A 60,948-nucleotide genomic window follows, 5' to 3' on the forward strand; every position below is an offset into this window, starting at 1 on the left:
CACATTTGATGGTGATTTTATGCAGAAATGGTACAAATTCCAAAAGGTTCAGATACTTTTTCGTACTACTGTATGTTTTGAATGACTGAATATCAAACAATATAAAGTTTACCAAGGACACCGAAAGAGTAATACAGAAAACAAGAGGCAGAAATACAGTAAATGATTTTAAAACACAAAAACAAATTAATAATGTATAGAAGAGGGTGATGTCATTGTAATGTGATTAAGAGTTTAGTCACTTACAGTATATTCACATTCATCCCATGCTATGACGTAACCTACAAGTGTGCAGCGTCTTACTCACCTCTTTTACTTTTCTAGCATGTTTGCCTGCATGTCTATGACCTGTCTGGGCCTCCACTGCTTGTTTGAAGTAGCGCTCATTCAGCCCACACTGAACTATTTCCTTAGCACAGGCCATATCAATACTTCTTTTCTTTTTTCATGTTTACGAGAAAGAAGCTGCTGATAATTATCTTCATACTATCAGTGACGCAAGTCCACACTTAGGTTACAGTTGGTTGTGAACCATAAATCCTTTTTGACATTTGATGTTGCTATATTTTTTATTAGGAATTAGGGAATTTGAAGTTAAAATGAAAGTAATTTATGTGACATTTTTTGGGGAGCTGCTCCATGGAAGTACAGTGTAACACAAGTGAGTACACCCCTCTCATTTCTGCAGATATTTACTTATATCTTTTCATGGGACAACACTGACAAAATGACACTTTGACACAATAAAAAGTAGTCAGTGTTCATCTTATATAATAGAGTTCATTTATTTTCCCCTCAAAATAACTCAAAACACATCCATTAATATCCAAACCACTGGCAACAAAAGTGAGTACACCGCATGGGAACTACGTACATCCCTACATGTCCAAATTGAGTACTGCTTGTTATTTTCCCTCCAAAATGTCATGTGACTCAATACAGTAGTGCTGTCATTATTGCTCCAGAGATTGAAGAGGTGTGGTTGGGGTGTCATTCCCATTACCATGCTTGACTGTAGGCATGACACACTTATCTTTGTACTCCTCACCTGGTCGCTGCCACACATCCTTGAGACCATCGGAACCAAACAAATTCATCTTCGTCTCATCAGACCATAGGAAATGGTTCCAGTAATCCATGTGCTTTGTTGACATGTCTTCAGCAAACTGTTTGCGGGCTTTCTAGTGTACCGTCTTCAGAAGAGGCTTCCTCCTGGGGTGACAGCCATGCACACCAATTTGATGTAGAGTACGGCGTATGGTCTGAGCACTAACAGGCTGACCCCCTCATCTCTTCAATTTCTGCATCAATGCTGACAGCACTCCTGTAATGAGTCACATGACATTTTGGAGGGAAAATGACAAGCAGTACTCAATTTGGACATTTAGGGATGTACGTAGTTCCCATGCGGTGTACTCACTTTTGTTGCCAGGGGTTTGGATATTAATGGCTATATTTTGAGTTATTTTGAGGGGGAAATAAATTAACTCTATTATATAGGCTGCACACAGACTACTTTTCATTGTGTCAAAGTGTCATTTTGTCAGTGTTGTCCCATGAAAAGATATACTTAAATATCTGCAGAAATGCGAGGGGTGTACTCACTTTTGTGATACACTGTACTTCATTTTCTTACAAAGTGAATCTTTGGGCAATTCAAAAATGTCTATGGAAATGCCATTTTAAAGCTCTGTGCAATTTGATTCAAAGATTCAAAGTTTCTTTGTAAATTCTTCACATGTGATTGAATATTAAAGAATGGAAATAATGTTTCTTCGCTTCCCAGACAAATATAACGACGGGACTGAAATTAAAAACACCAACGTCCAGTCTAAGATAAATAAAGTCTGAAAAATTATGTGCTACACTTTTTTTTAAAAGCAGCCATGTGCATGGGTAGAGGTATTATTATTATGTATTATTAAAGGATAGAAGTATTGTGCCTTGGCACAGTGTGCAAGTTTCATAATAAGTGCAAAACTAAAGAAGTAGGTAGAGGTTTATCTTTACTTTTGATTAAAGATGAGTTCTAGTCACTTTTAATATTAGATTTTTTTTTTTTCTGAGCTGTTCTACTAAAAGCTGACACTTCAAAAATCAGAATATGAAGCCCTCTGAAGGCTCTATTCTTATGGATAACTCTAACCCCAGAAACGTTTACTCGAGGGTTTGCATCGAAATAATTGTGATTGCTTTTATAAGCAGACTAAATCATTCGCATTGAGAAATGCTCATGAGAACCATATTACAGTACACATGTGGTCATACGTTTTGAGACATTTCACCATTCAGCTGAATGAGAAAGGGTCTCAAAACTTTTGACCAAGGGTGTTCATACAACAGGGTGTGCTCCCAATTTCCCCCAAATTGCAAAATAAGGATGAAAGGTTTGTTTATTTAAATAAAGGATGGTTGTTAGGAGATTTGAAATGCCAATATGTCTCAAAATTTCATCTGAATTTCCTCATATTAAAAAAGGAACATTTAATTACTTTGTGCATTGTACTCATTTACCAAATTTCTTTGTAGTTGTTAAAAGCTTGTTAAGGACAGCGAAAATTCTCTTAAAAAAAAAATTTGACCGAAATGTTTGGTTTTATTGGAATGGCTCACACGTTTGCAAATTTCTGACAAGGTAAAGGCGATGTGTATGCATCTGAATTTCTCAACTTCAATGCGTCACAGACACGACTGTTGCCACATAATTCATCAGAACAGTCACGCTCCCCAACGACATTGACAAAATTAACATTTTCACTATTTCCTAATCTCATTCTAAAACAAACATCCCAACATAAAAATGCTCTCAGTGTCGTTTGTCTTCTTCACGGTTCGGCACAACGACAACGAGTTTAAACATCCGTGTGGATGGATTGAAAGTTGGAAGGACAGCTCCATATGCGATGTGTCAGCCCGAGGGAAGCGCTGGATCCGACTGCCTTTTCCCGCCACACTCATTTGGCCCCAGCAATCGGCCTGTCTTGTGCTAAAGGTCTCCCATGGCTACGAGGCTCCTTGGCACTATCTGCGAGCTACAGAACGCAAAGATGCTGATTAAACGGGCCTTCATTAAAGCGATTACATGCACAAGAAGGCTCATTTTCCCACAGGCAGCCAAATAACTACGATGGGGGAATGGAGGTTTTTTTGGAGAGGGGGAGGAGAGCACGTCGGGAGGAATGGAAGAGCGACAATGTCGTCTTGTTAACCTTAAATCAAAGAACTCGGGCCTACTTGAAGGAGTGACTAACAGTGTGACTTCATGCACTCACCGTGTGTTGGACTGACTTGTTCTCACCTCGCGGGGACAGCCAGCTTGTTGCCGTGATGATTGGCCGTACCTGACTCACCACACCTACAGGCCGCTTCCAGGTCACCAAGCTTCCAGCATGGAAGACCTTGCCCAAGACTCTAGAGAAACATTACTTCTGGTTCATTTCATGAAGTCGCTGCATAAGCAGTGGGGGTTGTTTATGGGAGGTAAAGTCAGCATAGCAGACCATTTTGTCCTTTCTTGACACAAACTTTTGTATTCTAAATCAAGAACAACAGCAGCCGATTGACGCCTGTTCACTAATAGGACTCCACTGGTAAAATTTCCACAAGATCTTAGCCTATGCTTGAAAATGCTTAAATATAACTTTTAACTGACTTACAATTTATATAACTGAGATAAATGGTAGTGGACTGTTTGGATATTGCTCGATAAGTTTCATTTCCAACATAGTATTAAACACTGATTTATAAGACCCTCCCGAGTTCTGTACTGTACTGTATATCAAGGGCTTTGGTTTATAGGGACAGTGGGGACACATCACTACTAACTTTTAACGATGTTCAAATTGTCCCCACCAACTTTTAAGCAACCTTATTTGCATTATATATAATGAGTGCAGTTATATACATAGGTTCGTACTTTAGATTGTCGTCCAATATGTTACATGTATAGATTTGACCCTACCGTTATTCCATTATTAAGTGAGTTATTATCATTATGTTCAGACTTACAATTTTCCCTTTTGACTTGCTGAATAAAGCAGTCCGTTTTTTTCTCTCAAATGACCGTTTGATTGGTTGATGACTTGACCCCCCCACACCCACACACACATGCACACCCACTCAGCCCCGACAGAATTACATGTCGACGACATGCCGCCTCCTTTGCCCCGTTCGAAGAGGAAGGATATTAGAAGGTTATTTTTTTTTCGATCAGCAGCAGCAGCCACTGTAAATAATGTAAAAAGAAATCTATGTTTTGGAGTTGGGGAATACATTCATTAGGGGCAGTTTACATGGCGACTCTGCGACACCAAGACACAATGACTGTGTTGCGGAATGGCCTTGCCTTCATATGGTGTCGGCGAAAACGGAAGGCGAAGACGCAAACCACTGAATCTAGGCTCCAAAGGGGAAGGATTCGATTGCTGGGGCTTGGGGGGGCTTGCTCCGCATCCATATGGAAAGCTCCCGCACCGATAACGTCAGCACTCGCACAGCGGTGCTACTAAACATTACAAATATAGCAAATATGGCAGAACGTCGGCTTTTATTTACTTTTTTATAATACTTTTAATTTAAATTTGTTGAATGTTTCCATTTTTTTTGCCTTTTGGAGCAAAAGAAAAATGCCATTGCTTCGAGTGGGCGGGTATGTTGTCTTCCAGGCTGAGGAGGTTGTTGGGGTCAGAGTGCATCAGAGTGCATCATTGGCTGAATACTACATCGTTTTCACACGGAATTGTGACATTTTTCGAATTGAGACGGAACCATATAAATGCAAATCACCATGTAAACAGCCCCTAATTTTGCTACTGAAAGTCCGGCCTGCATCAGAGTTAGTATAACATTAAACTGTGTGAACTTGTTAACCTGCAGATCTCGAGTAGGAAGCTGCTTAGAGAGAAGTGTCCACCTGTATGTGTTTTCTACTGTTAACATTAATTCAACTATGCATCTATTCATTAATTAAAAAATTCATTTATTTCTTTTCTACATCATCTATTTAAAAATATTTTTTTTTGCAGCCAATGCAGACATTTTTATCCCCCACCCCAATATGTGTCCTACTGTATGTGTTTTCGAATGTTAACGTTAATTAAACAGTGAGAAATGTACTGAACTCTGCTGGAAAATATAGAACCAGAAAAACGTGAGCAAGAAGCTGCTGAGAGAGTGTTTCACAGGAAAGTGTTGACAGAAAAAAAAAACAAACAAAAAAAAAAAAACATGCTGCTGCTTTTCTTCTTGTAAACAGCCTGGTTTAGAAGGAAATACGGCTAAAGCATGACTTTACACTTTAGAAACCAAATATGTACCTATTCGTGCATTTATCTATTAATTCAAATGTATTTTTATTTTCAACATTATTTATTTAAAAAATATTTTTATTTGCAGCCTATGCAGACATTTTTTCAGACAATCAGACATTAATCACAATCGAGGTAAAAAGTTGAATTAATGCGATTTAGATTTTTTTCCCATAATTGTTCAACCCATTGATGCACTTTAGAGATTAAAATAATGAGAGGAAGTTGAAAGAGACAACTATTTAAAGCATTGTATTACTCTTGTGGTGAAGGGCAATATAGGCTAACATGTAGTCCCATGTATGGGTTAACTAGTACACATGAAGCAAGGGGGAATTCCCCCATTTTGAAAAATGGCTTTCTCCCATGAAAATAACAATTCTAACTGAGTGATCTAAAGACAAATGTGCATTTTTTTTTTTTTTTTTGCATTCCTATATAGTTAAAGGATTATAAACAATGTTGTATTTATTGTGCATGTTAATATAATTTATGTTATGTTCTAATATTGCAATTTAAATTTGTTAACAAAATCCAGACATTTATTATGGAAGTTTCTTTAGTAGTTTTTTAAAGCAAAGGTTTGAATAGAATGGTGTACCATTTGAACCAATACATATGAAAGTTATTACACGTAAGTCAATACAGATTCATTTTGTATTGATCATTTAGCCTATCAATTAATTAGGTTAATATTCTGGAGAAATGTAGCCCTGACCCACGTTCAACCAATCTGTATGGGGTTATTAATGTCTCGTCCCCAGCAAAAACTTTACATACAGGTTATGCTGTTATATTGTCCGTACCAATCTTAAGACCAAACATTTGCCGTATGCAGGGCCGGCCCAGGCCATTTGGGGGCCCTAGGCAAAATAATGCAAAGGGGCCCATATTTTTGGCCCACCATTTCGTCACAGTGTACTGTGAAACCCATACATGCAATCCAACCCATACGTCTATATTTTGTATATTAATCGGATTTTGTTGCACTGCATACTTCAAACTTCTCACCCCAAATGATTGTCAGTACTTACAGTAGATAGCGCCAAATCTTTTTCTAAAAGAGGAAAGAAAGAAGTTAAGGAAGAACTTTTATTTTTTAAAAACTTGTAATCAAGTATCAAAACCCACAAAAGTCAAATAAAGAAAACTAATAAACAAAATAGAATATAAATTAAACAATTGCCAGATTGGGGGCCCTCTAAAGGTCAGGAGCCCTAAGCAGCTGCATAGTCTGCGTATAGGCTGTGCCGGCCCTGGCCGTATATACACATATTACTGCACCACTATGGCACTTGTTAATGTGCATATTTGATATTTTGTATTACGATATTTAACACTAAAAAAATTGTTTCAGGCAAAGAAAAATGAGTTATTTGTTAAACTTTTTTGTTTTCATGGAATATTACATTTTTATGCTAATTCTAATGCTTCCCAGTTTCAGAAGGAGCACAATGTCATTTCATAATGTGTAAATAAGGTTATGATTGTGTGAGTGACAATAAGAATGTGGTAAAAGGATTTTAAAATTATTTCATGCGTGTTATTTCATTGACAAAGCTCTATAATTGATACAAATATATTTTGGTGAAACGTGATCAAAAGCCTGTATAATCCAAACAAATCTTTGTTGATTCAAAGGCTCATTCCCAATAATTTGAGCATAAGATTTTTTTCACCTTAACCCTTCATAATGCTTTAGAAATGTTTGTATTGTAGTAATTATAATCATTGTGTAACCGCCTCACAGTGCGTTAACTGAAAAATGACAAAAGTTGCCCCGATAAAAAAGGCGGGCACATATCTCTACTGAAAATGACAGTCATTGAACAAGAGGAAATGCATCCATATGCTCCTTGGTCATATTTGTTTTTTCTTCATCTCATCTATTCAATGCCCTTGTAGGTGTCAACATGAATCACCACAGCACTCAACAGTAGCGACAAAATTGACTGTATGAGGTGTCCGAGTTATGCTCCAGCACATTTCGGCACACAAATAAGCCAATGTGTGAGGGCAAAGAATTGTTTCTGGGTCAATGGTCAATTTAAGAAAAAAAATCATTGTTATATCTTTTTTTAAATAATTCTTTCATATAATTTTAAATAAACTTATGAATTAATGGATTGTTAATAAAACCAAATAATTAAGTACAATGAATAAAAACAGAAACACACTCTTGTAATGGCCCCAATTAACACTTTAAAGTTCATAGTATTTAACTCAATACATGCCATTGACGGCAATAGATGTCTAATTCTTTGAAACTAGGAGGACTGGCTGTGAATGCTCATCTTCCACTGCCATTGACGGTGCTAGATGTCCAATCCATTTTGACTGTGAGGGGGCAAATGAACGACATCTAATGCCGTAAGTGGCAGTCAATGAGTTGAACGAATGCCCTGTAAGCATATAAAAAAAAGCACACACACACAATTCACGCATAAAAGGATTTTTTAAAATGTTGCCTTCATACCTACAGAAGTAGTTTAAAATGGTGTAGTTTGGTCGTATGTAGTACTGTAACAAAAAAACTTTCTTTCCTGACTGCACGTACGCTTACCTGCTGTGAAAAAAAATTATATGAGCAAATAAGGTTGTGTCATAGCCCCTCACATCACAGAAAATTGAGGCAAAATGCAGAAACATGCATGGGCACATCCATGGCTGCATGGATATGATTCAGAGACCATCATCAAGCAGGTGTTCATCTCAGGTGACGTGTCCACTGCCCTCTTTAGCATACCTTGGAGATTTGTTTACAGCAACATTAGTCCAATTATAACAGTCAGATTTACATGTACCTACATTCAGGGCTCAATTTTATATCCCCAGTCCAAGGTGCATATATTAATTTTTTTCCCAAACATTAAAACAGTTTTACATGATGAAATAAGGGAAAATAAAAAGAAACGACGGCAACACAGACACACGAAATACATGCACGTTATGTCCAGAAATTCCCCCACACACATATTGTGTTAAAAGCACATACGGTAACATACAGTCATAGCACTGAAAGGAAAGCAAGTAAAACCTTATCTTAGCTTTATCTTACAGTCAGCAGTTTGCAAGTTGCTTATTTTTGGCTCCTTCCACACCCTACACCAAAGTTTTGGTAGAACTTGTTTTGTAGTAACTGACAAAAAAAAGACCTACTGCCTTCATGCCTAAGTGCAATACAGTATATAATATTTAATAAAGTACTCCTACATTAAAAGCATAAAAAAGACAAAGATCCTTTTTAATAATATTTTGTTTTTGGTGGTTTGATAGAGTTGAATGGGTCAGATATGCTTAATTGTAACTTGCTGGCAACCAATGAATGATCATGTTTCAGTGTGTGATCGCTGCCGAACCCTCCCGGTCAAAATAAATTGGATGTAGGTTTGGTCTCAACACTGGTAGGGACAATATAACAGCATAACCTGCATGTATACTTTTTGCTGGGGACGGGATATTAATGTCCAAAAAGATTGGGTGAACTGGGGTCAGAACTACATTTCTCATGAATATGAACCAAATTAATTGATAGGCTAAATGATCAATGAAAAAATAAATCTGTATTGACCTATACTAACTTTCATATGTATTGGTTCAGGTGATGCACCGTTCGATTCAAACCTTTGTTTTCAAAAACTACTAAAGAAACATTTTGAAAATTTCCAGAATAAATGTCTGGATTTTATTGGCTAATTTAAATAGCAATATTTGACCATAACTTATATTATATTAACATACACAATAAATTCAAATTTGTTCATCACTAGCCAGGAATGTAAAACAAAATAACGTTTGTCTTAAGACCACACAAGATTGTCTGTCTAAGTAAAAAATTAAGTATAACTGAAAAACTTCTTAGTCAGGGAATAACAAAAATAAAAATGGAGCTTTGCTTCAGGTAAAACACGACTGCTTTTGTCCACATGCACAGCCAAACTCAACAAAAAAATGAAAGTTCTTTTGGGCTGCTTTAAGACCACATACTTTTAATAAAATAAAAATGAAAATTGGGGAGAAGGGGGTTAACCTCGGTTCGCCACATTTCTCACAGTTTGATTCATGTTCACAGTAGAAAACACATACAGGAGGACACTTCCCTCTAAGCAGCTTCCTAAGCGAGATTTGCAGGTTAGCAAATCCACACAGTAAAATGTTAAGCTAACTCTGATGCAGGTCAGACTTTCAGTAGCAATATTAGTGGTGTGTTCCTCACCTCCACAACATTGATGTCTTTTTATATTACTTACAGTGGCTGCTGCTGGCAAAAAAAAAAAATCTAATATGCCTCCTCTTCGAAGGGGGCGGAGGAGGCAGCATGTCGTTGACATGTATTTCTGTCTGGGCTGTGTGGGTGTGTGTGTGGGGGGGGGTCAAGTCATCATCTAATGAAACGTGCGTTTGAGGAACAAAAATGGACGGACACATTCAGCAAGTGAAAAGGGGAAAATGTAAGTCTGAACATAATGATAATAACTCACTTAATAATGGTAGGGTCAATTCGATACTTACAACATATGGGAAGACAGTCTTAATAACATGATAAGTCATTGTATAATGCAAATAAGGTTGCTTAAAAGTTGGTGGGGACACTTTGAGCATCCTGAAAAGTTGGTAGTGTTATGTCCCTACTGTTCCTATGCAAACCTACGCCCTTGGTTTTAAGCCTTTCATGCATGAATTATGATTTTTTTTTTTTTTTCAACCCTTACAGGGCACTTGTTGAACTCATTGGCTGCCATTGACAGTGCTAGGAACGAATGTTCATTCATACCCTCCCAATCAATGGCACTAAAATATGAGCATTAACATCAAGTTGTTTCAGTTTAAATTAATTTAATTGGGTGTCTATTGTTGTCAATGGCATGCTTTTTATCATTATTTATTTATTTTATAACCAAACATAGTCTCTTAAAACAACACTACGCAACTTTTCAGTTTTGGTCGATTTTAGTGACTCAGGTAGACAAAAGCGGTAATGTTTGAATTAAGGAAGACTGAGTTTCCCATTAAGGACCAGGGCACAGTGTCGTAAAATCCTGATCTACCGGTCATCTGCTGATGGATTAAATGACTTTTCAGTTTCCAGTGGCTGTATAAAGGATTAACACTAATGGGGTAATGAATCCAGCTGTGGCTAAACAATAGTATATGACGAAGCTGAAAATAGAAACGCTTGATTTTGTACGGTCCTCCGACACCCTCCGGGGGGAGGGGGGGTGCACACCAGCAGGTGAAAGCTGCACCAGTGTTTATTCTTGAATGTCCTTTTATCCTAGTAGCCTCCCCTTTTATTGTTTTTGTTTCCTCGGACAAAACTTTTTGTCTCTCTTGTTGCTCTGCCATCTTTGCAGAATTCGTGCGAAAGCGTTCGCATCGACTTCCGCCTTTATAACGAATGGGAGAAGGAGGAAGTGCTATATGCCATAAAGCAGTCAGTCTATTTGTAGTTTTTTTGTGTGGCAGGGTTCCTGCCACCCTCCACTAGTGCGGGTGAAAGCGATACAGACCCCCTCAAGATATAAAAGAGGTGTCATTCAATAGTTGTTAGTTGACATATCATCACAAATGTTATGAAAATGTTTTATAAAGGTTGAAAAGTTACCTATTGTTAAGTTTAAAGGTTGAATAGCTATCCTATCCACTGTAAGGACCACTGTCCCTTAAAAGGTTTGATCCTGACAGTTTTGCCACTTTAAAAAAAAAAAAAAAAAAAAAAAAGTGAAAAGATTGTGAAAAGACTGTGTAGTGTCACAAACATCCAGAATGCTTGATACATTTTTGAAGTAGGCACACCCTCCCTCACCTCATGCGTCTCCTGCCTGCGGGCTGAAGGGAGGACAGCCTCCCCTCACACGTCCCAGCTGGAATCCCGCCAGAAGGGGATCGGCTTCCCGCTTGTGTCAGGGAGGAACCGGCGCGCCAGGATACCCAAATATGGACTGAGCGATATTACTTTGGATTCGTGAGTCAGCAGCCTGTCGAACGTGCCTACAGATTAGACATTAGGCACATATGGCTGTGCTGAACTGGACCCGCGAGGCTCGTTGACAAGAAATTGTGATCGCAAAAATCCAATTTTTTGCGTGTCATATTTATATTTTCAATATTTCCTCCGGCAGAAAGGCTCTCGCCGTGTTTACAGTGGTGATTACCGGCAACGTGCGTCATTACGCACGACTGACATCCTGGGGGCGGGACCAGGAGGAAACGCGGCCAATCAGGGCCTCGGATCGAGCGTCGCTCCGGGATGTTGCGCGCTCACGTCCGGAACGCATAAATAGGGAGAAACTGGTCGGCAGTTTCTCATAAATAAGGAAACAAGCGAGACGATCAGACAGGTGTACAAATTTAAAGACTCACCAACACACGAGTGGAATGAAAACATCTGAATTAGTCACTGGACTGCGCTTTGATTCCAACTAAAGGTACAAATCGACGACTTGGTATAGTAGAGTTCAACTATTTTGGAAGTTTTGCTGTTTTTAAAAACACTAATACTACACCGGAACGTGCTGAAGATTGAGTTGGGACTCCTTCACGAACTCTTGTAGCCTATTTACCTGTCTGATTTAAAAGCGAAAATGTCGACAATAATGGAACAGCCTTTTTATGACGACTCGTTTCTCTCTGCTTATGGCCATCCAGGCGCAGCCCTGCCAGATTACAAGTTACTAAAGCAGAACATGAACTTGAATTTGCCCGATCCTTATCGGAGCTCCAACTTCAAGTCTCAGCACCTGCGCGCCGACTCCGAGTTGTATTCGGCGGTGACGGCGGATTCGGGCTCCCTCAAACTCGCCTCGCCGGATTTGGAGCGACTCATCATCCAGAACAGCAACGGGCTGATCACCACCACGCCGACACCGAGCCAGTACCTATACAACCGCGGGATCACTGAAGAGCAAGAGGGCTTCGCTGAAGGCTTCGTCAAGGCGCTGGACGACTTGCACAAGATGAACCAAATGGCGCCACCTAACGTGTCCATCGGAAGCGGGGTCGTAGCCTGCTCGGCGCCCGGTTCGGTCTTCGGCTCGCCCATGCAGGCGGAACCGCTCGAGTACACCAACCTGGGCAGTTGTCCCGCGAATACCAGCCTGTCGTCGGGCGTCACTTACCCGTCCGCCACGATCAGCTACCTGCCTCACCACCCTTACCACCCCCACCATCACCCACACCCACACGCGCACTCGCAGGGCACGGCGCACGTCTCCCATCCCTTCCAGCACTCGCTGGCCGGCGCCGGGCTGCACGCGCCGCGGTTCGGCGGCCTCAAAGAGGAACCTCAGACCGTCCCGGACATGCAGAGCAGCGACAACAGCTCGCCGCCCATGTCCCCCATCGACCTGGAGAACCAGGAGCGTATCAAGGCGGAGCGCAAGCGGCTCAGAAACCGGCTGGCGGCGTCCAAATGTCGGCGGCGCAAGCTGGAGCGCATCGCCCGTTTAGAGGACAGAGTCAAGGTGCTGAAAACGGATAACGCGGGGCTGTCCAACACCGCGTCACTCCTGCGGGAGCAGGTGGAGCAACTTAAACAGAAGGTCATGACGCACGTGAGAAGCGGCTGTCAACTTATGGTGTCCCCCAAAGTCAAATCCTACTGACTTGAGGACGCCACGCGGAGCGCTTTGAAAACACTGGACTATAACAGGAACTGCACTGACAGCACATGAAATTGGATTTTTGTGGCTCGAGTAGCTTGACAAAAGTCAGTGAAAATGAACAAACACCGTGGGCATTTTGCAAAACAAGATGTTCTGTTTACATTTGAATTTGTATATTATGATATGTAACTTATTTCCGTTGTCAGGCTGAGCCTGATCTTTTTTTCTTTTTGTAACTGTATACAGTATATTTAACCCTTAAGGGCATGTGACTATTTTTGGTAATTAAAAAAAACTTGACATATATTATCAGCAATTATTCTTTTACTTAAATATTCAGTGTTATAAACCCTTTATAGGGCATTTTACTAATTCAGTAATTAAAAACCCCATCAAGACCTTATGTCCACATTCATGGTGGCTCAAAATATTAAGCCAAAATTATTAATTTTATTAATATGTTGATAAAAATTTTGGTAATTAAAAAAATTGACATGTTCTCAATTATTCTTTTGTATAAATATATTATTTCAAGTGTTATAAACACTTGAAAGGAAATTTTACTATTTTTGGTCAATAAAAAATGATGAATACCAATTTAATCAAATTTAAAAAATTAATTAATTAAAAAAGGCTCCGCATAACACCCTAAAGTTAAAAAAAAAAAATCTTTTTACCATTTTTGGTCAATAAAAAAATGATAAATGCTAAAATGTTAACCCAAAATTGATCAAATTAAAATGGAAAAAAAAAAAAAAAAAACAGTAATGTATTTAACACATTGCTGGCCATTGGCAACAGTATACGTTCACTTCGTTTAAACTGGGAACTGGAATGCTCCTGCTTCCGTGCCACATAACGTCCAATCCATTTTGACTGGGATGGCTAATAGCGATCATTTACTGCCAGCCTCGTCCAGTAAAAATGGATTCGACGTCTAGCACTGTCAATGGCAGCGAATGAGCGCCCAATAAAGGGTTAACTATTATAAATACAAAGTGAATAACACCAAATTAAGATACAAGAAATGCATTCTGGTTATGCCCCCCAATAACATTCTAAAGTTCATTTTTTGGGCAGGGGGATTCACAGTAATTCAATGCCACTGACAGTGATAGACTTCCAATTCCTTTAAACTGAGACTGTGGGAGGACTGGCAATGAATGCTTATCTCAGTGCCGTTGACGGCGCTAGACGTCCAATCATTCTTGGCTGGGAAGGCTGATGGCAGCAACTATTCGTGACAAGCCCTCCCATTCAAAAGGGATCGGACGTCTAGCAACATCAATGGCAGCCAGTAAGTTAACTGTATGCCCTATGAAGGGTTAAAAAAAAAGTTGCAATTGAGAAATGTCTTTTCTTTATAGTTTTCTCGGCGTTTTGAAAATGTCACCTCCTCGGAATTTCCCGAGAACACTAGCGATCATCTGCTCTGTCAGCAAATCAGTTTCTCGACCTTGAACGCCCCACAGAGGCTTGTTTTTCTATTGACGTACTAACACTCCTTAACACGGAACTTTTTCCTCACAAACGTCACGACATTGATAGGTTTCCGGGAACCTCCTCCTACAATGCTGGTCAGAGAGGCCGCAGCACCACACTCATATCGTCTGTGAGTGCGAGATGGTTTGTCAATGAGCTATGGGAGTTCCCCAGTTCTGCTTTCAGTTTCCCCCAAACAAGCAGTCAAAACAGGGGAACCGTTCAAGTTAAAGTTTCAGATAAACAAGCAGATCTGCTTGTCAACAGTTATGGAATTTACGAGAAGTGGTGCAGTTTACACTGTAATAGAACTAGGTCACAGTAAGAGGAAAATATCTATAACAGACAGGATTTAACAGTTCTTATCTGGGGCTGCTGGAAAAGCTGATAACTTAACATTTTGAAGGTCAACCGCTTTCTTGATTTCAGTGTATAAATATATAAAAATTTTGTAGTCATGTGACCTGAGATTTATTTTTCATGTAAAATAGTTTCCTTAGTTTAGTGTAAAGCGCTTTGAGCGCCTTGAAAGGTGGAAAAGCGCTATATAAGTATAACACCATTTACCATATGAACTGCTGGGGAAACAATATCAAACAAGTGGCACCCTCTAGAGGTAACATGTAGTACAACATTCAAACCACAAACACGCTTCTCATTCCTACTGCTTTAATCAGTGGCAAAATTAGAAAAAATGAAATTCTCGGTATTTTTCTGAAAAACAAGGAAATGAACTTTTCAGTGCTTGAGACTTGGAGATCGTCTCTCCAGTGGACATACAAAGAGAAGTATCGAACCAGTAATAGGTTGGGCTTTGGCTAAGTAGGAAGTCACTTATGACAATTCTACAGAAGCACATTTCATCAGAAGGAAAGTGCTGCTGTTACGGTGAAGTGACCTTCACATTTACTGCTTGGAGAAGAACTCTTTACTCTTCTCAACGTCAGGGATGATCGTGTCACCGCCTGGTTTCCAGCCCGCGGGGCACACTGTGAGAGAGGACAAAGTGCTTGTTCACGTATCAGTAATTTACACACAGTGGTATAAATGCACAAAGTCCAAAAGTCAAAACCCGTAGGGTTACCAACAGTGTTGTTAATCTTACTTTTAAAAAATTAATTACAGTTAAAAAATTTCTTCTCCCAAAAAGTAAGTTTGTAATTCAGTTACCTGAATGTAAGAGTAATTAGTTACTTTGCAAAGTAACTAGTGTTACTTTTTTTTTTCTCTCATTCCAATGGAAAAAAAAAAAAAAAACCATAAGGCACACTATGTAAAGTTCAAGGGGTTTTTGAGACAGTTGGCTCGAGCTCAATTCTTTACCCTGAACTTAACTAGACAGAGGTATTGTGGATATTGCGATAACTAGATAGTAACCTTTGCTATGTTTGAAAGTCATTTTAATGTTGTGAATCAACAGTTAAAGTTGTTAAAATCGCTCCTATTATTGCATTAGTTCCCTTCTGTCTACTTTCGACATGTGAAAGTTTTAAAACCGTTTCATCATTTAAAGATAGATTCAAGTAAAGATTTTGCCAATTTAGGAGTATTTTAGATAAAAAGTTACTTAGGTTTGCTAGGAACAGAGACTTCCTGAGACGTCTCCTGCTTTAAGATGTCGGCTATTTACTAATGCCGGCGAGTATCATTTCGCATCTAGCTCTCTATACATGTGATATCTACAGTCCTCAGAACTCCCCTACCTCCTCCTGCTCTGCTCTCTCTGTGAGTCTGTGTCTCTCAAGACTTTTCTCTCATCATTCAACCTACATAATAACGCACGCCTTTACATCCTCAGTAACGGTAACGGCATTGCAGAGATGAGAAAAGTAATTAATTAGATTACTCACGACTGAAAAAAACGCAGTTAGTAACGCCGTTATACTCTAACACCGTTATTAACACCACTGGTTACTAGAGGTGGGAATCTATGGGCACCTTACGATTCAGAGGCTCCGATCCGATTATTGATGCACCCCCTTGCTTTTAATTTTTTGTACATTAGTTCCAAAATTGTTCAAAAATCCTCTCAGGTTAAACCAAACTATTTTAGTATCAAGTTAAAAAACTAACTAAAATACTCAAGTCCCCATTTTGTATCAGCAGCTTTAAACTACATTCAATTAATTTAATGTTGCAAATCAACCGTTAAAGTTGTTAAAATTGCTTCCGTTATTCCATAACTTCCCTTCTGTCTACTTTCGACATGTGAAAGTTTTAAAACTGTTGCGATAGATTCAAGTCAAGATTTTGCTGATTTAGTTTTTTAAAAAATTTTTTTAGATAAAAAGTAATTAGGTTCGCTACAACAGATCTTTCTAGATAAGTCTACTGCTTTAAAATGGCGCCAGTTTACTAGCGCGGGAAAGTGTCATTTCGCATCTAGTTCTTGGTACATGTTCTAACGCGGCCATCGTCTGCCTTTTCACATCTAGTTCTAGATATATGTGATATCTACCATAGCTGCATGTTGCCGTATGTTTGTAGCAACTAGCAACTGGGCGCCGTTTGTAGTGGTTGACACCGACGGCCGCAGTCAGGTATTATTGTTTTTTTAATCTAGCGGCATGAGTTAAATATGATATTTACTCTCAGTCCGTTACTCATTGCGTCCTGAAGACTGTGCTGACTGCGTTTTATTTCCGCTTTACCTGGTATAATTCAATAATCGGAACTTGAATGTTTGTGAATCATTCTCGACTCTTCCACGGCCGAATCGCGAATAATCTAAGAATCAGAAATTTCGCACGCCTCCACTGGTTACCAGGAAGTCCAATCTTTGGGGTATTCACAAATTAAGGCTCAATTATGACAAAAATGCATGCGGCCAAAACGGTCAGTTAACATGAACACGTATCTAGAAAAAAAATTTGAAGAATAGAAATGAATTCTTCAGACAGAAGCTAGTGCCATTTAAACAAATCACAACTGTTAAATTGTGGTATATTGGAAATAAACATCAGTGTTTTAGATCCTCTTCAACTCACCTTCACCATATTTGTCAGTGTGCTGGAATGCCTGGATAAGGCGCATGGTCTCATCCACAGAGCGACCCACCGGCAAGTCATTGATGGTGATCTGCCTCAAAATGCCTTTGTCGTCAATCACAAACAGTCCCCTGAGAGACGAGACAGAAGATAGAGGTTCAACTTATTTTTGTGTATGCATGACTGCCATCTTTTTTGCCCATCTATATATTAGGATTTTGCTAGCTTTTCTTAAACCTTGTTATGTTCCTAATTTGAGAATCCAATGCCAAATCTTAACATTTCTGTAATAATACTCAGTACATAGCCAATATGAAGCCACCCAGAATTGTGGGATAAGGGTAAGTGAGCATAGGGACGTTTAACAAAGGTCGACATTGATAGCACCTTTTAAGAGCTAAATTGGGTGACACTTCAACATTGTTTTTGTTTTCCAAGTCCTCACACCTGTACGAAATGCCATCATCCTCCTTCAGCACGCCATAGTCTCTGGAAATGCTCTTTGTGAGGTCTGCCACAAGGGGGATTTTCATGTTACCCAGACCTCCTTGCTTCCGTGGTGTGTTAATCCTAGCGGGGGAGACGGAAGCATGTACATCAAAACTGCACAAATTCAATTACTTATTAAAATATATAAAGAATTTAAAAAACACTTGCAAGCCAAGTGAAAAATGATAAAAGGATAACAATAATTACCAACTAAATACATTTCAAAAGTGAAAGTGTGTCATAATCGCTAAATATTACATCTTCCAGAAGCCTCCATGTAAAAATTAAAGTTTGATAAGACACTTGCAGCTTCTCAGTGCATCACTGGGAACTTATCTGTTGTACACAGAGAAACGGACCGCCCGCCGATAACCTGACCCGGCGGGGCGGTGCTTCTTAAAGCCACCAAAACTACATGAAAGTGCGCCAATAAAAACCATTCCTCACCAGGCCAAGTGACTGAAGTGAGAGTCGACAGAGCAGGCGAGAACCTCGCAACCGATTTTGCGGAACTCGTCCACTCGGTCGCTGAATGCCACGATCTCAGTGGGGCAGACAAATGTGAAGTCCAGAGGGTAGAAGAAAAACACCACATATTTTCCTGAATCGTACAGAAGGGGTAATCATGTGAAAAAAAATAACAACATAATATGAGTGTACAAAAAGCAATGCTACCTTTGTAGTCAGACAGCTGAATGTCCTTGAACTGTCCATTGACTACAGCTGTGGCTTTAAAGGCTGGGGCAGGCTTGCCGATGACAGCATTTCCAGACGACATGGTGAGTGGTGATGCCAAATGACTGAAAGTAAATAAATAAAAGTGAGGACATCTGGATGTAATGAGGATATGATGTATTTATTGTTTAACACTTGGCTGCAATTGACAGTGCTAAACAGCCAATCCATTTGATGTGGAATGTTCGTTCATTCGCTGCCAACCTCAAACTTCAAATGGAATGGACGTTCACTATTGATGAACCCATTGGTGGGAGGGTGCATATTGGCCAAAGGAGGAACACATTTTACTTTTTAATACATTGGCTGCCATTGACGACGGTAGCTGTCCAATCCATTTTCTACTGTGAGTGATGGATGCCAACAGTCAAAATGGATTGGAAATGGAGCAACGTCAATGGTTTTGAAAGATGAGCATTCAATGCTAGTCCTCCCATTTTAAATGAACTGGATGTCTATTTTTGTCAATGCCAGGCAATGACTTAACATGCAATTACACTCAGTGCTTTGAGACTTCCAAGGGGCTTTTTTTTTTTTTTTTTTTTTTTTTAAAAAGACTGTTTTTAGGTCTTTAGGGGATCAGAGCACTGCTTTAACGCTCAGTGAGCTAAACCACGGAGTCACATGCAAGTCATGATGAACCAGCAGGGAACAAAAGCCTATTAGCAAATAAACTGGGTACGGATTTCGGCAATTTATTTAAAAAAAAAAAAAAAAGAGAGAGAATAACCTTTAGTCAACGCATCAAATGCCTTTCTAAATTGAGATGTTATAAATTGGATATTTATGACAGGTTCTGCTGCCATTGTTAACTTGAGCTTTGTTGGCTACTATTAAAATGGGCAATAAAATTCATTGCGCAGCATTAATTTCGCAACTACTGGTGCGAAAGAGGACGTGTGAGCCGTGGTAGGGACAAAGAAAAAAAGCATTAGGCCCCCCACACACCCTGGAGTAACGCAAGTACCAAGAGACCCGCACTGCATGCCTAGCTCCATGTTAGCTTTTCAATTGTCGGCTAACCACATTTAAGATTGTTTCATAACAAACGGCATTTACTTCCGGCCACGCATTGGTTGCATATTGAAACAAGCCCAAAGTTGAGATAACGTCCAAGTTCTCACCTGTCTGCAAACCCAAAGCGAAGTTGTCGGCGATTCAACAGCTCACAATGGTCAGAGGAAGGATTCAAGTCAGAAGAAGCGAAATTGAGGTTGCGCGAATAAGTAGGCGGTGCCACGGTGCCGGAAGTGATACATTCCTACAAAATAAATTTACAACCACCTGCGGTTGAAATTTTTGACATTTTTGCGGAATCAAAGAATTTACTGTCCAGTCTTCAAACTTCTAAAAGCTCTAAATATATTTCAAGGACCATCTTCAAGTTAATTTTATATTTCATTTATTAATGATTACATTTGCATTACAAAAAAACAGATGACACTTTCACATAGAATTCAGAGCGCAAATGCTGACTATCATCTAACATCTCAGGGAATATGCAAAAGTAACAAAAAAATACAATTTTGGGATAATTATGAGGTAGATATCCATGGCTTTTTTACAGACACCATTTTTCTCATTGTGACGTAATTTGTTTAAAAGTTTAAAATATGCGACTGAATAATTTTTTTAAAGTCGTTTTTTTTTTTTTTTTTTTTTTTTTTTACAAAATATTAGACATCAATTAATGATTCAATGCTAAAAATGACAAACATTTTGCATAATAAATATAATTACTTACCTTGTGTTCATGGCTGGGTTGCGCGACGTCTGTAAACGGGGGGTTTCAGGGTAAAACGTGCAAATTAAAAATAGTTCAGGGGCTTAATGCGCCATGAATCTGCTATGGCAGCATATAGACATAATATAATATATATTTTTTAGGGCTGTCAAACGATTAAAATTTTTAATCGAGTTAATTACAGCTTAAAAATTAATTAATCATAATTAATCGCAATTAATCGCAATTCAAACCATCTATTAAATATGCCATATTTTTCTGTAAATTATTGTTGGAATGGAAAGATAAGACACAAGATGGATATATACATTCAACATACGGTACATAGGTACTGTATTTGTTTATTATAACAATAAATCAACAAGATGGCATTAACATTATTAACATTCTGTTAAAGCGATCCATGGATAGAAAGACTTGTAGTTCTTAAAAGATAAATGTTAATACAAGTTATAGAAATTTTATATTAAAACCCCTCTTCATGTTTTCGTTTTAATAAGATTTTTACAAATTTCAATCAAAAAATAAACTAGTAGCCCGCCATTGTTGATGTCAATAATTACTTTCACAATGCTCATGGGTGCTGAAGCCTATAAAATCAGTCGCACCCAAGCGCCAGCAGAGGGCGGCAAAACTCCATAAAACACAATTAACATGTGGGCATTTCACTGAACTGTCATTTAAATCCCTCTGAGCGGGGCATGTGCGTTAATTGCGTCAAATATTTTAACGCGATTAATGTAAAAAATTAATTACCGCCTGTTAACACGATAATTTTGACAGCCCTATTTATAATATATATAATAATAATTATATATATTTAATATAATTATAGTGCATATATATATATAAAAATAAAAAATATATATCGTCGTCTTGCCCACCCGGGCGGTATGGTCTCTCCTTTCAAGCTCGGGTCCTCTACCAGAGGCCTGGGAGCTTGAGGGTCCTGCGCAGGATCTTAGCTGTCCCTAGGATTGCGCTCTTCTGAATGGAGACGTCGGACGTTCCTGGTATCTGTTGGAGCCATGCACCCAGCTTGGGGGTTACTGCCCCTAGTGTCCCGATCACTACTGGCACTAGTTGTGTCAACAATAATCGATGCGGCGATGCATCCCAATGCGGGGCATGGACGATTCGATTCGATTCGATGCGGGCAACAAGCCGAATCGATTCAGTGCATTTTAAAATATATAAGTACGTTCAAAAATCTTCCCTGCGCAATTCCAGTGATGCAACGGATTTGGTTTCCCCATTTGTATTATTATTCTCATGTTTCATTTTTTACACACCGCATAACTCTGGTCAAGTTTCCCACCAACCTCGTAGAAGCCAAAATGTCTCCAGATGTCTGCTTTCAATGTCTTAGGTGCATCAATAATCTTTCTCGCTCCCTCTTTCTCCACTTCAGCCATTGTTATGTCCTATCTCTTAGAGGTTAGATCTTGTGCCCGAACCCACACGGGTCGGGTCGGGCCCAAAATGTTAAGCATTCAAGTTCGGGTCGGGTCGGGCCACCGCACCGGACTAATAAATTATACCAAAAAAAAAAAAGGGATAAAACCGAGAGCAGGCTCTCTGTATTGTGCATTTGCTTGTGCACGCACATGAACGCAGTGGCGTCGCCCACTTTTTCTTCTTCTCCTCCACTGTGGCGCTTGCGATTCGTTACAAAAGACACTTTTATTTATGCACACAAAGGCAACACAAATGTGATCCTTTTGAATCTTCTCCTCTGTGTGTCTGCAAAATCGCATGTTTTTTTTTTTTTTTTTAATATTAAACTTTCCCAGCGTTATTTCGTTGTGTAAATGCTTTTATAATGATCATAAAAATACGTAGACTATTTAAACATTAAGAAAACTTGCGGGTTTTTTTTCTGCCAACTGAGAATTCGTAAGAAAGACACTTTTTTATGTACACAAAGGCAACACAGATGTGATCCTTTTGAATCTTCTCCTCTGTGTGTCTGCAAAATTGCATGTTTTTTTTTTTTATATCAAACTTTCGAATATAATACTAATACTAATAATACTACTAATAATACTATCGAGTCATGACCCTCTGAATCGAATCGAATCGAATCGTGGCCCTCCGAATCATAATCGAATCGAATCGAATCGTGTGGGCAGTGCCGATGCACACCTCTAACTGGCACCACTCTTGCCTTCACTCCCCACGTTCTCCAACTCTTCCTTCAACCCTTGATATTTCTCCAGCTTTTCATGTTCTTTTTTCCGATTGTTGCTATCGCTCGGGATTGCTACATCTATCACAACTGCTGTCTTCTGATGTTTATCCACCACCACTATGTCAGGCTGGTTAGCCATCACCAGTTTGTCTGTCTGGATCTGGAAGTCCCACAGCATCTTGGCTCAGTTGTTCTCGACCACCTTCGGAGGTCTCACCCACCTTGACTCTGGGGTCTCCAGTCCGTAGTCGGCACAGATGTTCCTGTACACTATGCCTGCTACCTGGTTATGCCGTTCCATGTATGCCTTGCCTGCTAGAATCTTACACCCTGCTGTGATGTGCTGGCCTGTCTCAGGGGCCTCTTTGCATAGCCTGCACCTGCACCGACAAATTGAGGAGGTAGCTGACATGGGAAAATATATATATTAAGGTTGTAACGGTACATGTATTGGGATTGAACCGTTTCGGTACTTGGTGCTCGGTTTGGAACGGAGGCGTACCAAATGAGTTTCTGACGTAATGTAACCTTTTCGAGGCTGTGAGTCGATCGGGTTACAGTTTCTTTGTGTAGATTATATTTACTCTGTCTTCTCTACTATAATGAGGACCAACACGGTAGGACAGTAAGAAACGTCAACGGCGCGACAACGTGGCCGCTGCGAGAACGCAGTGAAACGCGGCCGTTAAAGTCAATCAGCCAATGCATACTAGTCGCAGTGCGACCGCATGTTAGACGCGTCCCAGAAGCGGGTCAACGCGATGCACGCGAAAAGAACGGCAGAGTTTATTATTTGACGTGAGACACGGCCCTCCTGCGTCAATACTACTAGCGAGCAGACCGGGAAGACCGGAAGTCACTCATGTAAAACTACGGTGGATCCAGTCGATTTTCAAACTAATATGCAATCGTAACCCACTTTTTGAGTCCATCAGATCTCTTGAGTGGTAGATCGGGGAACAGTTGACTTGTCTTTGTTGATTTACAGTTGTCTTCTCTGCTATAATAATAACCAACACGGCCCCGTGTTCAATACAAAACCCTCCTACCACAACAAAACAAGTACGAACTAATAGTCACATAGGAACTAGTTATAAAACATAAAATATACAATATAAATGAATACTACATCACATTTGTAAAATACAAACACATAATAAAATAAATAATAGCCCATTTAAATAAGAGAAATTGAAATTAGATAAAACAAATGTAATTAAATAATAATAATAATAACACTAATCCTGCTTACACAATTAAATTTATTATTTCTGTGTGGCGCTTTAACTTGAGAAAATCCAACCAATAAAGCTTTTGAAAACCGTTCATAAGAAAAAAAAAATCATTGAGGCATTTCATTTGTAAAGTACATGTTCAAATATTTGTCATTGGGATTGCTTTTCTCTTTAGCACAGGACTTTTTTCTTCTTTCAGAAAGAAAGAAAGCTGACCAATACGCAGGGTCTGAAAGGCAAATTGTTGTTAGATTATTATCTTTAAATACCCGCTACTTTTTGAGCAGAATTCTAGCTTTGTATAGGCTACTGTTCCTAATGTTGAAAGCACAAAAGTGTGTAATAAACAACTAGCACATTTATATTTTGCATTTTATTTTCTTACTGTACCGAAAATGAACCGAACCGTGACCTCAAAACCGAGGTATGTACTGAACCGAGATGTTTGTGTACCGTTATGCTTTCTGGGGAAAGCGTGTCCTATATGTATTTCTTTTCAATGCTAAATCTGAATAATTACATTGAATAATCACACTTTTTTTGTTCTTTAATTGGGGGGGGGGGGGGGCGCTACTTTTTCACTTATCGCGGCGGATTCTGGTCCCCATTAAACAAAACCCATTAAAGAAAAAAAAAAAACTGTCAATGGGCCAGCTCTTACTTTGAAGGGATGTCCTTAGCTACCTGGTTGCTAGTTCCGATTAGCAAAACTACGGTTTATTATTGATGTTGACACTGGAGTTAGTCATTTATGGCTCAAAGGTAAAATGACTTGTTTTCATCAACGATCAATAGGTTAGTCTTCATACGTCGCGCTGTCTACAGTTTTTTTTCCCTTTTCTTGCAAACAGTTTTTTATGATTAATTACAGGGGGCGTTAGCATGCACACAGAACAAAACAAAGGTGGAACGCAATATGTGTACCCCAATTGTTTTTTTGTTTTTGTTTTTTATTGGTTGTGTGGGAATTGTTCATCAAGTTCTTTATGTATGAAATTCACCTTATCTTCTGGTAAAAGGTTACTTGCAAGCTGGGGTGGTGGAAAGTGGAGTGTCATGTTTCCTTTTGAAATGCAACATAATCTTGTTTTAAACATTTCATTTCTGCAAATTATTTTTCAGTTTCGCAATCCTTGTTGTCAGACTATTGATATTTAACACCGGATACGTTGAATAGACTACTTCAAAGTACGCATTTTCCCCGGCTTCTTAAAATACACATGTATATAAAAATGCAGACAACATGAATATTATGACAACGATTTTTTTTTAAACGGACTCTCTCACACAATTCCTGGCAGGGACCTATGATTAAAAGAACGTCAACACATCGGGTCCACATAATGATCCAAGCCGCTGGTTTCTGAGGTAAGACACAGGATTTCAGTAAAAAATATACTAACTTATGACAAATGTGATTACGTAAAGCAGAAACACACCAAACATCTGTCAGAATCTTTTAGGAATATGAAAGTATTGTATTTCAATTTGTGCATAATTTGTCTGCATGGTCATCTAGCGGCTGCCGCACTGAATATGAATCCAAAATGGAGAGGTCTAGAGCTACATACTGTACATGCTCTTTCTCAAACCTTTCTTAGCATTTAAAAATGTGAATAATATTGTAAATATTTGCTCTGCTAAACATCACATTAAATTGAGGAGGAGGGGGAATGAGAAAAAAATAATCTGATGAGACTAAAGAAGATAAAAAAAAGTGTCTCTTTAACTTTCGTTTATATCCCTTTACTTTCAAAAAAACGCGGCCAAAAGAAAATTCTTTTATCGTCTGATGTTTTCAGGTAGCTGTTAATATAGGCCGATAAAAGTATTTTAAAATGATAATGGATCATATCAACATTGACTTTACATCATCGGTTTTGGGCCAATCTGCATGTTGCCTTCAAAGTGAATGTAGTGGCCTTGTGCCTTTGTACAATGGCTGGTCACAGCTCAGCACAGCAGTTATGCTTATTGACTGTTAGATGTCTTCAAATCTTGGGAATAACATATTGAAAATACATTGTCTGGACTACTGGTGCAATATAGGCACTTTTTCCATAACATTAGTTAAAGTTGTTTTTATTTTTCACAGAATGTTTATTGGGAAAACCTTAAAGTTGTTACATTTACCATTACTAAAGCATCCAGTGGGGCTTCACAATACATTTTAGTGCTGCAACGATTAATCGATTAAATCGAGTATTCGATTAGAAAAATATATTCGAATTAAATGTTGTTGCTTCGAGTATTCATTTAATTAAAGTGGCGTTGTGGATACACTGCAATCTGGTCTGCCTCATTTCACAAGGCTGAATCCAACTACTCCCTGTTAAGACCAATGTAAGCTCAGTCTTTGTATGGGCTAATGCTTTATAATGCATTCGTAATTTAGTTTATAGGTATATTTAGCCATTTTTTGGTGAGAATATGAGTCTGAACCATTTGTTAAGAGCATTGTGGAAAAAAAAAACGTTAGCACTTTATAGCATTTAAGCTAGCGGACTTTTGCTATGTAAGTTAGCCAATTGTTCTTTAGTTGTACATAGATCCTCATTTATTTATTTATTTTATACCGTTTGAGGCTCAGCCCAGATATTCTAATTTTTCATGTTCCTTATCATATTACTCGATTATTCGAACTTATTAGTTCATCGATTAATCGACTACTAAAATAATCAATAGCTGCAGCTCTAATACAATTAGACATAATATGTGAAATCCACGACCGCATATATCCGTATCGGATTTTTGGAGTTAGACAATGGTAAATGGTAAATGGACTGTACTTATATAGCGCATATTGGGATATCGGTTTAAAAGCAATTATCGTACAGCTCTAACTTGAACCCTTTAGAATTTCTGACATATCTGCACAAATTATTCCCAAAATGTATCTTGATCCTTATGTAAAATACAAGAATAAACAGTTTGCCTATGCTAATACAAAAAAAAAAACTTCTAAAATATTATATATGTGTTTGTATTTTTATTGATTATAACGTATACCTTAACAGAACTAGGAGGAAAAAGTTCAATTTACTAACTAGTTCCTTTGACAGTATTAACCTCAACCAAACGATTCCTGCAGTCGCAGATCAGATGTGCACAATGAGCAGGATTATTTTTAGACCATTCCTCTTTATAAAATTGTTGCAGTTCAGCAAGATTCCGGGGATTTCACAGCCAGATGAGGAAGGGATCTCCCTTTCAGTTTGACCCCTGCAATGGATGCCGAGCGGGCAACTTTTATCGCATAGTATGGCTGTCCTGTGTTAGTTGGAATAGCTGAGAGTTTGCTTAATTCCAGTGTGGTGTAGGTACTGTGCAAGACTTTAATCATTGGGGTACATAATAAAAGCAAACATAGAGACAATTATGCAATTTTTGTTGAGAATACCTGTTCCCTTAAATCTGTCGTTCAAAAGCTTGCAATAGCATCAGTCTTTGGCTAATCGTTGGCTTAATTGCAATCATCATTCCTCTGCTTCACTTGACAGTTGTTCCTCTGCCTACTACGAGAAGAGAGGTACTATATGATTTCCTGAGTTCCGGCCGAGTCAAAGTTTCTAGAGTTATGGCAACCACGAAAGAGATGGATCTGCAACGTTCTCCAGCCCGAATATCAGGAGGATCGCCTCCCAACACATCTCGTTCAGCCTGTAGTCGACAGGAGGGAAGCGCTTTATCTTCCAAAGAGTACCGAATGACAACAAAGCCGCTATGGGCACCTCTTGAAACAGATGCACCAGTCACACTAGGTAGGGATTTCTCCTTAGTTAACAAATAATAATTTCAAAGATATTTGTGAGCGTGTAGTTGCTCAAAGCCTGTTATTCGGATTCTCACAACAGATTATATAAATTTAGTCAAATTCGAAATGCAAATCGCCTCAAGAGACAAAAAATCTGTGTGTAAGCAATTGGCTAAATTCAATAAATATGTCCACTGTCCGTCCAAATGATACATTACTAAATTCTTTCCCTCCATTTTGTAGCTTCAAATATCAACGACGAAGAGATTCATGCTTGCCAGCTTTGTAGCCGATGGTACGAGACACGTCAAGGTCTATCCAGTCACGCACGCTTCCATCTGCAGGAGATGGGAATCCCCGACACCGACATCAAGGGAAGCCCCATCGAATTTCTTTATCAGCTCATGCAGGAAGAGGACCTCAAATCCGCCAGCAAGAAGCATCGGGAGCCGAATTCTCCAAACAGTCTAATTGGGGCTTCTGCTAAACGTCCATCAGAGTTGTCATCTCCACCCAAGTCTCTTCCCTGTAAGCGACCAAAGCCCCTTGAGGAGTTCACTTGTATTCTTTGCGGGGAGATATGTAAAAATCGAAGAGGCCTGGCTAGTCACTCACGCTCTCATTTGCGGCAAATTGGGGTTCTTGACCTGCTGGGGAAACATGAGTCTGCTATTGATACTGTCCAGGATTTAGTAAGCAGCGGGGTGTTAGAAAGTGCACCCAATCCCAAAAAGAACAGCACCACCAACTCCTTATCCACACCTTCACCAGCACCAACTTCTCCTCTAGCCTCCCCACCTGTGTCTCCCGTCAAGGGGCAATCCGGGCCCTCTTTTCCCTCTACTTTCCCAAGCCTGGAGAAGTCTCCTCAGAACCCAGTGAATCGTGCACCAAAGGCTAAAAAAGGCTTTCGTCTGGCAGTGGACCCCCTCCTCAGAAAGCCCAAGCCTGAAACTTTGGAGGTTGATATGTCTCTAGGAAATGGAGGAGGCAGCAGCAGCAGTACACCTCCACAGAACCTATCTCCTCCTGTGACTCCTTCCAAGGATGTCGCTGCAGGTATGCAGTTGTTTTCCCTTTTTGTCACCTCGCATTTAGGCCTGTTACAATAATTACTCTCAACTTATCGTCCGATTGTACAAGCTACCGTTGGTCAATGTATATAACGATTTATCATCCCTGACGCTGTATAAAATAGCCAAATATCATCTTTTTCAGGATGTGATCAGTTTATGACCTTCAACTAGTTTTGTGATGGTTACTTTATATCAGTGCTTTATACTTCCCCTAGGAAGAAGTAAATGTTTCGTTTCCCCCCAACTTTTTGCCGTCACTGTAAATAGTATGATTTGTCTGTGAAAATTATTATAAGCACACCCCTGCATAACATAGTTTCCTTGTTAACATTAGTGCTGCAACGATTAATCGATTAACTCGAGTATTCGATTAGAAAAAAATATTCAAATTAAATTTTGTTGCTTCGAGTATTCGTTTAATTAAAGTGGCGTTGTAATGGTTTATTTTGAAAGTGTTTGCATTTAGTTATATTGATTAGGGCGGATACACTGCCTGGTCTGCCTCTTTTCACATAGCTGAATCCAACTGCTCCCTGTTAAGACCAACGTAAGCTAGGTTTTTGTTTGAGCTAATGTTTTTTAATGCATTCATAATTTAGTTTATAGGTATATGTAGCAGTTTTTGTGGGAATATGTGTCAACCATTTGTTAAGAGCATTGTAAAAAAAACTTTAGCATTTTATAGCATTTAAGCTAGCTGACTTTTTCTATTAAAGTTGGCCAATTGTTCTTTTGTTGTACACAGATCCTCATTAAAAAAAAAAAAAAAAAAAATACCATTTGAGGCCCAGCTCAGGTATTTTAATTTTTCATGTTCCTTATCCGATTACTCGATTATTCGAACTAACTAGTCCATCGATTAATCGACTGCTAAAATATTCGATAGCTGCAGCCCTAGTTAACATTAAAGAAAAAAAGTAATATAGATCAACTGACAATAAAGTGTCACTTTATTAACATTGTTTTTGTTTGCAACAGAAAAGACTTATAGCGCATCAATTTGCATGAATAAAATAACATGCACTCAAAAATAAAATTTAATAAAATCAATAAATGATAATAAGTTCAAATTGATTAGCAACATTAAATCAAAGCACAATATGCCACACAAAAATTAATAACACATAAATAGGTGTTTTTGAACAGAGGGACAGTTTTTATTTTTGCAGCACTTGTATCATCCAGCATGACCGAGACCATGTCTAATGCTGCAGGCAGTATCATCTCTTTTACTATGGTATGTTTTTTATTTTTTTATTTTTTATTTTATTTTTTATTTTTTTTTGCAATGAGCAACTTGGTGTGCAACCTTGTATGTTGCTTACAGTTAGGGGTGTGACAAAATATCGAAATGGTGATATATCGTGATACTTTGTATCCCAAAAGGTTATCGATATGCTCCTGCAAAGAATCGAAAAAAAAGGGAACCAACAAGTTGCTGCCAAAATCTTCCACCATAATAGTGTCTCAGTTAACTCTAAGGCTGCCATTGACGGTGCTCGACGCCCAATCCATTTAGACTGGGAACTTTTGTTTATTCAAAACCAAAGCATTTACAGTTATTCGGTCTGATTTTCGGGGCATTTACAGGTCACTTGCTGTTCACTTTAGGGCATTTACAGGTCTTTTCATTTGGGTGATTCCCAGGTCACTTCCTGTTCTGTAATCAAAATAAACAGGAAGTGACCCATAAAATACCCCAAAATCAACGGGAAGTAACTGAAAATCAACAGGAAAATTATCTTAAATGGCCCAAAATTACCTCATTGGCTGCCACTGGCGGCCATCGACATTTAATCGGTTTGAAGTGGGAGGGATCCAGTTCAAAATGGATTGGACGTTTACTAGTGATAAACTCATTCCAATTCACAGCAGAAGCTTGTTTTTCTGTTTATTAGTTGTTTGTAGAATATCCTAGAATGATTTTCTGACCAATGTATCAATAATCGTTGTATCGCCATATCGTCAGATCATCGTTATCGTGAGCTTTGTATCGCAAATCGTATCGTATCGTGAGGTACCAAGGGGTTCCCACTCCTACTAACAGTGCTCGATACTTTACTGATGTAGTACTCATAAAGCGGGATGACTGTTGGCAATATTCGGCCCGTTTTCGCTGAAAAAAATTCAAGTGGCTTATCAATATGATTGGGGTCTCATGTCTTTAAGTGACATCCCCCTTGATTTTGCTTTTGTGCTGTCCGCTACCAACATTTTTGAACACACTAAACAACTCGGTCTTTCCTCGTCTCCCACTGTATTAAAAGTGAAGCCAAACGCTACATACACTTTGTCATATTTCCTCATTTTAGCTTTTGGGAGACGTCATATATCCTGCTCTTTGTTGTGTGCTCTTGTTTAAAGGGAACCATGGATAAAAAGACTTGTAGTTCTTAAAGATAAACGTTATTATGAGTTAAAATGATTTTATATTAAAACCCCTCTTGTCGTTTTCTTTTTTATACAATTTGTAAAATTACTCTAACTGGTAGGTCGCCATTGTTGTTGACGCCACTGGGTGGTGACGTTACCGGGTTATGCTGCCGCCTGCCGAGCTTCCAGAGTATAACTCTAGTGACATAAACATGTCATCTGTTCAACCCTTTCGATTTGAACCCGAGAGGAACATTAATGAGCATGACAACATTGTCGATATTTCACAAAACGAGCAGCAAAAGCAAACTGAACAGAAAAGACGGGATGAGACGAGATGGGAGTAGACAAAACTGGTGTTCTGCCAAAATGTGCTACACTGGCGAAACATCTACAAGAGTACTACCGTGCGCTTTCAGCTTGTTTTGTTTAGATACATACAGACAGAACATACTAAAGATGCCTTAAGAAAATACTTGAACATAGTAATATCAAATAAGGGTGGTTTAAATACGCTACGTGACTAATGTGGTCAACAGATCAACAATCTGCTTTAAAGTTACGACAAGAAAAAACAACTCTTAAAAGTATGAGAGGGAAATGCATGCAAAAAGTATTTTGAAGTAATGAAAACTGGTAAATAAAGACTCAACAAAAATGTACAATGAAGGGAAAAACATAGGTCACACGTAAGCATTTTAAAGGTCACACGTAAGCATTTTAAAGCATTCTTAGAGGCAATTTGAGTTTGTTAGAGACAATGAACAGATATTATACATTATATTAATAACAATAAAAAGCAGAACAGGCTAAATAGGTATCTGTTACGGTAACATATTAAGTTATTCAGATATCTACTGTCTTAACAGCAGAACAGTTTGTTTACCAAACTTTTGATCTTGCTCTCAATTATTACCAAATCTTTTAAAGACTAAATCTCCAATATCACTTCTGAACATCTCCACCTGTCAGTGTGGAAAAAAAAAACATTTAAGATGCACCTAATTATATGTCGCTGCGACTTATTGTCTGGAAAATATGGTAATCTCTTTTTTTCGATTGCTCATACAGATGAAGTATCGCCACCGACAGTACTTTGTGACTACTGCGGTCAGCTTTTCGAGACTCGCAAAGCCCTCTCTTGCCATGCCCGTGCCCATCTTCGCCAGCTTGGCCTCAGCTGGTCCATTAGGACATCGCCGATTGATATCCTCAAGGAAGTTATGATACACGGTGAAGACAAATTCTTGTCTGGCGAGGTACCATCAACGGTGAAAACCCCATGGAGTCCTCAAGGTTCTAAACGGACGTCGGAGAGCCAACAGACAATCTCCAACCATTGCTCCTCACCTGTGGATTACTCCATGAAAGACAAATCTCCATCTAGCAAGAGTGGAGCTGTTACCTGGGGTAAGAAATCAGTTCCAGCTTGTAGTGGATGGAACCATAACGAAAGATACCTAGGCTAAATGACCTTTGTGTAAAAGGCCGAATTTCAAAATGGTCCATATGCATGTGTGATCATCATTGGAAAGCTTAAAATCTCTATTTTCTGGGGAGAGAAAAATTTTGAACAGGAGGGCATTTGAAAAAAAGCATGAGAGAGCATAATTAAAGACACCATGATTTAACAAGATATTATCGCGTACTTACCTTTTTCAATTTTTCTTTGTTGGGATCGCTTATTTAAAATATCGGGGACAATGTGAGTAACAAAAAAAAAAATACAATCAAGCAGTAATTATGAGGTAGATATCCGTGACCTATTTACAGGAACTATTTTTTTCATTGTGACGTAATTTGTTTAAAAGTTTAAAGTATGCGAGTGGATCATCAAATAAGTTTTTTAAACAGCAAAACCCTATCTGAAGGTGATAGCACGCGTGAGCAGAATTACAGACGCCATGACTTTAACGAGATATTATCGCGTACTAACCATGTTTCGATCCAAAAACTCTGTGTAGCATGTCTCACTGAGTGTCAAGACACAGCTATGAATGGCCACAGCCAGACTTTTTGGGGATTTTACGGGTGAAACTCGGTAATATAGCAAGGGTCGCAATGCAGAAATCGCAGACATCAAGGAGTGGTCAAGATTTTCTTTTTCTAATATTTACAATAATAAACTTTTTGTTTTTTCAATTTTTTTTTGTTTGGATCACTTATTTAAAATATCGGGGACAATGTGAGTAACAAAAAAAAATACAATGAAGCAGTAATTACGAGGTAGATATCCGTGACCTATTTACAGAAACTATTTTTTTTACTGTGACGTAATTTATCTAAAAGTTTAAAATATGCGAGTGGATAATTTTATATAGTGTTGGTTTTTTTTTTATGGCTGGGTTGAAACAAAAGCGGCTGTGCGGTATATGTAAACAGGGGTTTTCAGTATAAACGGACAAATTAAAAATAGTTTGGGGGCTTAGTGCGCCATGAAACTGCTATGGCCGCATATAGACATATTGTTCTATCAAACACAAACACACAGTGGGGTGCAAGAGCAGAAAGTGCTTTTTTAGCCTTGTCTGTGTTTTCCGCCATATGCATGGCGAAAAATACTTAGGTGATTTGAAGTTTCGCTCTGAGACCCCCAATTTGACCAAATTTCAAAATTGTCCTATTTGCAGGTGTGATATATCATTGGAAAGCTTAAGATCTCTATTTTGTCTCTATTTTTTTAAACAGAAAAACCCTATCTGAAGGGGAGCGCACGCGTGAGCAGAATTACAGATGCCATGACTTGAACGAGATATTAACGCGTACTTACCTTGTTTCGATCCAAAAACTCCATGTAGCATGTATCTCCGAGTGTCAAGACACAGCTGTGAATGCCCACAGCTGGATTTTGGGGGGATTTTATAGGCGAAACATGGTAATATAACAAGGGTCGCAATACAGAAATCGCAGACATCAAGGAGTGGTCGAGATTTTTTTTTTTTTTTTCATATATTTACCCTTTTAAACTTTTTTTTTTTCAATTTTTCTTTGTTTGGTTCGATTATTTATCATCTAACATATTGGAGAAAATGTGACAATAACAAAAAAACTACAATTAAGCGACAATTGGGGTGGCGTGGCTCAGTGGTAGAGTAGTTGTCCCCCAAACCAGAGGTTGTGGATTCGATTCTCCGCCCTGATAAACTCGTCTAAGTGTCCTTGAGCAAGATACTGAACCCCACGTTGCTCCTGGTGCTGCGTCACCAGTAGGTAGATGGCGAGATTGTGTAAAGCGCTTTGAGCGCCTTGAAAGGTGGAAAAGCGCTATATAAGTATAACACCATTTACCATTTACCAATTATGAGGTACATATAGACACTATTTTTCTCATTGTGACGTAATTATATATTATATTGTATTATAAATAATTTTCTAAAGTCGTTTTTTTTTTTTAACAGAATATTAGATATCAATTAATGATTCTATGCTAAAAATGATAGACATTTTGAATAATATAATATAATCAATTACCTTGGTTTTATGGCTGGGTTGAAACAAACGCAGTCACATGACGTCTTCTGTAAACAGGGGTTTTCAGGGTAAAACGGACATATTAAAAATAGTATGGGGGCTTAATGTGGCATGAAACTGCTATGGCAGCATATAGACACATTGTTCTATCAAACACAACAGTTGTTTTGGCTTAAAATACAGCAGTTTGTTTTAAAGAGGAGTGCAAGAGCAGAAACAGCTTTTTCAGTCTTATCTGTAGTTTCCGCCATATATTATAAACACAAAAAATGGCACCGAGTGCAGCCATTTTGTAACGTTAGCAATATCCACGCACATACACACTGATAGACTCCAGTACAATTGCATGTCAATACTAATGTAAGAATATGTATGTGTATGACTAATGTGTGAGTATTAATGATATCACAAAAGAAAGGCGGGAAATCAGGGATATTCGTATTTGATTGGCTAAAATAGTACCAGTATTGATAAAATGTCTGCCCCGATGTTGGGCGGTCACTTTCTGGAATTACTGGCTTTTGTTCAAATTTTTCTGTAGTATTGCACATCAGAAAAACTATTAGTTTTTCAAATTATTAAACTAGATTTTTTCTGCTTGAATACACAAAATAATGTGATGATAGTGATTTTTTAGAATTCTTTACACAAATGGTAAAAACAAGTCAACCTCAAATGTAAAACAATAGAACAGTATGTTTGAGATAAGCTAAAACAGGCTTGCAGGTCACATGACTCCATTCAGTCTTTTTTTTTTTTTTTTCATTTAAAAGTTGTCACCGCTGCATTACAGCTGAGCTCATTTTGTTTGCATCTGTTGTTTTGTAGGCATATCCTGTGAGCTTTGTGGCTTTAACTTTGAAAACCGCAAAGCTCTAGCCAGTCACGCACGGGCCCACCTTCGACAACTTGGCGTACTGGAATGGAAAGCAGAAGGGGCAAATTCGCCCATTGAACTCCTAAAGGAGCTGATTCAAAAGGACCCAGTGAAGGTGGCTGCTGTCACTCGTCGCTACCGTGAGGGAGACCTGTACATCAAGAAAGTGTGTTTTTCAGTTCTGATTCTGTCTCAAAATTGACTATGAAGACTAATATATTGGGAAACGTGTTAGAAGTTACCGTGAAAAGTTTTTGCAATTTTGCTACACAGATTTTCTCCCCAACCACAGAGGTCGGAAACCTATGTCTCACGAGTCATATCTTTTGATGAGTGTATCTGGCTCTCCGCCAACCCGTTATTTTAAATGGGGAACCGGCCGTCTCGTTTGAAATGGAATGAGCTGTGATGAGTTGATGGTCCATTAACACATTTTTCTTGGACCTTCAAACATAGGTTGCAATAATAAGCTTCAAATCAGTCTCAATTGGTGGTCCTCCCGTCGCAGATTGCACGAAGATGGGCATTAGTATAGAGCTCCTCTTGCGCCCTAAATCTCCACTCAGCAAGCAGCATGGCTGGCCCCGCCCAAGTCACTGCCGAGCGATCTGGAGTATATAAAAATGCGTAGTGGAAAATTAAATCACGAAAGTGTACTGCAGGGGTGGCCAACCCTGGTCCTCGAGAGCCGCAATCCAGCTTGTTTTCCATGTCTCCCTCCTTTAACACACCTGAATCAAATTATCAGGATTGTTATCAGGCAACTGCAGAGCCTGCTGCTGAGCTGATCATTTGAGGAGGGAGACATGGAAAACAAGCTGGATTGCGGCTCTCGAGGACCAGGGTTGGCCACCGCTGGTGTACTGTGTGGTACCTCAAATCATAGAGGTGCGCATTCAGTATGCAGTGCCACACCATGATTCTATTTGTTATTTTCCAAGTGGTGAGTGCGCAGCGATCGTAACATACCTAGTAACGATGTCAGGCTTTCGTTGTTTTCTTTTAAGATTTATTTCAATCACAACTCGCGACTGCTTGTAAAAGCCGAGCGTGCCCTCACTGTTGCTCCCGCATGATGCGTTCGGATGCGCTCACGAAAAGAAAAACGGTGCTCACAAAGCCGACTTGGACACGCTGGCAACAGAGTATGTACAGTAAATATATATAAAGGTTTATTTTAAAATATTTTGGCTTTTGGCTCTCTCGGTCAAAAAGGTTCCCGACCCCTCCTTTAGGAAATAGTTGAACCCAACCCTTGATAATGTTTGACTTTGAACCTTTTTGTATTAATGTGAATTCAATCTTTACCTACATTTTCTTTTCATCCTAGAAAAACGTTTCGCAATCCAATCTGTCAGAGCCTGAATCGTCACCTGGTGGCAACCCGAAGTTTTCAGGCCATAAATTGGGCAAGCACGAGCAGAATGAGGCTGCTGTTATTTTCAAAAAACCACAAAGCTTCACAGACTCTGTGGCAGACAATGGAAGTGCTGATGTGCGCTCTCCAAAAGGTGAGCAATGAAAACACAGAACGATACAGTATATTGACTTACTTTGTCACACCACTTCTGTGTTTCCCAGCACTCGTGCTTCCAAAACAACTTCCACTGGCAGGAGAAGAAAATCAAGACACCAACTCCCAGCAACTATCACGGTCTGGGAGCATTCCAGCTCTCCTGCCCAAACCTCCATTAACTCCTTTGGTCAAACTGGTCGGAAAGGTTTACTCTCTCAAGTGCAGGTCAGTGAGTTGGATCAGGAGAACAAATTTCTGCTGTGACATGCAAGTCAGTCCAGAATTGCAGAACGTTTGAGCCAGGAGTGGGAACCTCTTGGTACCATATGATACGATACGATACGATTTGCGATACAAAACTCACTATACGGTGATACAACAATTGTACCGTAATTGTCCAGTAAGGGTCTAATGGTACATGTAATAGTATTGAACCGTTTCGGTACGTGGTATTCGGCTTGGAACGGACGCGTACCGAACGAGTTTTTGACGTAATATAACCCTTACTTTTCGAGGCTGCAAGTTGATCGGGTTACAGTTTCTTTGTGTAGATTATATTTACTCCGTCTTCTCTACTATAATGAGGACCAACACGGTAGGACAGTCCAGAAAGGTCAACGGCACGACAACGTGGCCACTGCGAGAACGCAGTGAAACGCGGCGTTAGAGTCAATCAGCCAATGCACACCAGTCGCAGTGCGGCTGCGTGTTCGATGCGTCTCAGAAGCGGCTCAACGCGGCGCACGCGAAAAGAACTGCAGAGTTTATTATTTGACGCGAGACGCTGCCCTCCTGCGTCAGTAATACTGGCTAGGATCGGGCCGGAAGTCACTCGTGTAATAATACGGTGGATCCGGTCGATTTTCAAACTAATATGCAATCGTAACCTACTTTTTGAGTCCATCAGATCTCTTGAGTGGTAGATCGGGGCACAGTTGACTTGTCTTTGTTGATTTACTGCTGTCTTCTCTGCTATAATAATAACCAACACGGCCCCATGTTCAATGCAAAACACTCCTACCACAACAAAACAAGTAGGAACTAATGTTCACATAGGAACTAAAGTTATACAACATAAAATATACAATATAAATGAATACTACATCACATTTGTAAAATATAAACACATAACAAAATAAATAATAGCCCATTTATATAAAATAAATTGAAATGAGCTAAAACACCCGTAATTAAATAATAATACACAGATCCTGCTTACACAATTAAATTGATTAATTTCTGTGTGGCGCTTTAACTTGAGAAAATCCACCAATAAAGCTTTTGAAAACCGTACATAAGAAAAAGATTCATTGAGGCATTTCATTTGTAAAATACATGTTAAAATCTTTGTCATTGGGATTGCTTTTCTCTTTAGCACAGGACTTCTTTTTTCTTCTTTCTTTCAGAAAGAAAGCTGACCAATACGCAGGGTCTGAAAGGCAAATTGTTGTTGGATTATCTTTAAATACCTGCTACTTTTTGAGCAGAATTCTAGATTTGTATAGGCTAATTTTCCCACAAAAGTGTGTAATAAACAACTAGCACATTTATATTTTGGATTTTGTTTTCTTACTGTACCTAAAATGAATTGAACCTTGACCTCAAAACCGAGGTACGTACCGAACCGAGATTTTTGTGTACTGTTACACCCCTGTTGTCCAGTGATACATTGGTCTGGAAATCATTCTAGGATATTCTACAAAACAACTAATAAACAGAAAAACAAGCTATTTTCATCCTTCTGCTGGTAATTGAAATGAGTTTATATCAAGTAGACGTCCACTCCATTCGTTCATTGGCTGCCATCCCTCCCACTTCAAATGGATTGGATGTCTGTGGTGGTCAATGGCAGCCAATGAGTTTAATTTGGGTGCATTGGCTTTTTGCTGTTGATTTTTCGTCACTTTCTGTTGATTTTGCGGCATTTATGGGTGAATTCCGGTGTTGTGCTGAAAAATGTCCCCCCCCCCCACCCCCCGCGTGAAATGTCCCCCCTGACGGTAGCGCTTATTTATGAGGCTTTATTGAGGTGAAAACGTCAAATGTTTTCATTGGACGCATTACAATAATAGATTTACGACTGTAAAATCAGTTTCAAATAAATACATTACAAAAAATACTAGTAATGTATTTTGGTAACAAATCGTGGACTGGGCAACATAACCATCTTTGAACAGAAATGTATTAGTCTACAGGTTTTCACGACCATATCCCGATGACAATCACACAGGTATGACATTTATTAGTTCAAGCAGGGCAAAATAATACATAGTCACTGTACAAGATTCATTAGTTCAAGCAGAGTAAAATAATACATATTCACAATACAATATTTATTAGTTCAAGCAGAGTAAAACAATACATATTCACGGTAAAAGAAAGTCGTTTCCATGTCGATCGATAGGTAAGAAAAAGCTGTTTGTACGAGTGACGTGTGGGCGCTTCCATCAGGGGGGACATTTCACGCAGGGCGGCTATTTTTCGGCACAACACCGGTTTATGTTGAGTTACAGAACAGAAAGTGACCCAAGAATCTCCCCAAATGATTAGGCAGTGACTCAAACTCCACAGAAAGTGACCTGTAAATGCCCTAAAATGAGCAAAAATTGACCTGTAATTGACCCAATGATATATCGATTCTTGGCAGGAGCATATTGATAACCTGGGATACAAAGTATCACGATATATCACCATTTCGATATTTTTTTGCACCCTTAGTTTGAGCTGCACTGGACTAAAATCAGGGGGGGAAAGGGGCAGATTGTAGTCCGAAAATAACCGTAGGCCTTCACTTTTGAGATTTTTCTGATACATCTTCATCAGCAATGGGTAATAAACCAATGGCGTAGGTTTGCATAGGGACAGTAGGGATAAAACACTATCAACTTTTCAGGATGCTCAAATAGTCCCCACAAACTTTTAAGCAACCTTATTTGTGTTGCATAACGACTTCAGTTATATAGGTTATTTAGATTGTCTTCCCATATGATTTAATTGTTTTAATTGACCCCACCATTATCAAGTGAATCATTTTCATTACTTTCAGACTTAGATGTACATCTTTTCACTTGCCAAATGTGCCTGTCCATTTTTTCCCCTCCTAAATGCACATTTGATTGGCTGATGACTTACCCCCCCCCACACACACACACACACACACACACACATACATGAGATATTAGGGATATTAGAAGTTTTTCTTCCAGCCAGCAGCAGCCACTGTAAGAAATGTAAAAAAAAAAAAAAAAACGGCAGTGTTATGGAAGTGGGGAACACACCACTAATTTTGCTGCTGAAAATCTGACCTGAATCAGAGTTAGAATAATATTAAATTGTGTGAACTTGCTAACCTGCAAAACTTGAGTAGGTAGCCGCTTAGAAGTTCTCTCCTTTATGTGGTTTCTACAGTTAACATTAATTAAACTGTGAGAAATGAAGTGAACCAAGTTTTACCCCCTTCCCCCTAAATTTACTTTTTATTTTATTTATGTGGTCTTAAAGCAGCCCACAGGAGCTTTTCTTTTTTGTTGAGTTTGGCTGTGCTTTTTGACAAAAGCAGTAGTGTTTTACCTGAAGGACGGCCCCATTTTTATTTTTATTTCTTTGTTTTTCCCTGACAAAGAAGTTTTTCAGTCATATTTAATTTCTTTATTTAGACAATGTTGAATGGTGTTTTGACAAATGTTTTTTTTTATGCATTCCTTGATCGTTAAGAGATGATTAACAAGCTTGTATTTATTGTGTATGTTAATGTGATTTATGTTCAAATTAGTGCTGCAACAATTAATCGATTAACTCGAGTATTCGATTAGAAAAAAAAAGATTCGAATTAAATTTTGCTGCTTCGAGTATTCGTTTAATTATTGTGGCGTTGTCAAGGTTTATTTTTAAAGTGTTTGCAATCAGTTTTATTGATTTGAGTGGATACACTGCCTTCTAGTCTGCCTCATTTCACATGGCTGAATCCAGCTGCTCCATGTTAAGACCAACCTAAGCTAAGTTTTTGTTTGCGCAATTAAAAAAAATTTTTTTTTAATGTATTCGTAATGTAGTTTATGGGTATATTTGGCTGTTTTTTGTTGGAATATGTGTCTGAACCATTTGTTAAGAGCATTGTAAAAAAAAAAAAAAAAAAAAGTTCACGTTTTATAGCATTTAAGCTAGTGGACTTTTGCTATTTAAGTTAGCCAATTGTTCTTTTGTTGTACATAGATCCTTATTTAAATTTTTTATACCGTTTGAGGCTCAGCTCAGGTATTTTAATTTTTCATGTTACTTATCCGATTACTCGATTATTCGACAAACTAGTTCATCGATTAATCGACTACTCAAATAATCGCTAGCTGCAGCCCTAGTTCAAATAGTGCAATTTAAATTTGTTCATAAAATCTGGATATTTTTCCTGGGAGTTTTCAAAATGTTTCTTTAGTAATTTTTGAAAACAAAGGTTTGAATTGAACAGTGTAGGGTGAACCAATACACTTTTATGTCAATAATACAGATTTATTTTGCATTGATCATTAGGAATGTCCCGTACCCAGCAAAAACTGTACATGCAGGTTTTGCCATATCGTCCCTACCAATGAGACCAAACCTACGCCCTTGTAATAAACTATTAAAGGCATGCTCTTAGCTCACCTTACACATCACTAGTACAATTTTTACAACATGATTTGGTGTACAATCACAGTAACTGGGTTGCAAATCTGCAATAATGTTAGCTTTTTCTCAAGAGTTGTCAAATTAAGTGAGTTAGCCTTATAGTCCTAAAATTATAGTAAATAATAAGGATGTGACATATTTTGGCATGTGACTCCGAGTCACCTGATTTTAAGGATATTCCGAATGTCGATACTGAGTCCCCTATCTGGCAACGTAAAAATAAACTTGACTAATTTTGTTCTGCTGCCTCTAGATGGCGACACACTCACTTTTCTTGGTAGAAGCCCCAAAGTAACAGCTAACCTTCCTCATTTTTTGGCTGTTTCACAGGTTTTGTGAAAAAGTGTTTCATGGACCTCTGTCTGTTCAAGAGCAGTGGATCACGCACCTGCAAAAACACATCCTGTCGTTGGGCTACAAAGGTCAAGCGTCTCCCCCCGCCGCGCCAGCATCTCCTCCAAGCCTCATCCAGCCTGTGGCTGTGTAGTTTTAACAACTCTAACTTTGAAAATATGCATGTATGGACAAATTGTTGCTGTCTTAATTTGAACCTTAGACCACTATCACTCTGTATCAAATTGCTTTCTAAAAAGTCTTTGCAGCTTGAATATTATCAACTTTATATGGGACCAAACAACATTTTAGCGTTCACATGTCTTTGTGCTGCACCTTTGAATGTACTTTTGTTTTTTTATACCAATTTCACTGTGATAACATTTTTGATTATTTCACCTAAAAATGGCAGGACATCAACAAATGAATTATCACTGATGCTTTTCTAGTCTCTTGAAAACCTGATTGTCTGCAGGTATATGTATTTTGGACCCATCCTCTTTACTTCTTTTTACTTAAATTAAAATGTGGTATTATGTACCTTGTGTGATTTTATGATTATATTGTTCAATGCTTATAGTTTGAATGTGCACATTAAAAATAAAAGTAATTTCAAAGAAGACTTTACATGCATTTTCATTCAAGTTGCAGTGCACAGGTACATAACTAGCTCAATAGTTAAATGTGCCTGCCTCAAAGGTACATCCGCTGTTGGGATTTTTTTTTTTTTTTTTTTTAGGAGTTTGGGCTTATTTCTTTCTGATAAAAGTTTAACTGCACCGGCAATTAACAAAATTGAAAATGTGTCTTTACAGCGCACATTTTGATTATAGACTTTTGGCTCCAAGATAGCAAATAGTGTTATCTCAGAATAACCATTTCTTTGTTTTATGATTTTTATCATAGCAATTTACAGTGTGTATAAATTATTTATTTTTCCCTTTCTGTCCTGATGCCTCTGCACAAACCACTAAAACCTCACAACCTTATTATGTTGCATACACATCACATAGCTTACCACTTAAGAGAAAGATTCCCTTGATCTTTTCTTTCCAACTTTACATTGTTATCTTGGACCTCGTGCTTTGATTGTTCAGCTGCTGGCCTCCACGTGGCTTCTGGCGCACAAAACTAATCTTTCAATCCTCGATTGCCTCCTATAACACAAATCTGAAATGCAGGGAATTGTTTAAACTGACAATCACAGGACTAACCAAGAAGAAGCTGCCCTTTACCTACAAAGACAGGTGCACTGGAAGTTAAAGCCTTCAATATTGTTGCTTGATTTTGCCTGCAGGCTTCATGTTTATGAATAACACGTTCCCAGTGATGCATAGAGAATATGCATTTAATTGATTGTAAATGAAGCTATACTTTTAATGGTTAATGAATTGGTTTGAAAGTGCAGCTCAGGTTCTTTCAATAAAACACAGCATTAACTTTGGACTGTTTTTTGACAAGCTTCAGGAGACAGCTGTCAAAAATTTGCATACATTGCTTGTGAAATTATGCACTAAATGTTAACAACCTCACAAGCATCAATCGTAGTTGTAAAAGTGAGGTTTTGGCATTCTGAAGAAGATATCTATATGTACACCATTATTGTTAGGCAACGAATATTATGCAGAATTATGCAAAGAAATGAAAAAGATATTATCAACTTCTCAAGAAATAAATTGTTTAAAAGGGAAACTACCACTGAATTCCCACTCTTTTATGCATAAGATGAGTAAAAATGTGTTTTATAACCTGAAGTTCGTCATCTACGTGATCTGTGATTTGATTGCATTTGCTTTTACAAGTCAAATCCTATGCAAAAAAAGATTTCAGAAATTGATGACTGTTTATGTAAGTACTGCATGTGCCCACTTTGTGCTTCCTGTATGCCCACTTGGCAATGGCCATGCAATTTCTTAATATAGGGTGGAAAACACAGACAAGGCTGAAAAAGCAATTTCTGCTCTTGCACCCCTCTTTAAAATAAACTGCTGTATTTTAAGCCAAAAGAACTGTTATGTTTGATTGAACAATATGTCTATATACTGCGATAGCAGATTCATGGCACATTAAGCCCCCAAACTATTTTTTATTTTTGTCCGTTTTACCCTGGAAAACCCCCGTTTACAGACGTCGCACAACTGCTTTTGTTTCAACCCAGCCATAAAAAGATAAGTAATTATTATTTTTTAATTCAAAATGTCTGTCATTTTTAGCTTAGAATCATTATAAGATGTCTAATATATCATTAAAAAAAAAAAAAAAACGACTTAAAAATATTATTCACTCAGATATTTTAAACTTTTAAACAAATTACGTCACAATGAAAAAAAAAATGGTGTCTGTAAATAAGTCACACCTTATAACTATCGCTTAATTGTATTTTTTTTTTTTTGTTACTCTTCATTTTCCTCGATATGTTAGATGATAAATAATCGATCCAAACAAAGAAAATTTGAGAAAAAAAAAACGTTTAAAAGGGTAAATATATGAAAGACAAAAGCTCGACCCCTCCTTGATGCCTGCGATTTCTGCATCACGACCCTTGTTATATTATGGTAAATGGACAGATATACAATGTTTCACCAATGAAATCCCCCCAAAATCTGGCTGTGGCCATTCACAGCTGTGTCTTGACACTCTGTGAGACATGCTACACTAGGTTTTTGAATCGAAACAAGGTAGGTACAAGATAATATCTCTTTAAAATCATGTCGTCTTTAATTATGCTCTCTCATGCTCTCACTTCCAGGGTTTTGGGTTAAAAAAAAAAAAGAAAAATTTAAATGCCCTCCTGTTCAAAATTTTTCTTCTCCTAGAAAATTGAGATTTTAAGCTTTCCAACGATGTATTACACATACATGTCGGACAATTTTGAAATTTGGCCAAATTGGGGGTCTCAGAGCGGGACTTCAAGTCACTTGAGTGTTTGCCGCCATATGGTTAAAAAATGGAAATTCCCACTGAATTCCTACTACTTCACGCATAAGATGAGTAAAAATGAGTTTTATGACCTGAAGTTTGTCATTTATGTGGTCTGTGATTTGATTGCATTCGCTTTTGCAAGTCGCTATGCAAAAAAAAGATTTCAGAAATTGATGACTGTGTATGTAAGTACATGCCCACTTTGTGCTTCCTGCATGCCCACTTGGCAATGGCCATGCAATTTCATAATATAGACATTTTCCCATCCACTCACCTACTTGCCAGTTGCCAATCAGAATGATGAGTTTAACCCAAATGATTCAAATTCAGAAAAAAAATCAGTCCAGTCAGTCAAAATTAATGAAAAGCACCTGTTTGCAGGCAAGCAAGAAAATGACAAACTAAAATAGCTTGAAAAGCCATTTTAAATGTACTGTAATTTTCGGACTATAAGGCGCACATGACTACTTGTATAAGCCGCCACTCACCAAAGTTGACGCGAACACGGCATTTGTTCATAGATAAGCCGCGCCAGACTATAAGCCGCAGCTGTCCTCACTGTATTATGGGATATAATACACCAAAAGATATTAACCGGTAACACTTTATTTGACATTTTAAATCCATTCTCTTGAATAGAAATCTCAACCAGCACTACTATATTCATAGTTAGTGTAGGCGTTGAATGTATTTCTTGTTGTTGTGTGTTCTTCTCTTCTGTCTCTCTCTCCTATTCTATTTTCCTTTCTGTCCCCCCAAAACCCCTTCTTACTCGCTGCATTCTCCCAATAAACGAAACACAATGAATAATCACAATGGGAGTATATCATACTCTCATGTGATGCATTAAAACGGTTCAGATCAATAGGACACTCAGATTCCCATGTAAAAGATGTACAAGATCCGAGCTGGACATAAATGGAGTTAGTGACAAATTTTGCCGGATGACACTTATGACATCTGTCAGACACTGCAAAAGCAAACCTCCTTAAAACTAGTCAAAATATCTTGTTTTCAGTGTAAATCTAAAAGAAATAAGTGAAATTATCTGCCAGTAAATTTTATTCACTTATACATTGCCCTCCATAATTATTGGCACCCCTGGTTAAGATGTGTTTTTTAGCTTCTAATATATATTATTATTATTCAAATAATATGGGACCTTAATGGAAAAAAAGAGAAAAATCCAACCTTCAATACAAGTGCATTTATTCAGTGGGGAAAAAATCCCACATAAAGAAATAATTATTTGACATCAAATAATGTGTGTCACAATTATTAGCACCCCTGGTGTTAATACTTTGTACAACCCCTTTTTCCCAACAAAACAGCACCTAATCTTCTCCTATAATGTTTCACAAGATGGGAAAAGACAGAAAGAGGGATCTTCAGCCATTCCTCTTTGTAGAATCTCTCTAAGGCTACGTTCATACTACAGGTCTTAATGCACGAATCCGATTTTTTCGTGTTTTTCCGACTCGAGTGAGGCATTAACTTGACGGTCTGAATGTGACAAGTCGCATAGAACTGGACCATTTCAAATCCGATCTGGGTCACTTTCGTTTGTGGTTCAAATCCGATCTGGGCCACATTTTTCCAGACTGTCGCGGCGGTATGTACTGTCCAGTCTCTCAAATCAGAATTCATGCAGCAATTACGTCATCAAAAAGCGAGAGAGACGCCACAGTAGCGGTGCAGCTGTGCGTTATTAGCGCCTAGCTTGCCTTGAACACGGCTTTTTAGGAAGGGTCGGACTTGACAACAGTCATAACAAAAATAAAAATGGGTTGAGGATAAGCCTGAGAATGATCGTTTTTCTGTCTGCTCCATATAAGCAATATTTCAACATTGCTTACACGGCCGAGAGTCGGGGCAAACTGCGCGTATGTGTGTGTGACATGCACGGACAATGCGTGCATGCTATCGATCCATATACTTTGAATATAAACCTAAACTGGGATTATTTATGTCTGTTATTTGTGTCCTCTTTTTAAAAAGCAAAATATGCTAAAAAAAAAAAAAAAAAAAAAGCTCAATCTTGGTCTCATTTGACCAAAGCACACGGTCGCAGTTGAAGCCTGGGAGACCAAGATTGAGAGCTTTTTGGCAACAAACACTCTTAAGTGGGTCTGGCGTGCCACGAAAGATGTGCATGCTGAAAAGCACCTCATACCCACTGTGAAGTATGGGGGTGGGTCAGTGATACTGTGGGGCTGTTTCGCTTCCAAAGGCCCTGGGAACCTTGTTAGGGTGCATGACATCATGAATGCTTTGAAATTCAACTCCTTGGGCTCCAGCGCTGGTCGCTGCCTGAGTACCAGTGGGTCGGTGCCGGGGTGTCGCCCACTCCGGGTGGGGTCCCTGTCCTGCCCCAGGCCTAGTGGGTCCCGAGGTGTGCCGTGTCAGTTGGGGGGTTGCGGCGGCGGCTGGTGGGCCAGGTGGGGGGGCGGTGGTGCATCCCCTCATTCATTTCTTGAAGGCCAGTTAATGGGGGCGCGGATGGTCCGGGAGCTGCAAGAGGAGGGATAGTCTGCGCTGGCTCAACCCTTCTGATTGGCTGGGGAGGGGCCGTGACCCTGGGTCGGCCCCCGCGCAGCATTTCCACTTGTCTGCAGGCCTATCACACGTCTGATAGGATTTACGCATGACTGGGTGCCATTAGACACTCTCCAGTAGAGGTCTATGAGTGCAAGGATTAGCGATCAGGCAGCATAGACTAGGATGTCAACATATCCACACTTACAACCATTTTACATAATACTGGGTTCTATACCTCAACTCGCTGATTTGTATATGATCCACCGCACCTAATTGCATCTCTTTCTAACTTTTTCTCCTCTGTCATCAGGCCTCCCACATGATATCAACCAGAAATACAATTACCGTAATTTTCGGACCATTAGCAGCTACTTTTTTCCTTAATTTTGAATCCTGCGATTTCTAGTCCAGTGCTGTTTATTTGTTGATTTATTTGGGTTAGTAGGTAACACTTTATTTGACAACGGGTTCATAAGACTGTAATAAGACCGTCATAATGTTGACATGATACTATCATGGGCATTACTGAATGCTTAAGATGGATGTCATTAAGTGTCATCTGGCAAATTATGGCGCTAACTCCATTTATGTCCAGCTTGGATCTTTTACATCCATTGTTATAAACATTTATTAATGCTCATGACAGTGTCATGTCATAATTATGATTGTCTAATGACAGTCTTATGGCACCACTATCAAACGAAGTGTTACCAAATACCATAACTAGCAATTAATAAAACACTGGAACAGTAACTGAAGAAATAATTGGCACAGAACATGGATTTTCATTGTTATTTACATTTAGTGCTGCAATGCATGCTTGGAGGCATGTTGGACAACAACAGTGTTGACAGCAGGTGGTAGCAGTGGTTGACTGTCTCTCCCAAGGGAGCAGTGATGGCCAAATGAAGCTTCTTGAAACAATTAAGCTTTGCAGCCAATTGGTTCAAAGCTTCATGGTGTTTCATTTGGTCTTATGACAGACACGTATGATACAGTGAGAACAGCTGTGGCTTATAGTCGAGTGCGACTTATCTATGAACAAATGCCGTTTTTGTGTCAAATTTGGTGCGTGGCGGCTTACAGTCAGGTGCGCCTTATAGTGCAAAAATTACGGTAGCGAATGACAGCACTACTATATTCATACTTAGTGTCAGCGTTGAATGTATTTCTTGTGTTTGGTTGTTTTTCTCTTCTGTCCCTCTCTCCTTTTCTATTTTCCTTTCTGTCCCCTCATAACCCCTTCTTGCTTGCTGCATTCTAACGAAACACAATGAATAATCACAATGGGAGTATATCATACTCTCATGTGATACATTAAAACTGTTCAGACCAATAGGACACTCAGATTTTGCCTGGCACAGCCAGACTATTCTCCCTGTATTTTTCAAACACTGTGAGAACTAGTCTGGGACCCAGCCCATTAACAGCCTCTCGAACAAGGTACAAAATCAATCGTCCAGTCAGATTCGTTCATTTGCATGACGTGTTCTTAACGAGTAACGTCACTCTTGCGCGCCGAAAGTCGTCTCTACAACAACACAGATGGCGAACGGGAGAGCCGAGAATATGTTCCAATCCGCGGTAAAACCAGTTTTAAATGACCAAAAACACGTCGAAACAAGTCATTGACAACAGTCAACATGGCTTGCGCTAGCCACGTTGAATAAACTTCTCCATTCTCCGCTCACGCTAATTACTTGTCGCTTCAACAACGTCACGTCTGCCAGTCGCTGACTGGTCCACTCCGCTGTCTGTTTGCTGTGGCTTGCTCCGCTCTCGGAATTTGATCTGCCGGACGGTCGCCAGACTCAATCGCTGGAATAGCGGTGAGTCTGGTATACCAGGCAAACTCAGATTCCCATTCTCTGTGTCAGCTGAGCAAGACAGGTTTAAAAAAAAAAAAAAAGTAGCGGCTTATAGTCTAAAAAGTAGGGTAAATACCTTGTTGGCCCGAAAACAAGACGGTGTTTTTTGCATTGAAATAAGACTGAAAAAGTGGGGGTCGTCTTAAATTCGCGGTCTAGACGTTATACCCATTCACGACGCTAGATGGCGCCAGATATCATTGAAGCAATGTTCTGTCATGACACATCTCAGCTACTCTCAATTTTAACCAGTTTGCATTATTTTATTGCAATTTTGTTGTTTTATCACAATAGATTGGTTTATCTACATTTCAAAAACCAGAAGCCATTAATTTACGAATTTGATTGACCTTTAGTTTACATATTGTTCCGATATTAAGATTTGAATGAGGCAAAATAACATTCTTTTTCTCACAAATATATTGTTATAATCATTTGTTTCAGATGTACTGTAATTATTTTCTGTATAAAAAAAATAATTTGGTGTTCAAAAAGTCTTTTTTCAAACTTGAGTCTTGAAAAAGGGGTAGGGGGGTCGTCTTATATTCAGGGCCATCTTATATTCGGGCCAATACGGTAGTCTTGCAAACCTGGAAAAATGATTTCTAAGGTTGTAAAAATAAATGTTGAAAACAATAATAATAATGGAACGGCACCTATAATGTAATTTTTCGCTTATAGTAGACAACACTGTTGTAATTGTAGTACAAAGTATATAAACACCCATGATCCCCCCCTCACCCTCCATAAAAAAGGGTGACCGGCTTATTTTACTTTTGTGAATTATGTTGTAAAACACAGAGCTAGCTAATCACACACACTCTCTAAAAATGTTATTGTTGATACTTTAATAGTAGCAGCTTTTTATCAGGACTCTACTTCCTATTATGAGACAGCACAAGCATGTTTTTCCCCCCATCTTATGCAACGTTTATTCATGAAGACACTTTAATGAAAGAGGTTCCATTTTGGCAAAATTAACACTGACAACATCCACATGGTTTTAATGACCCTATGGTGGTACTACATTCAGTGTCAATATTTTAGTTTTTTTCTTTAACGATTCAGGAAAAAATTACAGCGTTCTGGAAAAGTCCTAATATGGAGAGAGAAGTCTACTTAAGGCAGTGCCTTTCTAGGGAGGTCTTTTTTCTTGTCTCATATTTTTTACACACTGTGATTGTAAACTAATCATTATCCTGAGAGCAACTAAATGGAACTGAGCCATGTTTCGGATTAATATTGGCGGCCGCAGTTGGACTCAAACAATGCAAGCAGTCAATGATTAATATACGGTGCGATATTGTTATGTGCTACACAAGTGGTTGGTTTAGGCCAGTTGTGTCCAATATACATTCCGTGGGCTAACTGTGTCCTGCTGTCCCAATTCTTTCAAATTATGAAAACATCATTGGATATGGCACGCACAAGAAGTTTAAATTCAGCCTACATTTTTTTGCACAGCTCAGCTTTCACACAAGATGGAGCTAGTCACTTAGGCAGTCCCTCTCCAATAGCTCAGGAGTCAGATCCTGACAACATTTTGAAATCAATGTAGAAAACTGTACAATTTCGTATTTTCTTTTAGGTAAATATAGTTACATTTACTACAACAACAAAAAAAAATCCAATATGATAAATGGAGCTATCTTGGTTGTGATTTTCTCGGCTTTTTCATTTTTTTTCTTTGATCTGCAAAGTTTACTTCATTAGTGTAAATGTAAATACATATGGCGGAAAACACTCAGGTGACTTGAAGTTCCTCTATGGGACCCCCAATTTAGCCAACTTTCAAAATGGTTCAATATGCATGTGTGATACATCATTGGAAAGCTTAAAATCTCAATTTTCTGGGGGGAGAAAAAATTTGAACTGGAGGGCATTTTAAAAAAAATGTTTTTTAAACAGCAAAACCCTATCTGGAGGCGAGAGCACACGAGAGCAGAATTACAGACGCCACGATTTTAAAGAGATATCATCGCGTACTTACCTCTTTTTGATCCCAAAACTCCATGTAGCATGTATCACCGAGTGTCAAGACACGGCTGTGAATGGCTACAGCTGAATTTTTGGGGGATCTTATGGGTGAAACATGGTAATATAACAAGGGTCGCGATGCAAAAATCGCAGACATCAAGGAGTGGTCGAGATTTTCTTTTTCATATATTTACCCTTTTGAACATTTTTTTTTTCCAATTTTTGTGATTGGATCGATTTTTTATCATCTAACATCGGAGAAAATGCGACAGTAACAAAAAAATAGAATTAAGCGATAGTTTTGAGATAGATATGCGTGACTTTTTACAGACGCCGATTTTTCATTGTGACAATTTGTTTAAAAGTTTAAAATATGTGAATTAATAATTTTATAGTTTTTTTTCTTTTTAAACAAAATATGAGACTTCAAATAATGATTCTAAGATAAAAACGACAGACATTTTGAATAATAAATATAACTACCTTCGTTTTATGGCTGCGTTGAAACAAAAGCGGTTGCGCGGCATCTGTAAACGGAGGTTTTCAGGGTAAAACGGACAAATTGAAAATAGTTCGGGGGCTTAATGCACCATGAATCTGCTATTGCATATATTATATTACATATTGTTCTATCAAACACAACAGCTGTTTTGGCTTAAAATACAGCAGTTTCTTTTAAAGAGGAGTGCAAGAGCAGAAACTGCTTTTTCAGTCTTGTCTGTGTTTTCCGCCATATACTAGTACACCTTATGCCTCTGTACAATTTTGTATGCTAGATGCCCTTAACTCATTCACTGCCATTGACATTTTGCGATATTATATCCATTTCAACTGAAAAGGCTGGCATTGTGTGATCGTTTTCAGTGCCATTAACGGTGACAGACGTCCAATCCAATTTGTTGAGGGGAGGTTGGTGAAACAGCTATTGCTGGCTGCTGTTTAGTCATATCTACACTGCAAAAACACACTTCCTTAAAACTATTTTAATTTCCTTGTTTTTACTAGAAATTTGTGAAATTATCTGCCAGTGCGCCAAGCATATTTTACTCAGATTTCTTGAAATAAGAAAAACAGCTAGCTGAAAATAAGCTTAACAGATTTATTTAAAGCAATAAATTAGTATATTTAATCTTAAAAAAAGATTTGAAATGTCAAATGTTCCTAATTTAAGAATAGATATTGTTCAAAACATTATTTGAAAGCATTTTTTTCTTGATTTAGGTGAAAAATTACCAACTTTTAGATTTATAGGCGCAATAAGGACAATTAGTAATATTTACTTAAATGGAATAATCTGACGCATTAATCTATTAACTAATTTTTAACACTGAAAACAAGATGGAGAAAATTATTTGACTAGATTTAAGAAAAATAATCTGATTAAGAGATCATATATTTGCAGTGTAGGTTTCTCATGAATTTAATGGCTTGTTTCCGAACGTTAGTAACTCAAAGGGTATTGCAGTTTTACTCATACGCGGAGATTAAGGAGGAGTAAAATATGTCATTGCATGTAATTGCCAGTTCAGGGTGTCCCCTGCCTACTGCCCGTAGTTAGCTGGGATAGGCTCCAGCACCTCCGCGACCCTCGTGAGGAAAAAGCGGCATGGAAAATGAATGAATGAATGAATGCATGTAATTGACTTTCCTATACAGTGTATATGAATTTAAAATTAAGACTTTGCCGGCAAAATTTTGTAACAAGTATTTGATACATTGCCAATTGGTTTTCCCATTGACAGTGTATCAAATACTTGTTCTCCCCACTGTATATATATATATATATATATATATATATATATGTTAGGGCTGTCAAAATTATCGTGTTAACGGGCGTTAATTAATTTTTTAAAATTAATCACGTTAAAATATTTGACGCAATTAACGCAGATGTCCCGCTCAGAAAGATTTAAAGGACAGTACACTGAAACGCTCACTTGTTGTTATGGAGTTTTGCCGCCCTCTGCTGGCGCTTGAGTGAATGACCATCTCGCATATTGCCTCAAACAGAGTACAATGAGGCCGTTTATGGACATTAAGAGTGAAGAGAATGCCACCGGCCGCTTGGGGGCAGCGCCGTTCCATACTCATGTTATTTCTTCTAAACGTGGGAGAATTAGTAGTTTTGAGACGTTTATGCTGTATTCACAATGCAATGCAAATTGCTATTTGTGCTCCACACAATTATGTGTCTCTTGTTGTATTTTGGGTAAGATATGTACAGATATATGTTATACAGTGGAGGCGAGTGGACACAGGCGTTCTTTGGACCGCGCCGTTTATTGGCAACTCCTTCACAAGAAACATACAGTGGGGAGAACAAGTATTTGATACACTGCCCAGTGTATCAAATACTTGTTCTCCCCACTGTAAGTATCGTTTAGTGAAAGCACAACAAAAATAATATTCCTATCTCTCCCCAAAAAAATAATGTTCACAAAAAGAAAAGCACTTAAGTCTATAGTAATGAGGCCCTATTCTGATACACAGTTAAACAACAATGCAAAATGAACTGGCATTCCATATCAAAATAGCTATGCAAAATACAGGTAAAACTTAGACTTTGGTCACTCTATTTTTATTATTGTTATTTTTATTCTTATGATTATTGTATTAACTCTACTTTTGATTGAAAATTTTACAAATTTTATTAAAACGAAAACATGAAGAGGGGTTTTAATATAAAATTACTATAACTTGTAACTATGACATTTATCGTTTAAGAACTACAAGTCTTTCTATCCGTGGATCAATTTAACAGAGAGAATGTTAATGCCATTTGTGGATTTATTGTTACAATAAACAAATACAGTACTTATGTACAGTATGTTGTATGTATATATCCGTCGTGTCTTATCTTTCCATTCCGACAATAATTTACAGAAAAATATTGCATATTTTAGAAATGGTTTGAATTGCGATTAATTGCGATTAATTACGATTAATTAATTTTTAAGCTGTAATTAACTCGATTAAAAATTTTAATCGTTTGCCACCCCTAATATATATATATACATACATATATATGTATTTTTTTCATAATGGGTCAAAAATAATTTTTCTAACATATCGTGTGACTAGCACCTTAGAGACGTTCATTTGCTTTACCTAGCCAAAACTATCTGAGGACAGAAGGGGGAAGATGGATAATGACGTAATTTTTTTCAAACCTAAGCTTTCAAAAGCGACAACAACTACTGAGTGAGAACCAAGGATTGAAGATGTGGGCCATGAAACGCCCGAGAGCACCACCAAAATGGTGAGTGGAGTTTCAGTTTCCCCCCCTAAAGACGCTAATTGTACAACAGAACCACCACTGGGTGGTCCATGGTCAATGGACATCGATCTTGGCCAGAAGCATAGCTGTCCTAAGCAGCCTGATTAAGAATTCAAAACGTTAAAAAAATTCATTTAAAAAAACATTTATTTTCAATGTATTATTATAATTATTCCTGCCTGGAATATTCAGTTAAAAAGGATGCCACCATTTTCAAACTGATCACGGTGAGGATTCGTTTCCTAATGGTGTGAGTGACTGGAAAAAACTTGGCAGTAAATTGGATATCTACGCGGAACGCAAAAGTCGGCATCTACTTCTCCACCAGGTAAAACGCTAAAAACGCGCGCTCTCAAACGCACCGACCCACCCCAACACACAAACACACACACACACAACTGGGATGCCTGTATTTACGAACATGGGCTAAGCTACTAATCGAGCATATATCTTGTGAATTCATTTTATTGCTGACACTGCGTTTCAGGGTCGTCAACATGTTTTGCCCCCCTGCCACAAAAGTCAAGACTCCATCTATTGTTGTACTCAACCGAATCAGTGAATGTTGGACTAAATCAACAATGTAATCCGAATGAGTTCTCGGAAAGGTGCAGTGCTTTTCAGGAGTGGGGAGGGGGGGAGTTAATGCCTCAGTTAAAACTGCAGCCTGGTGATTGGCAAGTCAGCAGTTGGCTGATTGTAGTGGCACTCACCTTGTCAAGAAAGGCAGAACTCAGTAGATTAAATTTGATTGGTGAATCAAATATAATCAATCTTCAGATTGTTGTTCTTGAAGTGCAGAATCCATATAAACCTTAAGCAAGTATGAATAATGCAGTGGTGTTCCGGAAAAGCTTTCTTAGTCTTCTCTGCTGGCCTAAACGTTACGAACTAAGCATAACTTACTCGCATTTAAAACGTACATGAAATTTTATCAATTTATTTCCAACAGTCTTTTGCAGCCTCCAATCATTTCTGTGCTCTTTTCTTTTTTGTGTCCAAAGAGAATTAAGCTTTTATGTATGTCAATGTAATTGTAATCTGCCCATCGCCTTCAGATTCAGGACTGATGTTCAATGTCACAGAGACATCATTGAAGGTTTTTGTTTTTTTTTCATATTGACGTCACACAAGCCATCACAGAGCCGTAAAGTTATGTCAGTATTTTTCCTTCCTCTTATTGGTTCAGAGCTACCTTCGTGGTGAAGGCCCACGTCAACAACTAAAGGCTTGCCGCTGGAAAGACTCATGAGTCAGATCATATGCTGCACGGAACAGTGAATGTGTGCATTCAGGTATACGTACATCATGCAGGAACTGTGAATGTGTGACATAAACACATGAGTCCCCAACAGAGCCACAATGCTGAACATGTCTGTGCAAGTTCCAAATATGGAAATAACAGCACTGGGAAGCGATCAAAAATGTCAAAAAGCAGACCGCATGATTTTGTTTTTCGCCAGATTTATTTATACTTATGTTTCGGGCTGATTTTGCAGATGGTGGACTTTTTTAACCTGAGCCCAGCTGAGTTTGGCTGTTGAACAGAAGAAGACCAACCTTGTTTTGGGGTTTGCCAGCATGCTTCAGCTCTACATGGAATGAGAATCCCCTTCATAACAACATGTCAGGTAAAGAACACAGCTCTGTGTATGATGCATCTACAACTATCTTTCCAATCTCTAATCTGTTTTTCTGGACAGTGGTGGCAGTCAGCCAGCTCACTGTGTGACTGGATGTCTCTTCCGCATCTACAGAAGTTCAGAAATAGCAGCAAGTGATTTTTTTCCCTCTCGCTTTCATCAACCCTTTATTGGAGGCATTTCCGGCTTGAAATAGACAATGGATTAATGCCTTCTCAATTTCCATGTGAAACCTCCAATAGATCCGCAACATGATCCAAAATAATTACACTGCAAATCACTGACATGTTTTTAGAAACAAAGTGTGCAGCCAAGTTGTTACACTAACTGTCAGAAATACTTTTTGGAAACGTTTAAGCTTCATTACAGTCTTTTATTTTCTCTGTTTTCATTCCTCACTTCACTTCTTACTGCCTTCCCCCTCCTGTCCTCCACCTCTGCTGGGATCACATTCTTGGCTTCAGGCATGACTGAAGCCCAAAGAAAAACGCAATGCAGTGCTGCACCGCTGCTTGTTTTTTCATACCACAGTGGACTGAGTGGCAGAATTACAGGTTTTGGTCAACACAATCGTCTTACGTCCTATGTAATGGAGTTTTTTCCCTCCACAAAAATATTAAGAAATGTGCTAGTTTGAATGAAATAATTTTTTATGCTATGTACTCACTGAACACTTTATCAAGTACACAAAACAACACACAATCCAAATTCGATTCTAAAAAAATCTGCATTTGTAAATATCTTGGAGCGAACTTTCATAGTTGTTTTTTTTATTTCAATTCTACTCCATGTACCATCTCAGGCTAGAACACATGCTAAATTAATAAAACATGACAGACTATGGAAGTGCCTGTGGATGAATTAATTGATGATTTATAAAAGTTATTGAATGATTTCAGATCGCCTGTATAAATTTGAACAAATAGTAGTTAGGAGCCCTTTCTTGCATGTTTTTTTCCCCTTAATTTTTAAAAAATTACATAAATTCAGGGGCGGAACGGTGGTTAGCACGTCCACCTCACAGATTTGAGTTCAAGGGTTCAAGCCTTTATGCGTTTGTGTCATACGCAGAGTTTAAGGGGGCCAGGTCCCCTTGGTGGCCGAAAAGTGTCACTGACTTTCCTATGTGATCTTAAAATTAAGACTTTCCTGGTAAAATATTGTCTATGAAAGTTGTAAAGCAATAAAACAAAAGAAATGAATGAAATGAACAAAAAAAGATATTTTTATAATGGGTCAAAATTATTTTTAGATCATGTGACTACCACCTTAGACGGTCATTTGCTTTGCTTAGCCAAAACCACCTGAGGACTGAAGAGGTAAGATGGATATACGTAATTTTTTTAAACCTAAGCTTTCCAAAGCAACAACAACTACTGAGCAAGAACCAAGCATTGAAAATATAGACCATGAAACACCAGAGAGCACCGCCAAAATGGTGAGCGGGGTTTGAATTTGTCCCACTAAAGACACTAATTGTACAAGGGAGCCACCACCGGTGTCTTGCCAATGTAGTTACCCCCGTCAAAAATTGCATCCCCTGGCCACGGGAGTGCGTACACACACACATTAGTTATGAGTTATCTCGACTTAAACAATTAATTTAAGCCAGAAAAGATCCACAGTTATATATTTTGGATATCGACATTTATTAAACTGGAAAAGCTCCATACAGGACTTGAATTGCAGGAATAACAGTTATAGGTCATCCTATGAGGAAAACAGTAAAAAAAAAAAATCCTTTTTTTACCTTCAGTACGTACAGTGGGGCAAATAAGTATTTAGTCAACCACTAATTGTGCAAGTTCTCTCACTTGAAAATATTAGAGAGGCCTGTAATTGTCAACATGATTAACCCTCAACCATGAGAGACAGAATGTGGAAAAAAAACGAAAATCACATTGTTTGATTTTTAAAGAATTTATTTGCAAATCATGGTGGAAAATAAGTATTTGCTCAATACCAAAAGTCATCTCAATAATTGGTTATGTACCCTTTGTTGGCATTAACGGAGGCCAAACATTTTCTGTAACTCTTCACAAGCTTTTCACACACTGTTGCTGGTATTTTGGCCCATTCCTCCATGCAGATCTCCTCTAGAGCAGTGATGTTTTGGGGCTGTCGTTGGGCAACACGGACTTTCAACTCCCTCCACAGATTTTCTATAGGGTTGAGACCTGGAGACTGGCTAGGCCATTCCAGGACCTTGAAATGCTTCTTAAGAAGCCACTCCTTTGTTGCCCTGGCTGTGTGTTTGGGATCATTGTCATGTTGAAAGACCCAGCCACGTCTCATCTTCAATGCCCTTGCTGATGGAAGGAGATTTTCACTCAAAATCTCTCGATACATGGCCCCATTCATTCTTTCCTTTACACAGATCAGTCGTCCTGGTCCCCTTGAAGAAAAACAGCTCCAAAGCATGATGTTTCCACCCCCATGCTTCACAGTGGGTATGGTGCAATTCAGTATTCTTTTTCCTCCAAACAAGAGAACCTGTGTTTCTACCAAAAATTTCTATTTTGGTTTCATCTGAAAATAACACATTCTCCCAGTCCTCTTCTGGATCATTCAGATGCTCTCTAGCGACGGGCAGACGGGCCTGGACGTGTACTTTCTTCAGCAGGGGGATACGTCTGGAAGTGCTGGATTTGAGTCCCTGGCGGCGCATTGTGTTACTGATAGTAGCCCTTGTTACTGTGGTCCCAGCTCTCTGTAGGTCATTCACTAGGTCCCCCCGTGTGGTTGTGGGATTTTTGCTCCCCGTTCTTGTTATCATTTTGACGCCACGGGGTGAGGAGGGAGGTGAAAGTCCGTGTTGCCCAACGGCAGCCCCAAAACATCACTGCTCTAGAGGAGATCTGCATGGGGGAATGGGCCAAAATACAGGCAACAGTGTGTGAAAAGCTTGTGAAGAGTTACAGAAAACGTTTGGCCTCCGTTATTGCCAACAAAGGGTACATAACAAAGTATTGAGATGAACTTTTGGAATAGACCAAATACTTATTTTCCACCATGATTTGCAAATAAATTCTTTAAAAATCAAACAATGTTCTGGGTTTTTTTTCCACATTCTGTCTCTCATGGTTGAGGTTTACCCATGTTAACAATTACAGGCCTCTCTAATATTTTCAAGTGGGAGAACTTGCACAATTAGTGGTTGACTAAATACTTATTTGCCCCACTGTATGTTACGTTATACGACAGAAAAAAAAAAAAAATTCTTTGATGGATGGGCCATGTTTTAAAACCTCGCAGATAACTACATCACCGAAACACAGAAATCAAGCAAATCAGTGCAGCCCAGTGGCTCCGCCCAGGGGATACAATTTTTGACAGGGATAACTACATTGGCACGACACCGGCAGGCGTACCATATTCAATGGATGACGATCTTGGTGAAAAGTATAGCTGTCCTAAGCAGCCTGATTTAGAATTCCCCTCAAGAATGATGGGAAACAAAAAAACACCCTTTTTTAACTTATTATTATAAATATTCTTGTAAGTTAATTTTATTGTTGACACTACGTTTCAGGGTCATCAACATGTTGTGCCCCCCCAGCCCCAAAAGTCAAACTCTGCCTATGGTCTGTGTGTGTTCTATTCTTGCCTGCATGGCTTTTCTCCAGGTACTCCTTTTTCCTCCCACATCCCCGAAACGTGCGTGGTAGGCTGATTGAGCACTACAAATTCTGCGGAGGTATGAGTGTATGAGTGAATGGTTGTTTGTCTCATTGTGCCCTGCGATTGGGTGGCAACCAATTTGCTCACTGCCCGTGATTAGCTGGGATAGGCTCCAGCACCCCGCGACCCTCTTGCGTATAGGTGGCATGGAAAATGAATGAATGAATGAACATTCATTTAGGACAGGGGTCTCAAAACTGTGGCCCACAGGATAATTGTGGCCCACGGGACAATATTTTACGGCCCCCTATTTGGTATCCACTTGTAGAATTAGTGTTGCCTGCACGTACTTCTATATATTTTTTTTAAAAGAAGAGAATGAATTAATTTAAGTAGCCATTAAAATATACATAGAGTGTGCATATAATTTAGAAAGAAACAAATTTAAAAACTAATTTTGAAAAATACAAATTAAAAAAAGCCATAAATAACACACACACACACACACACACACACACACACACACATATATATATATATATATATTATGATTATTTTAAAACAAGACATTTTTTAAAAATAGAAATTCAAAAAAAAAAAAAAATTAACCCCTTCAGGCCTGAGTATGCTGCTGAAGGACATGACGCGTTCGCGTCTCTAAATCAATGATTACACTGAATTTGGTTGCTATTGCCACTTCTGGGAGATGATTGGACGGAACTTTCCCCATCGAAATCAAATCATTAGGTTTAGCACGTCCTCTTTGCTATTTTTGGCTCTTTGAAAATGGCTGAGACAAAACGCAACTTCAAAATGGCAAACATAAGTGCTCATTCTCTCAATAAAAACAATGTAACTTTAACATTAAAAATTTTTGAGTAGAGTAAAAATCAGCGATTTTTCTTTTTCTTTTTTTTTTCTTAACAGATAAAATACGGATCTGAAGGGGTTAAAACTGTAATAAATTGAAAAAAAAGATCAAGACAGACATGAATTCAAATAAGTTCGGTTGTAGTGTTTTGTTTTATAAATCTTTTGTGATCTCACATAGCTTAACGCTTTGGGCGCCAATGTTCATTCAATCGCTTCCAGCTCTTCCCAGATGAAATGAAGTAGACATCTCTTTCTGTCAATATTTGTCTCTTTTACTAACTACCACAACACATACTCTGTGACATGGGCTGCCAGTGAATGAGTTGAGCTAATGATAACTTTTGAAATGATGTCAAGTGTAGTGACCATCGTCAAGGGCGGACTGGCATATGGG

General features: G+C 38.6%; 3 protein-coding genes across 7 annotated transcripts; 2 read left to right on the forward strand and 1 right to left on the reverse strand.

Annotated features, from left to right (window-relative positions):
- The first annotated feature begins 11,574 nt into the window (after positions 1-11,574).
- Positions 11,575-14,386, forward strand: junba (JunB proto-oncogene, AP-1 transcription factor subunit a). Of its 2 annotated transcripts, XM_057843612.1 has the most exons (2): positions 11,575-11,734; positions 11,955-14,386. In XM_057843612.1, exon 2 carries the CDS (start codon positions 11,993-11,995, stop codon positions 12,908-12,910), a length of 918 nt encoding a protein of 305 aa, XP_057699595.1. In that variant the 5' UTR covers positions 11,575-11,734; positions 11,955-11,992; the 3' UTR covers positions 12,911-14,386. The 2 variants fall into 2 exon arrangements, with proteins under 2 accessions (XP_057699595.1, XP_057699594.1); XM_057843611.1 differs by having other exon boundaries at positions 11,603-14,385.
- A 658-nt stretch (positions 14,387-15,044) lies between these two features.
- Positions 15,045-19,852, reverse strand: prdx2 (peroxiredoxin 2). The gene is made up of 6 exons (XM_057844678.1): positions 19,728-19,852; positions 18,544-18,668; positions 18,316-18,469; positions 17,827-17,949; positions 17,380-17,510; positions 15,045-15,381 (listed from the first exon to the last, which is right to left on the reverse strand). The coding sequence occupies exons 2-6, from the start codon at positions 18,644-18,646 to the stop codon at positions 15,299-15,301; spliced, it is 594 nt and encodes a 197-aa protein (XP_057700661.1). The 5' UTR covers positions 18,647-18,668; positions 19,728-19,852; the 3' UTR covers positions 15,045-15,298.
- A 4,596-nt stretch (positions 19,853-24,448) lies between these two features.
- LOC130919921 (protein Wiz-like) lies at positions 24,449-42,455 on the forward strand. Of its 4 annotated transcripts, none has more exons than XM_057842573.1 (10): positions 24,465-24,535; positions 24,896-24,961; positions 25,075-25,141; positions 27,274-27,534; positions 27,771-28,586; positions 32,048-32,386; positions 35,276-35,490; positions 36,655-36,835; positions 36,906-37,065; positions 41,833-42,455. In XM_057842573.1, the coding sequence occupies exons 4-10, from the start codon at positions 27,351-27,353 to the stop codon at positions 41,987-41,989; spliced, it is 2,052 nt and encodes a 683-aa protein (XP_057698556.1). In that variant the 5' UTR covers positions 24,465-24,535; positions 24,896-24,961; positions 25,075-25,141; positions 27,274-27,350; the 3' UTR covers positions 41,990-42,455. The 4 variants fall into 4 exon arrangements, with proteins under 4 accessions (XP_057698554.1, XP_057698556.1, XP_057698555.1 ...); XM_057842574.1 differs by having other exon boundaries at positions 24,510-24,568; XM_057842571.1 differs by lacking the exon at positions 24,896-24,961 and having other exon boundaries at positions 24,449-24,535.
- The last annotated feature ends 18,493 nt before the right edge of the window (positions 42,456-60,948 follow it).

The sequence above is a fragment of the Corythoichthys intestinalis genome, chromosome 8 (assembly GCF_030265065.1).
Source record: "Corythoichthys intestinalis isolate RoL2023-P3 chromosome 8, ASM3026506v1, whole genome shotgun sequence".
NCBI lineage: Eukaryota > Metazoa > Chordata > Actinopteri > Syngnathiformes > Syngnathidae > Corythoichthys > Corythoichthys intestinalis.

Coding starts and splice junctions, on each gene's coding strand:
- LOC130919921 (XM_057842571.1), top strand. CDS start 27,351: ATGGCAACCACGAAAGAGATGGATCTGCAACGTTCTCCAGCCCGAATA. Junction 35,491..36,654: donor GAGACCTGTACATCAAGAAA/GTGTGTTTTTCA, acceptor TTTTCATCCTAG/AAAAACGTTTCGCAATCCAA. Junction 37,066..41,832: donor GTTTACTCTCTCAAGTGCAG/GTCAGTGAGTTG, acceptor GCTGTTTCACAG/GTTTTGTGAAAAAGTGTTTC.
- prdx2 (XM_057844678.1), bottom strand. CDS start 18,646: ATGTCGTCTGGAAATGCTGTCATCGGCAAGCCTGCCCCAGCCTTTAAA. Junction 18,470..18,543: donor TCAGCTGTCTGACTACAAAG/GTAGCATTGCTT, acceptor TGTACGATTCAG/GAAAATATGTGGTGTTTTTC. Junction 17,950..18,315: donor CACTTCAGTCACTTGGCCTG/GTGAGGAATGGT, acceptor CTCCCCCGCTAG/GATTAACACACCACGGAAGC.
- junba (XM_057843611.1), top strand. CDS start 11,891: ATGTCGACAATAATGGAACAGCCTTTTTATGACGACTCGTTTCTCTCT.